The sequence below is a fragment of the Macaca mulatta genome, chromosome 19 (assembly GCF_049350105.2).
Source record: "Macaca mulatta isolate MMU2019108-1 chromosome 19, T2T-MMU8v2.0, whole genome shotgun sequence".
Taxonomy (NCBI): Eukaryota; Metazoa; Chordata; class Mammalia; order Primates; family Cercopithecidae; genus Macaca; species Macaca mulatta.
This window is the reverse complement of record NC_133424.1, coordinates 40,790,179-40,860,707: the sequence shown is the minus strand read 5'-3', so window position 1 is coordinate 40,860,707 and position 70,529 is coordinate 40,790,179. Positions and strand designations below refer to the sequence as shown.

General features: G+C 51.0%; 1 protein-coding gene across 2 annotated transcripts; it reads right to left on the bottom strand.

The window, feature by feature from the left end:
* Nucleotides 1–21,503: 21,503 nt before the first annotated feature.
* Nucleotides 21,504–60,304, bottom strand: VSTM2B (V-set and transmembrane domain containing 2B). Of its 2 annotated transcripts, XM_015123468.3 has the most exons (6): nucleotides 60,110–60,304; nucleotides 59,091–59,693; nucleotides 58,362–58,546; nucleotides 57,317–57,346; nucleotides 55,466–55,937; nucleotides 21,504–22,205 (listed from the first exon to the last, which is right to left on the bottom strand). In XM_015123468.3, exons 2-6 carry the CDS (start codon nucleotides 59,170–59,172, stop codon nucleotides 22,117–22,119), a joined length of 858 nt encoding a protein of 285 aa, XP_014978954.3. In that variant the 5' UTR covers nucleotides 59,173–59,693; nucleotides 60,110–60,304; the 3' UTR covers nucleotides 21,504–22,116. The 2 variants fall into 2 exon arrangements, with proteins under 2 accessions (XP_014978954.3, XP_077834153.1); XM_077978027.1 differs by lacking the exon at nucleotides 60,110–60,304 and having other exon boundaries at nucleotides 56,681–57,346; nucleotides 59,091–59,362.
* Between the last annotated feature and the right edge of the window lie 10,225 nt (nucleotides 60,305–70,529).

The following is a 70,529-nucleotide window of genomic DNA, read 5'->3' as shown; positions in this document are numbered from 1 at the left end:
CGTGGTGTGGAGAGTGCTCAGAGATATGCTGGTCCCACCCAGGTCTTCTTCTGAGTACCCATCAATGAATGCTTACGAAGAAGCTGCTTGAGGCCACTGAAGAAAACACTAGAAAGAAGAAGGTAGAACAATTTCTGGAAATCACAAGGCCTGGGTCGGGTCATATTCCCAATAGTCAGAATGGAGAGACCTTGTAATACACAGGTAATCCAGAAAAACACTCAGCACCCTATGATTTAGATGAAGTGGGCAAAGTTTTTGAAAGACACAAATGACTAAAGCTTACTAAAAAAAAGATAGACAACCCAAATAGCCCTATATCTATTAATGACATTAAATTCAGAGTTAGAAATCTTCCTCCAAAGAAAATTCCAGGCCCAGGTGGTTAAAAAAATTAGCATTATCTGAGAAAGAAATAATGCCAATTCTATCCAAACTTTTCCAGAATATTGAAGATGAGGCAATACTTCCTAATTCATTGTATGAGGTCAGCATTAACACTAATCTCAAAACCAGAAAAAGTCACTATAAGAAAAGAAAACTACAGAGATTCCTCACAAACACAGATGCAAAAATTCTTAGCAAAATTTTAGCAAGTTGGTTCCAACAGAACCTAAAAAATCATGACCAAGGGGAGACTTGATGATAAATCAGTGTGATTCACTTTTTCCAGGCTAAAAAGGAAAATCATGTGCTTATCTCAACAGATACAGAAAAATCACTTGACAAAATCCAATATCCAATCATGATAAAAATCCTAAGTAAACTAGGAATAGAGAGAATTATTTTTAGGCTGATAAAACCTTTCTATGAAAAGTCTGCTAACATCACACTTAACAGTGAAAAGCAAAATGCTTTTCCTATAAGATAGTAACAAGACAAGAATGTTCACTCTTAGCACATCTGTCCAACATTATTCCAGAGTTTCTAGTTAGTGGAATAAGGCATGAAAAGAAAAAAAAAAAAACAACAACAAGCATACAGTTAAAAAAGGAAGAAGCAAAACCATCTTTTTTTGCTGACAGCATCTTCACCTATGGAAAATATCCTAAGGAATCAATCTAAAAAAACCTGTGGAACTTATAAATAAGCTCAGTCATGTTGCAAGAAAAAGATCAATATACACAAGTACACTGTCTTTCTATATATGATCAACAATAAGAAATTTAAATTTAGAATAATGAAATAGCATCAGGTATTTGAAATACCTAGAGATAAATTTGGCAAAAGATGTACCTGACTTGCAGACTGAAACCAACAAAACATTGTTGAGAGAAATTAAAGAGATCTAAAAAAATGGGGAGAGATATACCATGTTCATGGATCAGAAGATTCAGTTTTATTAAGATGTCAACTGTCTCCAAATTGATCTACAGATTCAACATGATCCCAATCAAAATTCAAGAAGTTTTTTTTTTTTTGTTTTTTGTTTTGTTTTTTTTTTGTGCTTTCTTGTGTGCTTTCTTGTGTGCTTTCTGCTAATAGACTGCACCTGCAACCTGCGACCTCCTGTAGGCTGCTCTTGGGCACTACAGCCTCCTCCCATGCATGCAGAGAAGGACCGGTGTATCTCAGAGCAGCCCACAGTCAGTGACTGGTTGGGAGAAGAAAAGCCCAGCATCATTCGAGACCAGCCTGGCCAACATGGTGAAACCCTGTCTCTACTAATAATACAAAAATTAGCCGAGACTGAGAGCGGGCGCCTGTAATCCCAGCTACTTGGGAGGCTGAGGCAGGAGAATCGCTTGAACCTGGGAGGCAGAGGTTGCAATGAGCCAAGATAGCGCCATTGCACTCCAGCCTGGGTGACAAGAGTGAAACTCCATCTCAAAAAAAAAAAAAAAAAAAAAAAAAAGCCCAACATCATTGCCTTGGTGCAGGTCAAACTCTGAGGTGCAATTATACTCCAGAGATTCCCACGGGGTTAGGCTGGGTCTAGGACTTCATCCAAAATCACACCCTTGTTTTCCTTCTCCGCTTCTCTATATCTGCACCCACCCCCCCACTCCGCCCCACTTACTGGCTCCTTCTGGCAGCACTCAACCAATCCATGGCATCCAGGAGAAGCAGGTCGGGTCGGCATCTAGTCTCACAGTCCCTTGTTTACCTAACTTTCTTTCTTTTTCTTCTTTTTCTTTCTTTCTTTCTTTCTTTCTTTCTTTCTTTCTTTCTTTCTTTCTTTCTTTCTTTCTTTCTTTCTTTCTTTCTTTCTTCCTTTCTTTCTCTCTCTCTCTCTCTCTCTCTTTCTTTCTTTCTTTCTTTCTTTCTTTCTTTCTTTCTTTCTTTCTTTCTCTCTCTCTCTTCTTTCTTTCTTTCTTTCTTTCTTTCTTTCTTTCTTTCTTTCTTTCTTTCTTTCTTTCTTTCTTTCTTTCTTATTTTTTTTTTAAATAGAGACTAGGTCTAGGCTCCCCTTCTCAAGGAAGCCTCCTCAGCTTGTCTCCATCATCAAGTAGCTCTGCTGACATCTCTGTTTCCCCTTTGCTAGACTCTGGCTCTCCAGTTGCCAGGAACCAAGCTCTATTTTTCTTTGCATTCCTGGTGCTCATGCAGCCCAGTGGCAGGCATAGAATGACTGCTGGATGCATCATTTCTGAACTTCAGGTCTCTTCATGAGGCTGTTCTGCTGCAAGGGTAGCATGAGGTGTAATCCAATCAAGGGGTCTTTGCTCTCTGATGCTTCTCTGATGTGGCTAGAGGTGAAATATTAAAAAAGGCAGCTGAAAAAGGAGCCTGTGCCCCTACTGCTGTCTTCAGGCCAGTTTTCCCCAGCTCTGGGCTTTGCGTGGAAAGTTAAATCATCCCTGGCCCCCCAGGCATCACAGCTCTCAAATTACGCACTCTATTGCTCTGCAATTAAGCAATAATGCAATTAGAAATAATGCAGTGAAGATGATGATCTGTGGGGCCCATTCTTGAAAATGCTTGACTTGAATATTGAGCTTGATTCAGGGAAAGACGAAACACACAAATTTCTTTTATAAAAACTATAAAAAGATATTGTCTTAAAACAGTTGTGCATTATGAGTCATTACTGTCACTCAGCCTGCAGCTTTCTGCTGTGAGATGCATCGGAGGAGTTGCTCCCTTGTGTATCTAATCTTCACTATTTGGTGGGGGTGGTTCCGCAGGCAGATGACATTGCTTGCCACTTTTGCAGCCCTCCTATGCTTTGCCATGCCTTACCTGAGAATCAGATGACAGCTGCCTCCTACCTGCCACCCTCTTTCATTTCTTGGGGCCAGTGGGGCTGGCTGGCAGGTCAATGGGATGAAGGAGGGGGCCGAATCAGAGCCCTATCCCTGGAGCACAGAGTTTCCATGACAGTGGCCCCAAGAGGGGCTCCCCTGGCATTTTCTTTTCATGAGGGAGAAAGTCAGCCGGGAAGACTCTAGAGTGATGTGACTCCCTGGCTCCCAAACCTGGTCCAATGAGCACAAAGTGGACAGTGCAGCAAGTACAAAGGTACAAGGTCCTGTGTGCTGAGATGCAACCTTCCTATCTTTTTGGTTAAAATGTCCTTCGTGTCTGAAATGGCATTAATAGTGAAGTTTTTCTCAGTGTTCTTGCTCACCAAAACCAGCTTTCCAATTGTTTCATATTAGGTCAGACCATGTGAAATTGCTAACATTTGACTGTTTTTGACCCATAAAATGGCAAATTTGCTGTATTTGATCACCGTGACTCATAAAAATGGCAGTGTCAGATGGTTCAATCTAATACTTTTACTAATTCATGAGAAACCTAACATTTGGGACCCAACAGTGTAGTGGAAACACCTTTACTATAGAACGTGGTGAGTTTAGAGATTTGTTTGGCTTCTACCTCTTCCAACAACCTCAGGAACTCCCTGCCTGATGAGGCTTGGTTCCCTCGTCTGTGGAGTGGAACTCGTAACCCATGTCCTTCCCATCTCGCAGGGTCACATGAAATGATGGACATTAAATTGCCTCTTAAACAGTAAAGTGCCCTGTGAATGTCGGGTTAATGGCCTGCAGTTGGGATGACTCTGATGTGTAATGATCAAATCCTCAGCTTGGACTCTCCCAGAGCAAAATGTTCCTTCTTTAACCCCTGTTTTTATTTCTTTGGGATGAAAACAAGTGGGGACAAGCTCTGTGAACTGGCCACAGTAACCCACCAGAGGCTGGTGTTTACATTTGCTGTGGCAGCTTCTAGTCAAAAGTCAGAACAATTGAGTAAAATGTGCAAAAATCAATCTGTCAGTGACTTTGTCTCTAGAAGGTTATGCAACTGGTTTGGATTTTTTTAAAAAAGAAATTGACTCAAAAAACAAACCCACTTGAAATTCAGTTTTCTTTTCTCAGGATGGCTTAGAGACCATGTTATTTATAAAATGTTTTGAAATTCTTAGTAAGAATAATACCAAAGTGAAATAAAGTATCACTCTCCAAGCAGACATTTCTAACATTTAAACACCGTAAAGAGACTTCACTCAATGGTCTATCAAAAATCTCTATTAACTATATTTTTTGTAAAGGGCTTGACACAGCAGACAATGATATTCCTGTGATAGCCCTAGAGGAATTACATGATTCTCCAGTGACTTTTGGGCCTCCATGGCAATGTAATTCAGCACAGTTATTCTTTGGAAATTGGTGTAGCAGATGTCGTTGGCTCCCTGTCTGTATCCTCTCACCCTTCCCACTTTTGTGCATGTCAATCCCACTTCCAATGGCCAGAACCTGCATCTCTTTGCCTGGGGCTCCTTTGTCAATGGGCACAGCAAGCCAGAAGTGCCAGGAAGTCAGCAGCCCCAGAACAGCTTTCAATAATGACAGACAGCAGTGGGAGTATCAATACCCCACCTCCCTCATCCCTTGGGTAGGACAGCTCTGAGGTGTGATTTGCAATCTCCCCTGGGATTGAAGTTCCTCAGTGGGATTCCCCAGTCAGATTAGTTCCAGTCTCCTCGGTGTTCCTGATATGGTTTGGCTGTGTCCCCACTCAAATCTCCCCTTGAACTGTAATAATCCCCACATGTCAAGGGCAGGACAGGTGGAGATAATTGAATCACGGGGGCTATCTCCCATACTGTTCTTGTGGTAGTGAATAAGTCTCACAATATCTGATGGTTATATAAATAGCAGTTCCCCTGCACACACTCTCTTGCCTGCCACCATGTAAGAGATAACTTTTCTTCTCCTTGTCTTCCCCCATGATTGTGAGCCTCCTGAGCCATGTGGAACCATGAGTCCATTAAACCTCTTTCCTTTATAAATTACCCAGTCTCCTGTATGTCCCTATTAGCAGTGTGGGAACAGGTGAATACAGTTCCCCAAAGGAATTAGTTCCCCTGTTGGATTAGTTCTAATCTCCCATAGTGGTAACTAGCCTGATAGCACACTCTTTTTAGGGTGTCTTCCCTTCCCTGTCTCACTTTCCCTCTACCCTGCAGATATTTCATGACCTCCCAAAGAGACTACTTTTGCTTAAATCCTAATCTCAGGATCTGCATCTGGGTCAACCCAAATTAAGAATTTCAGCAATCTGAGAGTATGGTGTGTGGGACTCAACTACATTAACTGGAAATATGGGATTATCCAGGACATGCTATTTCTTGAGTCTGTCGGTTAACTGCTTAATGTAATATTATTTGTAGTAATTGCGAGTCGAAGAGCTATGTGTTGTTCCCAAATATTTAGTTATTTTAGTCAAATTGTGATTTGCTTGCCTTCTTTTGCCAGCAGCTCCTCAACTTCTCTCTGAGGAGTCCTACCTCCCACCCTCAGTCCTTAGCTCTAGTGTTAGGCTTATGACTCATGCCTGGCCGAGAAGAGCACCTTGTCTCCCTGGCCACCGTGAATGGCTCCGTGTGGCACACAACCCAAGCCAGACCAATGGGCCCATTCCACGAGTTGCTAAGTTAGGAAGATGTGAGGCAGGAGCCCTTGGAGTCAAGACATGGAGAGGAGCCTGCGTTGCGGCCAGGTCAGCCCAAGGAAGGCAGAACCAAGAGATGGAGGGAGAATTTGTCCTGATAATGCTTGCACCCTGGGTCCGGCCACGACTGCACTTTGCGGTCACATGAGTTGTTTTTCTGTTACTTGCGATTGAACCAGTCCTGACCATGCTGCTGAATTGAGGAGGGGGGTTCTTTAGGCAGGGGTCAGGGATGCCGAATTCTTTTCTCAGAAGTTACTTCCCTAATGAGGGTTGCAAGCTACTTTGCAAGCATGGATGCCCAGAAGAAGACTCTTGGCTCCGGGGCTAGGTCTACATCCAAGATTAACCTCCGTGAAGACCACAGGCACATTCTGAGTACCAATTCTGGCTCTGGATAGTGTTGGGAAACTTGCTTTTCCAGAATGCAGCTGTGCAGAGGGTGGGCCAAAACATAGGATACAGTGGCCGTGTGAAGTGCTGAGTACCTGATGCATGGCTGTGTTGCTTCTGCATTGGCAGCATTCCCCTTGGAAGGCGGTCCCTGGAACACAGTGCCATGTGGCCCCCCAGACCCCCATATGCCTGTTTCTGAGGCTCTGAGTAAAGGGACATATGGATCTCCACTATCTGGCAGCCTCACGGCAGGCACTGTAGCATTCAGTTTGTAGGGTCACTGGTAGGATGGTGCTGCTGCCCTAAATGGTCCCTGACCCATGCCTGGGGTGCCTTGTGCAGAGACCTTGACCACCTGCAAGAAGGGAAAGTCTGTGAAGGGCCACATTGGCTGCAGCCACAAAGAGCAGTTGGAAAAGGGAAGGCTGGTACCTGTGGCAATCGAGATCACAAACAGGACAGGACAAGAGCAGATGGAGACCAGGGAGAGGAAGGTACAGTATGGTGGGTGCAGATCAGGGTCTCTGCAGATCAGGACCCATCTTCAAAGAAGGCAGGAGACACCACGACTGCAGGGGGTGAGATTTATAGGAGGCTGGGGGCCCAGGGTAAACAGCCGAGGACTCTGGGGACTGGGCAAGTGGGACAGATGACAGACCACTTTGACATGGCCAGTTGATGTGGTCGAGGAAAAAGTGCCATGTCAAGATGTAGAATTGCCATTTATAATTTATCAGTGATGTTCCCATCACCATCCCTGGCAGATGATGGGGTGAGGCTTAGGGCTGGGGTCTGATTTGATCTGATTTGCTCACTACTTGGTGAAAGTAATTGCTTGACTGAACATTTAATTGTTTGGTTTGTAGGCTGTGTTAAATGTCCCTGTGTAAAAAAAGCCTCATCAAAATGTCAGTGACAACTCACCCCTTATCATATCTCAACAAGTAAGAAGGCTTCCTTTTAATCTTTGCAGTTAAGCAAACAGGTTTCTCTCATTGGAAGGAAGGAGGGGTGGGTGGCTTCCTTGGTGAGATGAAGAGGGGTGAGTATGTCCTCCTTACCCAATCTGGAATACTCTGCTACTCAACGTATGGGTCCTGTACAGCCACATCAGCAGCCCCCGTGAGTTTTCTAGAAATGCGGGCCCTCAGGCCTTACCCCAGGCCCAGTGAAGCCAGACCTGAGTTTTAATAAGGTCTTCCTGTGATTCGTATGCATGGAGACTGTTGAAGAGTGCTGCTCTGGTGAACATCCTTTAGAGCATCTTCCCAGATCCCAGTGGCACTCTGTTCCCTCCAGCTGCAGGGGTGAGGCTGGTAGTCCTAGGGGTTGGGGCTGGCAGTCCTAGGGGTTGGGGCGGCCAGTCCTCGTGCATCCAACTGCAGTTGGATGACTCCTGGAGGGTCCCACAGGTGAATGTGTGCATCTTGCTGTCCGCAGGCAGATCCTTCTGGAAGGCATTGTGCCTGCTCCTCAGTGTACAGCCACACTCCTGGTGCCCAAGCAGTGAGCTCCATAGCACATCCTTTCTTGGCTTTTTCTTCTTCCAGACTCACACTCTCTGCTCCTTCTCTCCCGCTTTCTAGACTGACCCCCAAATAAATAACTTCCCCCTCTGCCCTTGCCCCAGGCTCTAATGAGAACACAGACTGTGCAGCTGTGTGATGCCAGCATCCATTTCCCTCACTGGGGCATAGACTGGGTGTTTGCTTGGGGAATTACCATGCTCCTCGTACCTTGTCATCGTTGGCTGAATGAATTAGGACTGGTTGTCTGACCCAAGCTGTGCCAATATGAGTGCTTCTCTGGGAATTTGAATTAGGACTCTCTCTCTCTCTCTCTCTGTGTGCGTGTGTGTATGCATGAGAGAGAGAGAGAGAGAGAGAGAGAGAGAGAGAGAGAGAGAGAGAAATGGAGGGGGAAAGGAAAGGAGGGAGAGAGGGACAGAGGGAGGAAGAGAGAGAAAGAAAAAGAGAGAAAGTGGGAGAAAGAGGTGAACATCCTTTCTTTGGGTAGCTGCATATATCACGAATATTTGAGAGTGGGTCATTTTTCACCAGCTGCAAGGCACTGAGTGAAGGAAGCCAGTAGGTAGAGAGAGGAGCATGAAGCAGATGTGTTAGACACTGGGTAGTGATGGTGTCTTAGTCCATCCAGGCTGTTATAACAAAATCCCATAGGCTGGATGCCTTATAAACAACAGAAATTTGTTTCTCACCATTCTGGAGGCTGGGAAGTCCAAGATGGAGGCACCAGCAGATTTGGTGTCTGGTGAGGGCTTCCTGGTTCACAGACAGTGCTTTATTTTTGTGTCCTTGGTGGAAGGAGTGAGGGTCCCTCTGGGGTCTCTTTTATAAGGGCACTAATCCCATAGAGGCTTCATGACGTAATGACCTCCCAAAGGCCCTCACTTTCTTGAACCATCATTTTGAGGGTTAGGATTTCAACATATGAATATTGGGAGGACATAAACATTCAGATCATAACCCCACCCTGATGCGCAGGTGAATTCCACTCTTGGGTTCTGTGAGGCTCCCCATATCCTGATACACTACCCTGGCTAGCCTAGGCTGGCTTGAGCTGGCTCTGTCACTGCAGCTAACCCTGTCAGCTGGGGATCTGGGCGGCACCCGCAGAACCTGCCCTGTTCTCTTCCACTGGGGAGAATCTCTAGGTGGTGGTAATGGAAAGGGGTGTCAGGCGCTCAGGGGAGGTAGGTGGCACCAAGGGAGCTGGGTGGACCAGGAAGGAGAAGCCACAGCCAGGGCCATACAGCAGGAACAGTTCAGCAAACCAAAACCTTGCTCCTGGGGACCGGCAGCGAGCTGTTCTCCTCACCCATGCTCCCCTCCAGGGGAACGTGGTGGCTCAGGCATGAGTCAGTGCTTGTCCCAGAGGCGGCCTCGGGGATGGGGAAGCGAGCATCTGGCCACTTTGGTTCCCCCCTGGATCTGCCTCCCCCAAATCTGTGCACACCAAGAGCATGGCAATTCCCCAAGCAAACACCCAGTCTATGCCCCAGTGAGGGAAATGGATGCTGGCATCACACAGCTGCACAGTCTGCGTTCTCATTAGAGCCTGGGGCAAGGGCAGAGGGGGAAGTCATTTATTTGGGGGTCAGTCTAGAAAGCGGGAGAGAAGGAGCAGAGAGTGTGAGTCTGGAAGAAGAAAAAGCCAAGAAAGGATGTGCTATGGAGCTCACTGGTTGGGCAACAGGGGTGTGGCTGTACACTGAGGAGCAGGCACAATGCCTTCCAGAAGGATCTGCCTGCGGACAGCAAGATGCACACATTCACCTGTGGGACCCTCCAGGAGCCATCCAACTGCAGTGTGCTTCCGCAGAGCCCGCTCTTAGCCAAACAGGCTATATGGCTTAGAGGAAGCCCCGGAGAGAAAATCAGAGAGGCGCGGGGTTCCCCCCTGAGTATCCCTTTCTCCTCTACAGGAGCCTGGGTCTGTCCTGGAAGCTTCCACCCTGGCTGGGGCTGAAGTTGGAGAGGGCTGAGGGAATGTCACGCACGGCACAAAAAGATTCTGCTATAGTCAGGATACAGCTAAAGGTCACATCTCTAGCCCTGAGTGCCTGAGTAAGCCAGGTTGTGGGAAGATAGTAGACGTCCCCACATTGGAGTGGCTGAATCATTATCTCGAGGGTCATTTGCATATGATCGTATTGCAAAAATTCCCCTTTTCATCGTTACCAGTGACATACATTGGGAAACTGAGAACTTCATAGCAACAAGCTGGGACAAAATCTCAACTTTCTCTCTAGTTTTTATGGATTTCTATTTTGTAGAAAATATACACTGTAGCATGCCAAACTCTGTACACCTCTCTAATAAATAAAAACCAATTGCTAAAATATTTCCTGCTTGATGGATCATTTTCTTAGTCCCCGCCTCAGAAAATTTAGGGGGGAAATGGCAAATTTCTCATTTATTTGACTGATTTTAGCTTTCCACACGGTCAAAAAATGTATCCTGTGGCTCTCTCTGACTATTCATTTGCAAAACGTCCACCCAGCCCTGTTTCTGTTGTCTGGGGTGAGTCTCTGTGCACGGAGAAGCCTGGCTTTGGCAAGGATAAGAGCTGACGTTTCTCTAGTTGCATTTGCCCAGAGTTTTCCTTGTTATTTTTGATTTGTGGTGTGACTGACTTACCCCACATCTGTCTCCATCATGACAGGTGCCCTCTGACTCACGCGGTGCAGCCCGTCTCTCCCAGGCACCGCCTCCTGGAGCTGCTCCTGCTGTACCACTCTCCAGGGCTGACTCAACCTTCCGCATATGCTGCCTGCCACAACCCTGTCCTGAGATTTATCCACGCTCTTGAGTGGGCTCCGAGACTCCCACATGGGCTGCCTCTGTCTCAGATGCCCCAAGACTCACTGGCTCTTGTTTCCACATCTCAACACGCCTCAGAAAGAGATGCAATGAGGCTGCCACTTCTGGTGACAGCCGCTGGTGCGAAAGGATTTACTTTTGCCCAAATGACAGTGGCTCTGGTTGTAGGGGAGATCCAGCTGTCTGTGTCTAATAAGACTCTCCGAGCATCAGGGAGGGAGGAGGAGGCCTCTTAAGACGCAGCTCAAATGCCACTTGAGCTCATTTCCATAAACATTTGATAAGTCCTTGCTAACGCCTCCACCCCCACCCACCACAATGAATTGTTTCGCTTCCTGAGTCCCTTGGTAAGCTCCCTACTGTGGGTTTCACCGTCCAGCTTGAATTCCACTTAGCTGTGGAGATGTCGATTCCTCTTACCAGACCACCAGCTCCCTTACTGTGGGTTAGGGGGTGATCCTTGCATAGTTCATCTCTTTCTCCTGTACAGTGCTGTTTATGGAGTAGTTATCAATGTATATTTGTTGAATAAATAAATGCAGTTAATGTCCAGGCGCTGCAGAGCTTTTGGGGTCCACGGTTCCAGAGGCATCCCACATTTCCAGTCTCTCTTTCCCCTGAGTCCTGGTTGCCACCAGGACAACTCTTGGTGAGTCATCTCTTGGTGTAGTGGGTGTGGTCGGGGTTCACCCACCCAGAGGTGCCTCAAGCTCCCCACCCCAGTGATGTGATCAGAGCCTCCACGCTCAGTTACTGAAGAACGAGGACTAAACAGCATGTTCCTGGAGAGCCTCTTTTTACACAGCAAATGTGCTTCTGAAAACAGGTGGAGAGTTACATCTTTATAAATGGAATCTTACATTTTTGGGGGGTGGAATTGTCTTTTGTTAAATTAAAAATATTTTACTGCTTTTATCTTATTACAGAAGTAATAAAGGTTCATTACAGAGAAGCCAGACCTCAGTCAAGCATTAAAGTACGTACAATTCCACTTACACAGAAACATAAACTTTTAACACCTTGGTGTCTAACCTTCTAAATCATTATTCATGTGTGTGTGTGTGTGTGCTTCTCTTTCTCTGTATAATAAAATTGGGATTCAGATCCTATTTTAAACATGCTACAGGAGCTTGCTATTTAAAGGCATTCTGAAGTGAATCCTTTTGAAATGTGAATAATTCATTGGGGATTTATTTGTGCTGTTGGTTCAGGCGAAATCCGGAAGTCATAAACGGTTTATGGGTGGGGGGTAAGGGATGTTTGATAATCTGAACATTTGTCTCTCTCTGCCTCTATATCCATTTATCCATCCATCCATTCATCCACCCATCCATCCATCCATCCATCCATCCATCCATCCATCCATCCATCCATCCTCTATTAGCCTATCATATATTTCCTAATTGAGTGTTGAGAGATTGACATACAGACAGGCAGGAAAGCCAGGGCTGGGTTGATTGAGTACCCTCCGCAGGGAGCCTCACATGCGCAGCACCACATATTTATGGCATTCCCCAAGGACTGGATTACACGGCAAAAGATTAACATCCCTGCTGCACAAATTAAAAATGCTCTATTATTTGCAGCATGGAGCGGACTAGCTGAAGATCAGCATCTTCTCTTTGAGCAACGTAATTGAATGTCTCTCAGCCTGAACCCCTTGCTGTATTGATTTGAATTAATTTTTTGTGTGTTTGTAATCTCCTGGTTTCCCCAGCCCAAGAGTGCCCCACATTGCAAGGCTGCATGGCTGCCTCCTCCCAAGCCGTCATCCCTAGTCTGGAAGTCTTTGACAGTTCTAAGGACAATTAATCAGTCAAACGGAATCAGTTTTTGCTGATAAAGGAGAGCCTTCCTTGTAAAACTGACATCCCATTTTATGGGAATTAACGTTTTGAAAAGTGACCGTGGTCTGTCTTAGTTAAAAGCACCAATTCGTTAGGGCACAGTTTGGAGAAACCATTGTAGGTGGAGGTCGGGGGGAGCAAAATCTTACCATTGAAAGGCTTAGAAATGAGTCTGTGAAGGAGGCTTAAACAATAATGGCCACGTCTTTTGGTATTTAGGGAGCAGGAAGATGTTTGGTCGCAAACAGGGAGTTAATCAGTTGTGCAGATAAGAGTATGTTAGTAGATTGTGTTTTAGACACACGCAGACCTTCTTTCAAAGCAAAACCAGAACATTTTGTATACTATAATTTACCAAAATAAAAAAGCACAGAAAAATCTTGCACAGAAAAAGAAAATGCAGGTTATCTGCAATCTAATTTAACTTCTTTGCTGTGTTCTTAAATCGAAAACTGGATACAAGTTATCTGAAAACATCAATTACCTGCTTCAGGAATGGGATTCTGGCTAACCCTAAAACTCCTTTTGCTTCAGCTCTCTTTGAGAAACACTCTGAATGGTGACGATGTTCTCCGGCCCTGTGAGGCCAGTACAGTGACAACAGCTGGCCGAGGCTGCAGAGGGTAAAGGCAGGGTAGAGCCAGTGGAAGGACCTCCTGGAGAATCATGGGGGCAGCTGTTACTTGGCACCCACCAGTTGTCACCACGTAGGAATATGGGCCCCGTGTGGCTACATATTGTATTTTTTTCAGGAGAAGCCAGAAATTTGGGTTTTTAAAACAAATTTCAAGTATATGTGTGTGTTTGTTAAATAGGCATATAGCATAATGGTTGGTATTGAGCTTCTAGGAAACCCATCTCCCAAATAGTGAACACTCTACCTGATAGGTACTTTTTCAACCCTCACTTCTCCCCCATTCTCCTGGCTTTTGGAGTCCCCAGTGTCTGTTGTTCTCATCATGTCCATATGTATGTACCCACTGTTTAACTCTCACTCATCAGTGAGAACATGTGGTATTTGATTTTCTGTTTCTGAATTAGTTCACTTAGAATAATGGTCCCTAGCTCCATCCATGTTGCTGCAAAGGACAGAAGAAATTTGGACGTTTACATGAGACTTTCTGATATTGGAAAATAACAAGAAACATCCCTGCGAACGTCAAACGCAGCATGTCTGCAGCCAGATGCAGCCTGGGAAATGCCAGTTTGCAACTTCTGGGTGGGAGATTGAGTTAGATGTGAATTTGTCTTGGGGACTGTGGAAAACAAAAGCTGCTACTTTGTTTTTGTTTTAATATAAATCCTGGATAGGACTGAATCATTTTTTCCTCCCCCCCTCCCTTTTTTTTTTTTTTTTTGAGACAGAGTTTCGCTCTTGGCCCCCCAGCTGCAGTGGAATGGAGTGGTCTTGGCTCACTGTAACCCCCGCCTCCTGGGTTCAAGTGATTCTCCTGCCTCAACCTTCTGAGTAGCTGGGATTATAGGCACCCGCCACCACGCCCAGCTAATTTTTGTATTTTTAGTAGAGACAGGGTTTCAACATGTTGGCTAAGCAGGTCTCAAACTCCTGGCCTCAAGTGATCCACCCATCTCAGCCTCTCAAAGCGCTGGGATTACAGGAGTGAGCCACCGCACCTGGCCATTCATTCATTTTTGATAACACAAGATGTACCCTAACCCATCATTCAGTTTGAAAACAAAGAGTTTGATGACAACCTTCATCCACTTGTGGCTCCTCACACCTCTGCTTCCCCACACCAAGGTAACCATGGTCCTGTATCCATCTTCACCTTTTCATTGCTTTCATTTGAAGACAGTTTTATCTTAGCTACGTGTTTTCTTAAGAAGTCTATCTGTCCATCCATCATCCATCCAACCATCCTCTATCTGTTGGTTTTAGTTTGGATTTAACTTTATGACAATGGTATTATATTGTAGGTAATCTTCAGGACTTTTTTGTTTTGTTTTGTTTTGTTTTTGAGACAGGGTCTCACTAGTTCGCTCAGGCTGGAGTGTAGTGGTGCTATCAAGTCAAAGCTCACCGCAGCCTTGACTTCCCTGGCTTAAGTGGTCCTCCCACCTCAGTCTCCCATGTGCTACCAAGCCTGGCTACATTTTAAAAATTTTTAATAGAGACAGAGTCTCACTATGTTGCCCAGGCTGATCTTGAACTCCTGGGCTCAAGCGATCCTCTGACCTCAGCCTCCCAAAGTGCTGGGATTACAGACGTAAGAGCTGGCACCCTGCCCTTTTTGGGGGGTTTTCCCCACTAATAGATGCTAAGACTCAGTGTTTTGTTGCATGTTCCTTGCAGTGCAATCACGCTGACCCTTAATGGAGTAGTTGATGTCGTGTTCATATCATCATGAGAACTTTCTACAGCATTGCCATCCTCTCTCCTTTCTCCTGTAGATGGGAACTCATCTGTTTCCAGGGTATTGAATGAGGCTGCCTTGAAGGTTTTTTTTTTTTTCTTAATGTTTCCCAGAGCACAAGAGAAAGAGATTTTGCCACTAAAGATTGGAATCTCTGGGTCACAGTATGTGAATGTTCACTTTTAACAGTTAGTGCCAAAGTGTTTTCCAGTGAGGTTGTATCAATTTACACTCCCACAGTCAATGCCTAGGTGATCTTGGAAATGCACATTTTCTCTAACACTTGGTTTATCAGACTATTATTATTTTTACTTTTTTTTTTTTTTTTTGAGGCGGAGTCTCACTCTGTCGCCCAGACTGGAGTGCAGTGGCGCAATCTCGGCTCACTGCAAGCTCCGCCTCCTAGGTTCACGCCATTCTCCTGCCTCAGCCTCCCGAGTAGCTGGGACTACAGGTGTCCACCACCACGCCCGTCTAATTTTTTGTATTTTTTAGTAGAGACGGGGTTTCACTATGTTAGCCAGGATGGTCTCGATCTCCTAACCTCGTGATCCGCCCGCCTCGGCCTCCCAAAGTGCAGGGATTACAGGCGTGAGCCACCGCGCCTGGCCTATTTTTACTTTTTTAGAGATATGGTCTAACTCTGTCACTCTGGCTGGAGTGCAGTGGGGTGACCACAGCTCACTGCTTCCTTGAACTCCTGGGCTCAAGCGATCCTCCTGTCTCATCTTCCTGAGTAGCTGGGACTATAGGCTTGCCATCATGCATCGCTATCTTTAATTTTTTTTTTTGCAAAGACGGTAATATGGTTTGGATGTTGGTCCCCTCCAAATCTCATGTTGAAATGTGATCCCCAGTGTTGGAGGTGGGGCCTGGTGGGAGGTGTTTGGGTCATGGGGCGGATCCCTCATGAGTGGTTTCATGCCATCCCTTTGGTGATGAGCGAGCTCTCCTTCAGTTAGTTCACTTGAGATCTGGTTGTTTTAAGAGTGTAGCACCCATCCCCTCCTTGTCTCTCTCCTCACGACTCTCCCATCTTCAGCTCTCACTTCACTTTCCACCACAAGTGAAATATTCCTGAGACCTCACCAGAAGCCAAGCAGATGCCAGAATCATGCTCCCTGTAAGGCTTGCAGAACCATGAGCCAAATAAACCTCTTTGCTTTGTAAATTACCCAGTCTCAGGTATTTCTTTACAGCAATGCAGTAACAATGGACTAACATAGATGAGGTCTTGCTCTTGTGCCCAGACAGGGTCTGGAACTCCTGACTTCAAGTGATCCTCCTGTCTTGGTCTCCCACAGTGGTGAGATTACAGGCATGAACCACTGTACCCGGCCTTTGTCAGACTTAAATCTTTGGTAATTAAGTGGGCATAATCATTGTGGCCTTGAATTGCATTTCTCTCATATCTGTTGAGGCTGAAAACCTTTTATATTTTTTTCTGGCCATATTTTCTCTTCCATGATATGGTGGTTCACATCCTTTGTCCATCTTTCCATTGTATTGTTTGAGCATTTTTTTTTTTTTTTTGAAATGGAGTCAACCTGCTCTGTCGCCCAGGCTGGGGTGCAGTGGCACAATCTTGGCTCACTGTAACCTCTGTCTCCTGGGTTCAAGCGATTCTCCTGCCTTAGTCTCCCGAGTAGCTGGGATTACAGGCATGTGCCACCAGGCCTGGCTAATTTTTGTATTTTTAGTAAAGAAGAGGTTTCACCGTCTTTGCCAGGATGGTCTTGAACTCCTGACTTCAGGTGATCCACCTGCCTCGCCTATGGGAGCTACTGTGTCCAGCCTGTTTGTGCTTTTCTTACTGATTTCTAGGAATTCTTTGTACATGTTTGATAGTAATCCTTTCTTAGGTGTATTTTGTAAGTCTCTTTTCACTTGCTTTGTGATGGTTTTTGATAAACAAATGCTCTTTGTTATAATGTAGTCAAAATTGTCCATATTTTCTTTCTTTCTTTTTCTTTTTCTTTTTTTTTTTTGAGACAGAGTCTTGCTCTGTCACCCAGGCTAGAGTGCAGAGGTGTAGTCGCAGCTCACCGCAACCTCTGCCTTCTGGGTTCAAACAATTCTCTGGCCTCAGCCTCTGGAATAGCTGGGACTACAGGCATGCGCCACCACACCGGGCTAATTTTTGTATTTTCAGTAGAGACAGGGTTTTACCATGTAGGCCAGGCTGGTCTTGAACTCCTGACCTCGTGATCCACCCGCCTTGGCCTCCCAAAGTGCTAGGATTACAGGCATGAGCCACCACGCCTGGTGCATATTTTCTTTTATAATTACTGCTTTTTCGGTCTCATTTAAAAAATCATTTCTAACTTCAAATCTGAAGGAGACCACATATACTTTCTACTAAAAGTCCACTTACCATTTCTCCCTGTTAAACAATCAGGTGGAGGGAACACGTCATCTTTATTGGGTCTTTGCTAGTTGGTGGAAAGTTAGACTTGGTGTGAAGTCATGTTTTCTGTGACTTGAAATATATTTTTGGTGCTCCTTGGGTCTTTGCCATTTAAAAGGGGTCACCTCTGGTGGTGTTTCCAGACTCTATCTCATGTTGTGTCTGTAGCCACAAAGTGGGGCAGGTCCCTCATAAAGGTCGTGGGATTTCCATGTGTTTCTAGGGCCCCTGGCATGAGGTAAAAGGTGTATTTATGCTCTGGTGGGGTGTGCAGGTTCTTCTTGGTTGAGGAAGGTAGGGAGCCCTGAGAGGCAGCAGCTCCATTGTGGGGAGATCGGGCACCCAGTTGGCTGAAGTTTCCCCAGTGCTGGGCCATTCCTGCTGCTGCAGCCTGGGTGGGAAGGAAAGAAATGGTGTTCTAAAGCAGCAGGCTGCTACACACAGGTGTGCGCATGCATGTGGGGCAAATTCACCAAAGCCTCTGGCCACCTGTCCCCCAGAAAAGTGGGAGTTATATCTTCTGAAATGCAGGCAAAATGAATGACCAGTGTCGCCCAAAGTGGGGATGGGCCCACTGGAAGAAGCGGTGCAAAAATAGGCAAGAACTCCCCCGGGCATAGTGGCTCACACCTGTAATTCCAGCTCTTTGGGAGGCCGAGGTAGGTGGATTACCTGAGGCAGGAGTTCGAGACCAGCCTGGCCAACATGGTGAAACACTGTCTCTACTAAAAATACAAAAAAAGGGAAAAAATTAGTTGGGTGTGGTGGCAGGTGCCTGTAGTCCCAGTTACTTGGGAGGCCAAGGTAGGAGAATCGTTTGAATCCAGAGGCAGAGATTGCAGTGAGCTGAGATCACACCACTGCACTCCAACCTGGGCGACAGAGTGGGACTCCATCTCAAAAAAAAGAAAAGATAGACCGGAGAGTTAAAGTAAAAAAAAAAAAAAAAGTTAGACTGTATCCCTGGCTGGCAAAAGTAGAAGCCCCTTTAGCCACGAGCTCAGCAGCTCACAAATGGCTGTTTGCTGTATTCCAACCAAGGGCAGTCTTGGATCAGACAGAGCTGTTGTTTTCCGAGCCAGAGCTGTAACCAGGAATGTGGGGTTGAGACAGAATTGAAACAGAATGCTGCAGCCTCTGCCCACACCACCTCCGGTCAAATTCTGGGCATTCCTGTCCTTCCTTCCAGGCTATGCCCCCAAATACTGGCTGCTGCCTGGAGGGCACAGGTGGGTCAGTATCACATGAGGGGCTAGAGTCAGGGACAATCCTCATCACCAGGCAGAGCAGGGCTCCTCCACGGAGGTCTGGGCGTGGCTTGGTCTCCCCTACCCCCCAGCCTGGCTGCCCTCCTTCCTTTCCCTGCTGTCACTCAGCCCCAGGCTGGGGTGGAGTTTGTACTCCCTGTGGACTCCTGTCCCTCACTTTGGAGTTAGTTGCTATACAGACCCACAGCTCCACAGTCCCTTCAAGCAGGCGGGGGTACTCTCTGGCTGCATCCGAGCTCCCGAGGCCGCCCACCGTGCATTTTTCCCAAACGGAAATAGATCGTCTTGTTCTCCAACCCCAGCCCATGTCTGCCGAGGCTGAAAGCAAACTCCAAAGGGAAAGGCAGTTTTGGGAGTGAGCACCATGCCACGGTTTTTGTTTCTGGAGGGTGCTTCTCTGTTCCGGTTTGTATGCATTCCATAAAACACAGTGCAGGCTAAGGGTTTCTTTGTCCTCATTTTCGGAGTGCGTGAGACCCCAGAAAGCACGAGCCCAGGCTTCGCGGATCGGCACTGTGGATTCTTAGGGGTGCACTTAACTTGTTCTTTCTCTGTGTCCAGGGCCCTGGACCAGCGGGACTGCTGGCAGCCGCTCCTTGGGAGCCTGGGTCCAGAGATTGGCCGTGCCTTCCAGCCCGGCAACAGCTCCAGTCTCAGTTCCATTAACTTCTGCTGGAGGCCGGGTTCAGCCTCCCCTTCAGGGAACTTGCTGAGCCTCATGCTCAGCTTCCCACCTAGAAGTGCTCTGTCCCCAGGAGGCAGACATGAGGAATACTTTTCTGTGTTTGAGGGGAAGCCTCTGCGCAGAAAAGGCTGGTTTCTCCAAAGCACACCTGCTCCTCTCACCAGGGCCCATCACCCCAGCCCCTCCCCTGTGCCCATCACGGCAGTCGCTCCCCTGTGCCCATCACCCCAGCTTCTCCCCTGTGCCCATCACCCCAGCTTCTCCCCTGTGCCCATCACCCCAGCTTCTCCCCTGTGCCCATCACATCTGCTTCTCCCCTGTGCCTATCATACCTGCCCCTCCCCTGTGCCCATCACGGCAGTCCCTCCCCTGTGCCCACTACACCAGCCCCTCCCCTGTGCCCATCACCCCAGCTTCTCCCCTGTGCCCATCACATCTGCTTCTCCCCTGTGCCTATCATACCTGCCCCTCCCTTGTGCCCATCACGGCAGTCCCTCCCCTGTGCCCATTACACCAGCTTCTTCCCTGTGCCCATCACCCCAGCTTCTCCTCTGTGCCCGTCACACCTGCGCCTCCCTTGTATCCATCACACCAGCCTCTCCCTTGTGCCCATCACACCAGCTTCTCCCCTGTACCCATCACACCAGCTTCTCCCCTGTGCCCATCACACCAGCCCCTCCCCGTACCCCTCTCACAGCTTCTCCCCTGTGTCTATAACATCAGCCCCTCCCCTGTGCCCATCACACCTGCCCCTCCCCTGTGCATATCATGCTAAAGGTTGGGAGCTTCCAGGCTGGGACCTGACCACCTGTGTTTGTACAGAGGCATCTGGTTTTGATAATGGGGAATGAATCCCCAGCCCTCCGTCCCCTGGAACGATCTGGCACAACATCACCCTTACTGACACATTGTCCCCGTTCCACTGGTATCCGGGAAGTACGGTTTGCTCTCCAGCACACTGGGCCAGTATTTAACATGACATTAGCTGCTGCAGTATTGAGTTAACTATAAAAGGGGATGATCCTTCTGGACAGAATCACTATCCGCCAGACAGAGTGATTAAATTTACAGCTCGATTGGTGCTAATCAATATAAAGGAATTGTGAAACAAGTTAATGTACCCATCAGAAACAGCCGTCCTGACCGTTCTCTCCACACAGGCCTCCCCAGACATCAGCTCCACCCCGGGGTCTCTGTACACGTGGGAGTGTCCAAATGCACAATTTCTCCTCCCCTGAGCTAAATACAGTCAATCAACTACACACTGAGCCAATCAGGACAGACTGGGTATGCTGCGATAACGCCCGAAGATGAGTGGGTGAAGCGGCACCGTGGACTCCTCACGGGGCTGCACGATCCAGCGCTGGCCACAGGGAAGGCTGTGTTCATCGCAGTCACTCAGGGACCTAGACTGGCAGAACACTTGCTGATGGGAACGCTGCGAGTCGTCACGTCAGAGGACAAGTGCTTTGGAGGGCCTCGCACTAGCAATCCTGTGCCTTGGACTAGGAGCAATGCCTGTTCCTTCTGTTCCCAGCTCATGCGCCAGAGCTGCGGCCCCACCCGCCACAGGAGGCCAGGAAGCGCCATCCTGCCGCGTGCCTCACCAGCGGAGAACGGAAGTATTTGGCGAACGACATCAATGACAACCACACTTACTGAAACTGCAGGTGTTAAAATCTGGCTGGGTTTTAAACAAATCCATGGGCTCCAGCTATCTAATGAGATGCTGTCAGAGAATGAAATATACATAGTAGCCCCCACACAGGGCGTGCCCGTTTCCTTAGGACATGTGTAACCTGCCCCAAACCCATGAGTTTCAGAGGCTCAAAGCAATCTTTAGATGCATGGGAAGGAGTGTGGCAAGCCCTACCTTCTCCCCAAATTCCCCCTTCAAACTAGCAGCAAAGCTAACCACAGTAAATACACCTTGACATACAATCTCCAAGTGGGCGAATGCATTGCATGATTCATTGAAACTAAGTGGGAAGGAGTGGTTCTTGACTTATTTCACACCTCCTCCTGGTGATCTCCTTTCCTTCAGGACCCAGGCTGGGGGCTGGTCTCACTGCCGCCTCCATGAGGTGCCCTGTCCCTAAGGGAGGCTGGGCAGGTGCTCCCATCTGCTCAGCGTGGTCTCAGCCAGGTGCCCTGGGCTGTCCTCCACGTCGGGTGACACCCAGCCAAAAGTGCAGCTGGCGTCAGAGCACAGGAGGGGACGGCAGGCAGCCAAGCTGCAGTGGGCACCAACGCTTGACATTCATACATGGCTGTAGAAAGGTTATTTCAAAGTTGTTTTTTATTCAACTGTTCTTCAGCAATATACAATACAATTTATAAACAAGTGTCTGACCTTGTTTCCAATCTTTATTTAAAAATAAATATTATTGACAGTGAATTTTAATTATGATAAGATGTCTTTTTTAATCAAAATGCCTCAAAAGAAATAATTTAATAAAAAAGAAAAGCCCCCAAAGAAAAAAAGTAAATAAAAAAAATCCTAAACACAATAATCTACTAAAAATATTTCGCTTTGTCAAAAGGCTTTGACCCCAACATTTGTACATATTATCCTAAAGATAACTGCTCAACAGTTCGTGCAAAATGAAGACTTGGAGGGAAAGTGTAGAAAGTAAAACTACATTGAAGTAGAGAAATCATTGATTCCCATGCAGACTGCATGGGCCAAACTCCAAATTATTTAGAAACTAGATGCATTATTTTAGGTGTTCTACATTTGTGTAACTTCCCCAAAAATATGATTTATTTATTTTCCATGTGGACTTTTTCATGCGTCTCTCAGTCTCTCTGTGTCCATTCAGCGATGTGGTCCTCACCGAGGGCCCTGGGCAGGTCATGTGTGGCCTCTGAGATGCTCGGGTTGGCCCTGTCTGTCAATGTCCCAGCAGCAGGTGCAGGAACTTATGCAGAGCTAACAGAAGCAGGGACAAGAGCGGGTCTGTGGTGGAGCTACGGCCGGTGCCTGCAGGGGATGAGAAAACAGGCAAGGTTAACAGCTGAGTCACAAGAACCTAGGAGCTTACAGCAGACCAGGGACAGTGAGGCTTCCCCAGGCTGGGGCGGCTCACACTCAGCACCCAGCTGGAGGCTGGTGCATCTGGCTGCCTTGGTTTAATGATAAAGCATTTTGTTGCTGCAGTTTGTAATTTACAGACAATACACTTTAGGATCCTAGTGAGATCAGACACAAGCGCCTGGCCTGAAGTGAGGTGTGAGACCTCTAATGTCCAAGTCATTACCTTATTTTAACAAAAAGATGATATGAGCTGGGCATGGTTGGGATTACGCCTGTAATCCCAACACTTTGGGAGGCTGAGGCTGGAGGATCACTTGAGCCCAGGAGCTTGAGACCAGCCTGGGCAACATAGTGAGACCCTATCACAACAAAAAATAAAAAATTAGCTCTGTGTGATGGCATGCACCTGTATTCCCAGCTGCTTGGAAGGCTGGATTGCTTGAGCCCAAGAGTTGGAGGCTGCAGAGAGCTGTGATCGCACCACTGCACTCCAGCCTGGGAGACAGAGTGAGACTCTGTCTCAAAAAAAAAAGAAAAAAAAAAAAGACAATATGCTTCCTTCTCCCCAAATACACGCTGCAAAATGTCCTCATAATTTCCGGCCCTGCTTGTCCTCCTTCTCCACGAAGGCTACATGATTGCACACAATTCTGTCCCTTGTGCATCCCAGCATCACCTCCACAGCCCTGCCTAAACTGCACAGCTTTGCACTCCCATGCACCCTGTCTCAGGCATCCTGATGCTGCTGTGTGTAAGTCTTCTTTCCACAGCAACCTTGTCTATCCACCCTTTGGGTTGCAGTGTGGAGCTGAGAAATCGCAGGTTGGTGGAGACGAGTGGGCTGGGGTCTTTGAGGAACGACCCCAGCAACATCTGGGTCACTCCCACCTGTCTCTCCAATATGATCATAACCTGGCCCCTGGCCTGCCATGGATGCCGTAACACCTGTGCCTCACCCTGCTTCACCTGGGTTCCCTGCCTGGCTCCCCGTCCGTCTTTAGGGTCTTCATCTGTTGTAAGGCCTCCCGTGCAACTGGGGAAAGCCCACCCATAAACCCTGGGCTTCTCACCTGGAAAGTGGGATGCTCCCTCCAGGGTTATGAGACGAGCAAGTGTGGAAGCACCCTACATGCTCCCTGGTGCTGCCAAAACCACAGGGGCACGCCCTTGCTACTTGCTGAGAGTCAGCGGCATGAGTGGATGCGGTTTCCAGCCCTGCCCTGCTCAGGCTGGTGTTCTGCCTCTGGGCCCCTTTAGTGGGAAGAATCATCCTGTGGTTGTCACTGCGAAGACTCCAATTTGCTCTCATTCCTTGCTGTTAGGCATCACTGGGAAGGACGAGGGGTGGAAGCGGTGATGGATGAGTTGATGGATGCCCAGGTGACTGGGTGGAGTTCACCGAGGCTCGGGTGTGTGGAAAGTGGGGATCCAGACAGGAGATCAGAATACTGCCTCCCGGGTACTTCACCCACAGCCAGACTGGGCCCACGGTCCTCACAGATCTCCTGGCTCTGATTTAATTTATTAATTGATTAAGATGGAATTTTGCTCTTGTTGCCCAGGCTGGAGTGCAATGGTGCAGTCTCAGCTCACTGCAACCTCTGCCTGCTGGGTTCAAGCAATTATCCTGCCTCAGCTTCCCGAGTAGCTGGGATTACAGGCGCCCCATACCATGCTCAGCTAAGTTTTTGTATTTTTAGTAGACATGGGGTTTCACCATGTTGGCCAGGCTTGCCTCAAACCCCTAACCTCAGGTGATCCACCTGCCTCAGCCTCCCAAAGTGCTGGGATTACAGGTGTGAGCCACCACGCCTGGCCTTTTTAATTTTTTTTTTTTTAATTTTTTTGAGATGGAGTCTCACTCTGTCACCCAAGTTGGAGTGCAGTGGCGTGACCTCGGCTCACTGCAACCTCTGCCTCCCAGGTTCAAGTGATGCTCCTGCCTCAGCCTCTCGAGCAGCTGGGATTACAGGTACCTGCCACCATGCTTGGCTAATTTTTGTATTTTTAGTAGAGATGGAATTTCATAATGTTGCCCAGGCTGGTCTCAAACCTCTGAACTCACTTCGACCTCCCAAAGTTCTGGGATTATAGGTGTGAGCCACCGTGCCCGGCCCCTGGCTCTGATCTTTAGGCTTCTGTAAATCCTGACATGAAGGCAGGTGCAGGTGAGACAGAAATAATCCACAAGAGGTGTTTAAAGGTGGATGCACCTGTGCATGGAACTCCAGACACTCAGGATATGCAGCAGCAGGGGAAATGGCTAACAGGAGGGTGAGCCTGGCAATGTTAACCTTGCCTGGTGCCTCATGGGACCGTTGGCATGGAGATTTCAGGAGACATTTAAGATTGCCTCTAAGTACTCCCAACTAGTCATTGGCACTATCACAGCCTCACCTACTAATGTTTAAAAGGTTTTAAATTGCATGGTTTTCAAAACACTGTTGATTGAAATAACCAGCCTGCCACTCTGTGCTGGGCCAGGGTGGAGGCTGCAGTGGCAGTGGGGCTGCAGTGTTGGCTCTTGGAGGCTGATGCCTGGGGAGGGTTCACCCAGGGCCTGCTGTGTCTCTGCTGGTGGATGTCTGCACGGTGGCCGGGGTTTGACTCCTGGATGACACTTCATTCTCTCCCTGGCCCAGCACTGATGTTGGGGTGGGAGGGAACCAAGAGAAGTGGGATGGTGCAGTGGGCTGGCACTGGAGAGATGGGCTTCCAAGCCTAGTCCTGTTTCCAGCTTGCTATGTGACCCTGGGCAACATTCTTCACCTCATAAAATGGGATGTGCATAGCTCCATAAATTAATATGTGCATGGCATGTCTCACTGGGCGGGGGTCCAGATTAAGCAATATCATAGTGGTTGATTGCAAAAACGGCTACAAGTCCCCCTTCCCCATCCCAGCATCCCTATCATAGTGCCCTCCCACACTGACTCTGGGCTTGGCCACATGACTTGCTTTTGCTGATGGAACATTATCGGGTGTGAAGTGAGCAAAGGCCTGAAAAGTGTTTGTGCACTGAGGTTTGCCCTCTCTCTTGTGGCTCCTGGAACCCATTGTCACATGAACAAGCCTGGGCCAGCCTGCTGCAGGATAAGAGCCATGAGAAGTCCTAGCAGATGTCCCTCTAAACGAACCAGGCCTCAATTGAATTAGCAGCTGATTATAGGTGCATGATTGAGCCCAACAGACCAGCAGAAGAACTGCCCAACTGAGCCCAGCCCAAATTGCTGAGCCAGAATCCTGACCTAAAAACGGCTGTGGTGTTCTGCCAAAGCCAGAGTTTTGGGGTCCTTATGTATCAAAAGCTAACAATACAAGCATGTAAACAACAGCGCCTCAAACAGAGTCAAGTGCCATGCAAAGAGATGTTACAGAAAAGGGTGACATAGCTTCTTCTCTAAAAGGATTGGAGAATAATCTTTCTCAGGTTGTAGATTTCCTTCTCTCAAGAAGAAAATTTTCCAAGCTAGAACCAGCAGGGCAAATTATCTCCTCAATTACCTACTTATTTATTTGTTTAAAATATTATTATACTTTAGGTTCTGGGATACATGTGCAGAATGTGCAATTTTGTTGCATAGGTATACACGTACCATGGGGGTTTGCTGCACCCATCAACCTGTCACCTACATTAGGTGTTTATACTAATGTTATCCCTTTCCTAGCCTCTCAACCCCCAATAGGCCCCAGTGTGTGATGTTCCCCTCCCTGTGTCCATGTGTTCTCATTGTTCAACTCCCACTTATGAATGAGAACACGCAGTGTTTGGTTTTCTGTTCCTGTGTTAATTTGCTGAGAATGATGATTTCCAGCTTAATCCATGTCCCTGCAAAGGACATGAACTCATCCTTTTTATAGCTGCATAGTATTCCATGGTGTATATGTGCCACATTTTCTTTTTCTTTTTTTTTTTTGAAATGGAGTCTTGCTCTGTCACCCAGGCTAGAGTGCCATGGCGCAATCTTGGCTCACTGGCTCCCGGGTTCACACCATTCTCCTGCCTCAGCCTCCCAAGAAGCTGGGACTACAGGCGCCTGCCACCATGCCTGGCTAATTTTCTGTATTTTTTTTAGTAGAGACAGGGTTTCACCATGTTAGCCAGGATGGTCTCGATCTCCTGACCTCGTGATCCACCTGCCTCGGCCTCCCAAAGTGCCGGGATTACAGGCGTGAGCCACCGTGCCCGGCCTGCCACATTTTCTTTATACAGTTTATCATTGATGGGGATTTGGGCTGGTTCCAAGTCTTTGTTATTATGAACAGTGCTGCAATACACATACGTATGCATGTGTCTTTATAGTAGAATGATTTATAATCCTTTGGGTATATACCCAGTAATGAGATTGCTGGGCCAAATGGTATTTCTGGTTCTAGATCCTTGAGGAATTGCCACACTGTCTTTCACAATGGTTGAGCTAATTTACACTCCCATCAACAGTGTAAAAGCGTTCCTATTTCTCCATATCCTCTCCAGCATCTGTTGTTTCCTGACTTTTTAATGATCGCCATTCTAACTGGCATGAGATGGTATCTCATTATGGTTTTATTTTTATGTTTCTTTTTTAAACATTTTTATTTTATTTCAAGTTCTGGGACACTTGTGCACAATGTGCAGGTTTATTACATAGGTAAACATGTGCCATGGTGGTTTGCTGCACCTATCAACTCATCACCTAGGTACTAAGCCCCACATGCATTAGCTATTTATCCTGATGCTTTCCCTCCCAACCTCCCCACCGACAGGTCCCAGTGTGTGTTGTCCCTCTCCCTGTGTCCATGTGTTCTCATTGTTCAGCTCCTACTTATTAGTGAGAATATGTGGTGTTTGGTTTTCTGTTCTTGTATTAGTTTCCTGAGGATAATGGCTTCCAGCTCCATCCATGTCCCTGTAAAGGACATGATCTCATTCCTTTTTATGGGTGCATAGTATTCCATGGTGTATACATACCACATTTTCTTTATCCAGTCTATGGGCGTTTGGGTTGATTCCATGTCTTTGCTATTGTGAACAGTACTGCAGTGAACACATGTGTGCATGTATCTTTATAATAGAACGATTTATATTCCTTTGGGTAAATACCCAGTAATGGGATTGCTGGGTCAAATGATGTTTCTTGTTCTAGGTCTTTGAGGAGTCACCACACTGTCTTTCAAAATGGTTGAACTAATTTACATTCCCACCAACACTGTAAAAACATTCCTATTTCACCACAGCCTTTCCAGCATCTGTTGTTTCTTGACTTTTTAATAATTACCATTCTGACTGGCGTGAGATGGTGTCTCATTGTGGTTTTGATTTGCATTTCTCTAATGATCAGTGATGTTGAGCTTTATATATACATATATATATATACACGTTTGTTGGCTGCATAAATGTTTTCTTTTGAGAAGTGTCTGTTCATGTCCTTTGCCCACTCTTTAATTAGGTTTTTTCTTGTAAATTTGTTTAAGTTCCTTGTAGTTTCTGGATATCAGACCTTTGTCAGATGGATAGATTGCAAAAATTTTCTCCCATTCTATAGGTTGTCTGTTCACTCTGACGATAAGTTTCTTTTGCTGTGCAGAAGCTCTTTAGTTTAATTAGATCCCATTTGTCAATTTTTCTTCTGTTGCAATTGCTTTTGACGCTTTCGTCACGAAATCTTTGCCTGTGCCTATGTCCCAAATGGTATTGCCTAGATTTTCTTCTAGGGTTTTTATAGTTTTGGGTTTTACATTTAAGTCTTTTTTTTTTTTTTTTTTTAAGATGGAGTTTTGCTCTTGTTGCCCAGGCTGGAGTGCAATGGCACCATCTCAGCTCACTGCAACTTCTGCCTCCTGGGTTCAAGCAATTCTCCTGCCTCAGCACCCTGAGTAGCTGGGATTACAGGCATCCACCACCACACCTGGCTAATTTTTTGTATTTTGAGGAGAGATGGGGTTTCACCATGTTGGCCAGGTTGGTCTCGAACTCCTGACCTCAGGTGATCCGCCCACCTCGGCCTCCCAAAGTGCTGGATTACAGGCATCAGCTACCACACCCACCTTACATTTAAGTCTTTAATCCATCTTGAGTTAATTATTGTATAAGGTATAAGGAAGAGGTCCAGTTTCAGTTTTCTGCATATGGCTAGCCAGTTTTTCCAGCACCATTTATTAAATAGGGAATCCTTTCCCCATTGCTTGTTTTTGTCAGGTTTGTGAAAGATCAGATGGTTGCATATGTGCGTCTTATTTATTTCTGAGTTCTCTATTCTGTTCCATTGGTCTACGTGACTGTTTTTGTGCCATGCTGCTTGGTTACCATAGCCCTGTAGTATAGTTTGAAGTCAGGTAGCATGATGCCTCCAGTTTTGTTCTTTTTGCTTAGGATTGTCTTGGCTATATGGACTCTTTTTGGGTTCCATATGAATTTTAAAACAGTTTTTTATAATTCTGTGAAGATGTCAATGGTAGTTTAATGGGAATGGCACTGAATCTATAAATTGCTTTGGGTAGTAAGGCCATTTTCACAACACTGATTCTTCCTATCCATGAGCATGGAGTGTTTTTCCATTTGTTTGTGTTCTCTCTCATTTCCTTGAGCAGTGGTTTGTAGTTCTCTTTGAAGAGATCCTTCACTTCCCTTGTCAGCTGTATTCTTAGGTATTTGATTCTCTTTGAAGCAATTGTGAACAGAAGTTCATTCATGATTTGGCTCTATTTTTGTCTACTGTTGCTTGTGTAACACAGGAATATTTGTGATTTTTGCACAGTGATTTTGTATCCTGAGACTGCTAAAGTTGCTTATCAGCTTAAGTAGCTTTTTGGCTGAGACAATGGGGTGTTCTAGATATAGAATCATGTCATCTGCAAACAGAGACAGTTCAATTTCCTCTTTTCCTGTTTGAATACGCTTTATTTCTTTCTCTTCCTTGATTGTCCTGGCCAGAACTTCCAATACTATGTTGAATAGGAGTGGTGAGAGAGGGCATCCTTGTCTTGTGCTGGTTTTCAAGGGGAATACTTTCAGCTTTTGCCCATTCTGTAGAGATTGGCTGTAGGTTTGTCATAAATGGCTTTCATTATTTTGAGGTATGTTCCATTAATACCTGGTTAATTGAGAGTTTTTAACATGAAGTGATGTTGAATTTTATCGAAGGCCTTTTCTATGTCTATTGAGATAATCATGTGGTTTTTGTCTTTCGTTCTGTTTAGAATTGTGTTTCTTGCATCCCAGGGATGAAGCTGACTTGATTGTGGTGAATAAGCTTTTTGATGTGCTGCTAAATTCGGTCTGCCAGTATTTTATTGAGTATTTTTGCATTGATGTTCATCAGGGATATTGGCTTAAAGTTTTCATTTTCTTTTTTTGTATCTCTGCCAGATTTTGGTATCAGGATGACGCTGGCCTCATAAAATGAGTTAGGGAGAAGTCCTTCCTTTTCAACTGTTTGGAATAGTTTCAGAAGAAATGGTAACAGCTCCTCTTTGTACCTCTGGTAAAATTCAGCTGTAAATCCATCTGGTCCCAGGCTTTTGTTGGCTGGTAGGCTATTTATTACTGCCTCAATTTCAAAACTTATTACTGGTCTATTCAGGGATTCAACTTCTTTCTGGTTCAGTCTTGGGAGGTTATACATATCCAGGAATTTTTTCGTTTCTTCCAGAGTTTTTAGTTTATTTGCATAGAGGTGTTTACAGTATTCTCTGATTGTTGCTTGTATTTCTGTGGGGTCAGTAGTGATATTCCCCTTATCATTTTTTATTGTTTCTATTTGATTCTTCTTTCTTTTCATCTTTATTAGTCTAGCTAGCAGTCTATTTTATTAATTTTTTCAAAAAACCAGCTCCTGGATTCATTAATTTTTTGAAGGATTTTTCGTGTCTCTATTTCCTTTAGTTCCACTCTGATTTTGGTTAACTGTTTCTTTTCTTTTACTAGCTTTGGAGTTTGTTTGATCTTGGTTCTCTAGTTCTTTTAGTTGTGATGCTAGGGTGTCAATTTGAGATCTTTCTAGCTTTTTGATGTGGGCATTTAGTGCTATAATTTTCCCTTTTAATACTGCTTCAGGTGCATCCCGGAAATTTTGGTACATTGTCCCTGTTCTCATTGATTTCAGATAACTTCTTGATTTCTGCCTTAATTTCATTATCTACTCAGGAGTCATTCAGGAGCAAGTTGTTCAATTTCCATATAGTTGTGTGGTTTTGAGTTTCTTAATTTTGAGTTCTAATTAGATTGCACTGTAGTCTGAGAGAATGTTATAATCTCAGTTCTTTTGCATTTGCTGAGGGGTGTTTTACTTCCAATTTTGTGATCAATTTTAGAGTAAGTGCCATGTGTCACCAAGAAGAATGTATATTCTGTTGTTTTTGGGTGGAGACTTCTGTAGTTATGTATTAATTCCACTTAATTCAGAGTTGAGTTCAAGTCCTAAATAGCCTTGTTAATTTTCTGTCTCAATGGTCTAATATTGACAATGGGGTGTTCAAGTCTCCCACTACTACTGTGTGGGAGTCTAAGTCTCTTTGTAGGTCTCTAAGAACTCGTTTTATGAATTTGGGTTGTCCTGTATTGGGTGCACATATATTTAGGATAGTTAGCTCTTCTTGTTGAATTGATCCTTTTATCATTATATATGCCCTTCTTTGTCTTTTTTGATCTTTGTTGGCTTAAAGTCTACTTTGTCAGAAACTAGAATTGCAACCCCTGCTTTTTTCTGCTTTCCATTTGCTTGGTAAATTTTCCTCTATCCCTTTATTTTGAGCTTATACGTGTCTTCACATGTGAGATGGGTCTCTTGAATACAGCACACCAATGGGTCCTGACTCCTTATCAGCTTGCCATTCTGTGTCTTTTAATTGGGGCATTTAGAGCTTTTACATTTAAAGTTAATATTGTTAAGTGCACATTTGATCCTGTCATCATGATGCTAGTTGGTTATTTTGCAGACTTGTTGACGTAGTTGCTTCATAGTGTCATTGGTCTTTGTACTTCAGTGTGTTTTTCCAGTGGCTGACAACAGTTTTTCCTTTCCATATTTAGTGCTTCCTTCAGGAGCTCTTGCAAGGCAGGCCTGGTGGTGACAAATTCCCTTAGCATCTGCTTGTCTGAAAAGGATTTTATTTCTTCTTCGCTTATAAAGTTTAGTTTGGCTGGATATGACATTCTGTGTTGGAAATTCTTTTAAGAATGTTGAACATTGGCCCCAATTTCTTCTGGCTTGTAGGGTTTCTGCTGACAGGTCTGCCATTAGTATAATGGGCTTCCCTTTGTAGGTGATCTGGTCTATCTCTCTGACTGCCCTTAACATTTTTTCCTTCATTTCAACCTTGGAGAATCTGACGATTATGTGTCTTGGGGTTGATCTTCTCATGGGGTATATTTCTGGGGTTCTCTGGGTTTCCTGAATTTGAATGTTGGCCTGTCTTGCTAGGTTGGGGAAGTTCTCCTGAATGATATCGTGAAGTGTGTTTTCCAACTTGGTTCTGTTCTCCCCATCTCTTTCAGGCACTTCAATCAGTTGTAGGTTTGGTCTTTCTACATAATCGCATAGTTCTTGGAGGTTTTGTTCATTTCTTTTCAGTCTTTTTTCTCTAATCTGGTCTGCCTGTCTTATTTCAGTGAGATAGTCTTCAAGCTCTGAAATTCTTTTCCCCCCTTGGTTAATTCAGCTATTGACATTTGTGATTGTATTGTCAAGTTCTTGTGTTGTGTTTCTCAGCTCTGTCAGGTCATTTCTATTCCTCTCTAAACTGGTTATTCTGGTTAACAGCTCCTGTAATGTTTTCTCATGTTTCTTAGTATAGCAAAGTTTGTTATTACCCACCTTCTGAAGCCTACTTCTGTCAATTCAACCATCTCAGCCTCTGCCCCATTCTGTGCTCTTGTTGGAGAGGTGTTGAGATCATTTGGAGGCGAAGAAGCACTCTGGCTTTCTGAGTTTTCAGTGTTTTTTCATTGATTCTCATCTTTGTGAGTTTATGTAGCTTCAATCTTTGAGGCTGCTGGTCTTTCGATGGGGTTTTCTTGCTGGGACTTTTTTTGTTGATGCTGTTGTTATTGTTGCTACTTTATGTTTGTTTGTTTTTGTTCTGTAGGGCTTCTGTGGTTTGCTGGGGGTCCACTCCAGACCCTATTCACCTGCGTTTCTCCCACACCTGGAGGTGTCACCAGTGGAGGCTGCAGAACAGCAGAGATGGCTGCCTGCTCCTTCCTCTGGGATCTCCATCTCAGAGGGGCACCAACCTGATGCCAGCATGAACGCTCCTGTATGAAGTGTCTGGTGACCCCTGTTGTGGGGGGTCTCGGTCAGCAGGCATGGGATCTGGTACTGCTTAATGAAACACTTTGGCTACCCCTTGGCAGAGGGGGTGCGCTATGCTGGGGGAGGGGATCCCACTTGTCCAGACTACCCAGATTCCTCAGAGCCAGCAGGGGAAAAGACTAAGTCTGCTGATCTGTGGAGACTGCGGCTGCCCCTCCCCCTAGGGGCTCAGTCCCAGGGAGATCAGAGCTCTGTCAGTATAGCCCTGGCTGTAGCTGCTGAAATTCCTACAGGGAGGCCCCACCCGGTGAGGATGGAGGGTCAGGGTCGGGCCTAAAGGGGCAGTCTGACCGTGATCTGCCACAGCCGCTGTGCTGCACTGTGGGGAATTCCTCCTGGGTCCAAACCACCTAGTCTCCCCAGCATTGGGAGGGGAAAAACAGCAGACTGGAACTGCAGCGATGGCTGCCGCCCTTCCCCCTGGGACCTCAGCCATCTTAGGCAGCAGGCAGCCTCAGTGATGACAGCTGCCCCTTCCCCCCAGAACTCAGTAGTCTTAGGCAGTCTCTAGCTGAGTGGCGTGCTTGGGACCCAAGGCCCTGGAGGCATGGGCTTACGAGGGAGATCTCCTGATCCGTGGGTTGCAGAGATCTGTGGAAACAGCATGGTTTTCTGGGTACGGTAGCATGATCACTCACCGCCTCCCTTGGCTGGTGGTGGGTGCTCCCCTTGCCCCATATGGCTCCCAGGTGGGCCACCACACTACCCTGCTTTTCCTTGCTTTCCACGGGTCTTGCCAACGACCTAGTCAGTCCCAGGAGAGAACCCGGATACCCCAGTTGCTGGTGCAGGATTCCTCAACCACTTATTGAGGAATCCCTGGATCTTTGGCAAAAGAAGGACCTAGGATTTGCAACCTTTTACTACCTGATTCATCAGACATATAAACAATTTAGGTTTCCCAAATGAATCGAGGCACACCAAGGAAGACTGGCTTCCAGGCTGGCCCTGAGTAAGTGGGGTCTATACATCAGCAATGGTTCGGAGCTCTGGAGTCTTGCAGCCCTGTGTCCACCTGCTCCCCAGGCATTGCCTCCCTTTCCAAATGTGACACAAGACCCACAGAGGTGAACGATGTTGCCCAGGGTCACATTGTCTGTTCTACTGTCTAGCACTTGGCCTCTGCTGTCCATTGCTGTCCAGAATGGCAGGTCCCAGGCCCAAATTGACCCTCCAAGGCAGGGCCCAGAGGGTGCGTTCTGCTCAGCTGAGGTAGGATCTCATTCCTATCCCTGTAGCCTCTTTTTTTAATACGGTGTGGAGACATCTGTGTTCCTGGGGGCCGTGTGCTGAGCAGGCTGGCTGGCTTGCAGGCTGATGCATTGATTGGATGCTAATGGTTTCTTTATCTATTCCCTCCTGTCCTAAGGAGTACCAGGAATAGCGCTGGAGCATGTGGAACTTTGTCATGATTAAGCTGCAAAATCAGACTGCTTGAGAGGTGAGGGAAGCCCTCTGATGGAACACTAGCTGATTCATTCCTTATATTAAGCAAGTATCATCATTTTGATAATCACTCTTCTTAAAGGAACCAAAGCTTCTTTGGCTCAAGATTAAGATAGCAATTAAGATATTAATTTTTATCATTCAGATAGTGAGCAGGATAAAAGACACGCTGGAACCATTTGAAAGAGATGCTCAAAGAACACAACAGGCATCTCTACTTCCCCCTGCCCCCCACCCCATCATAAGCACACTAAAAGTGCCAGCCCAGCAGCTTCTGACCGGGAAATTCCTCATTTCAATTTATCAAGCAAAAGCAGAATTCCAAATCCCTGCCAGAAAGCAGTATGACAGCTCTCAAGTCATTTTAAGCCTTGTGATAAAAGTAAAGGTGAAGGTTCCTCCAGGCCGTCGTCTGACCCAAACTCTGCCCAAGCCTGTGAGTTAGCTTCCTGGAGAGTGGGGAGAAGGGCTGGTAATCCCCATATTGACTGGGACTTCCATAGGCATGGAGTGTCTGGTCTATGCTGTGGAACGGAGTGCAGAGGGGGCCACTCCTACCCTGTGGGCATTGGGATCATGGTGGGGGGCTCCCAGTTTACCGGTCTGCACAGCTAGTCAGGGCAGCCACTGCTGTCCATGTTTCTAGAAGTACGGATGGCTTCCCTCTGCTTTTGGGGTCATATGAGCCCCGGCTGTGGTCTGTGGCCCTTGTCCTGTGGCTGTGGCTTAGAAGAGAGCTGCAGCCCTCTCCACTGGAAATGAGAGTCTTTGGGCCTGGCTAGGTCCTTTGCCCCTGCAAACCTGCTGGTGGCCTGGGAGCTGCAGCTGGGGGCAGGGGTTTGCAAACAGTGCTGTTTTTGTTTTCTTTTGTTTTGTTTTTGTTTTTCCAGGTTTGAGGAGAGTAAGTAAAATAAAGACACATTTGAGGCCTGGCTCTACACCCAAAAATGGACAACAGGCTGGTCCGGCTCTTGCAGCCTGGCTAAGTGGAGGCTCATTTCATAGGCTGATGCTGTAATGCTTCTCCCTGTCTTTCACTTGCTCTGTCCAGTATTGCACAGAATATTTGCACATTGAGTGCAGGCAGCCACTAGAGAAGAGCTAGTTCAAGGGAAGACATTGTCATCTTCAGACAAAGCCATTCCAACAGTAAGCTTGGCTATTCTACCATGAGGACAACCATGGAGGTCTGACGGACAGGCCCCTCCTCTGTCAAGCAGATCAAGGTCACTTGCGTCTGTTCTGCATTTTGTGCCGTCATAGCACATTGATCGATTGACTGATTGATTGACAGGGTCTCGTTCTGTCACCCAGGCGGCAGTACAGTAGTGCAACCACAGCTCACTGCAGCCTCCAACTCCCAGGCTCAAGTGATCCTCCTGTCTCAGCCTCTTGAGTAGCTGGGACTACAGGCACACGCCACCATGCCCAGCTAATTTGAAAATTTTTTTGGTAACAATGGAGTCTTGCTATGTTGCCCAGGCTGCTCTTAAACTCCTGGCCTCAAGTGATACTCCCACCTTGGCCTCCCAAAGTGTTGGGATTATAGGTGAGAACCACCACTCGTGGCTTATAACAGATCTTTACTCAGAACAAGGGCTTCTTGCCTAGAAAGGTTAGAGAACCAAGCTGAGGGTCCTGGATAGGGGCCCCTGAAACAAGAGGGCTGTCCCCAAGGGGCAATAATGGCCTTGATGGGCTGGACTTGAACATCCATTTAGCCATGGGGACACTGGCCTGTCTGCCTGGGGCAGCTGGGAGCAGACCTGCTCTTCCCGATTCCCCATCACCTGCCCTGGGGCCCACTCAGGAGTGCAGCAGAAGGCCATGCCCCAGCTGAAGGAGGAGGCTCCGTCTCTGAGTTTCCTGGGGGCAGGGTACAACGAGTTTCTCTGGGTTTGCAGGGGCTTGTGGAATGAGAGTAGGAGAGGGCATTTAGTAGCCATCCTGGCTACAGTCAAACCCCATACTTTTCCCTCTGGGGAGATGTATATGGTCCAGATGCCAAGGCCAGGGTCAGGGCCAGCATTAGGGCCAGCATCAGGCGTCTCCTGGGGCAGCACTGGGGCCAGCATCAGGGGTCTCCTGGGACAGCATTGGGGTCAGCATCAGGGTTCTCCTGGGGCGGCACTGGGGCCAGTGTCTGGGGTCTCCTAGGGCAGCCTTGGGGCCAGCATCAGGGTTCTCCTGGGGCAGCACTGGAACCAGTGTCAGGGGTCTCCTGGAACAGCCTTGGGGCCAGCATCAGGGTTCTCCTGGGGCAGCACTGGAACCACTGTCAGGGGTCTCCTGGGACAGCATTGGGGCCAGTGTCAGGGTTCTCCTGGGGCAGCACTGGAGCCAGTGTCAGAAGTCTCCTGGGACAGCATTGGGGCCAGTGTCAGGGGTCTATTGGGGCAGCACTGGGGCCAGTGTCTGGGGTCTCCTGAGGCAGCCTTGGGGCCAGCATCAGGGTTCTCCTGGGGCAGCATTGGGGCCAGCGTCAGGGGTCTCCTGGGACAGCATTGGGGCGGTGTCGGGGGTCTCCTGGGGAAGTCTTGGGGCCAGCGTCAGGGGTCTCCTGGGGCAGCACTGGGGCCGGCGTCGGGGGTCTGCTGGGGCTGCATTGCGGGCAGCGTTGGGGGCAGTGTCGGGGCTCCCCCAGAGACTAGACTTTCACCCTTCTTCTCTATTTCCCTGCCTGCCCCACTCCCTGATTTCCTGGTTACAAAACGCTGTATTCTACAGAGTCCAGGGACAAGATAAAGGCACCAAGTGGCCACCTGAGGGCTGTCTGGTTTGCAGAAGGGTCGAATTTGGTGCACACAGAGTCTTACAAATTGTAAATTATAATCTGGCATGTAAAAATTGGGAGACTTCTACATAAAAGCAGATATTCAGGTATTTCCTAGAAAGGCCCCAGAACCAGCAACCCCGGGCCTGCTTTTCCACCAAGCTACAGGATGCTGGGGCGGGCAGGGGCTGGCTGCTCCTCCCAGCAGAAATCCTTCCCCTCATCCTTCCCTGCTAGCCCCCAGCCTGGGCCCAGGGTGAGCTGCCAGTCCCATCCCCGCCTCTTGTGCAGTTGGGCCCCTTTTGCTCAGCCAACCTGGCCCTTTGTGGGTGCCCGAATTCGCGCTCTATGTGCCAGGCCTGGTGCAGGACCCAGGAGGCTTGGCTTGCATCCTATCTTTGTCCCTATGCAGTTGTGTGGTCATGCACGCCCCTTCCTTCATGTCGGGGGCTGGCTCTCCTAGCTCCCACATTCCCGGCTTCCTGATGGGGCCCCTGAGCCTGCCCCACCCTGGGAGCGTCTGGTAGGATCTCCCAGGCCCTGCTGAGAACCTGACTCCCAGCTCTTCCCTGGATGCAGCACTGGCCCAGCCCGCTGCAAGGTGAGAACCTCTGCCACCTTGCAAGGAGGCTGCCTCCCTTGTTGACATTTTATGAAATACTCTTCATGGATATTTATTCAAAGGGAGTCAGCAAGGAATAACCGAGCACTAACGGAGTTCAGATAGAATCAGTTTCTGCCATAAAATTAATGTGTACTGTAACTGGGGCAGAAGCGAGGGGTCACTGATACAGTTGGGCTTTAAAGGAAATCGAGATATTTTAAAGAAAAGTCCAGTGTGGGGTGCGGACCTGCGAGAGCAGACAAGATGTGCACCTGTCCTCCTGCCCTGTCCCTCGCTCCCAGGCCCTGGGCAGTCAGCACTGGGTTTGCAGACAAGCTGTCCTCCTGGGGGTGACGTCATATCCCCTGGGGATGATGCCCAGATGGCTGCCTCCGTGTCCAGGCCGTGGAAGGAGCCAGAGCACTCCTGGGCGAATGTGGCCGGACTGCCTGTTCCCTGCCTGTTTTAGCCATTCCCTGCTGTGCCCTCTCTCCCCTGCCATAGCCCCAGTTGGGGCCTCCACCATGCCCAATGACAGCAGTGGCCCCTAAAGCACTCTCCTACCTTCATAACCACCCATGCCCCACTCCGTCCTTCAGACGTACCTGGATACTTTCCCTGAGGTGTAGAACCTTTGATGACTGCCCTCTGCCCACAGGAGAAAGAGCCCCTGCCTGAGTGCCACAGTTGTGGTTTCTCCATAATCCTCCATCCCCCCATTTCACTCTGGCCACTCCCCTGCTGCAGCCATGTGCTCTGGTTCCCTGCAAGCATCTCCAGGCTGACCCCGCAGAACGACTAGCCCCCTACTTTTCCTTTGTCCTGATGCTGCCTCCTCCAGGCAGCCCTCCCTGAGCACCCAGACACAGAGGGCTTGGCACAAATGTCTGTGCTATTTGTTCAGGTGCCCCTTGCCTCTGCCTTCTTCTCTTCCACTACCCCATAGGTGCCTTCCTCACATGCCCTACCTCTGTTCGTGGAGGAAGCCCATGCGTGAGAGGGCTGGCCTAGGGCCTCCCTCTCTCCCCACCCACAGCTAGGACATGGCAATTGCCTGGTGTTGCAACTGACGACCTCCAGCTGAGAGCAGATGGCAGGGACCAGACCAGTCAAGCAGACAGAACCTAGCACCTTTAGGACAATGAGGCAAAGGTTGCCAGCACTTATTAGGGCCAGATACTGCAGCAAGTACGTGACCTACGTTAAATTTTATCCTTGTAAGGGCAGGAGTTACTTTTACCCCTATTTTATAGTTGGGGAAACAGGTCCAGGGACATGAAGTGATTTACCCCAGGCCTGGAGTTGCCAGATAAAAAACAGGACACTCCATTGAATTTGAATTTCAGAAAAACAGCGGATACTTTTTAGTACAAGTATGCCCCAAATATTGCATGGAACATACTTGCGTTAAGATGTTACTGGTGGTTTATCTGAAATTCAAATTTAACAAGGTGTCCTATATTTTTATTTGCTAAATCTGGCAGCCCAACCAAGGCCACACTGAGATAAACAGCAGGGCTGGGACTCGCACCCAGGCAGTCTGGCCCCTGTGCACACCTAACCACCGCCACACACACCACCTCTCTGGCCCAAAGAGCTGGAACTCTCCTTCGCTAAGAATGCCTCAGCCTGACCCCGGCCCATGGCTACTTGCAAGGGAAGGAGAATGGGGATGATATTTTTTCCTGATTGTTAACATTCATGGTGGTTTTTAAATGTGGCCAACTTTGTCGCCACCTCCTCTCCAGTTTTCCACCTCTTTTGAGGTATCTTGTCTCCAATGGCCCTTTAATGACGTCACTTAAAGTGGATGGCAAGCAGGCCTTTTCTCTGCGGTTGGGCAGCTGCTGTCAGAGGGGGGCCACTGGCGGGCCCGACTGCAGTGAGCACCGGGGAGCTCCCCATCAGGGACGGCAAGGCTGCCTCCCTCAGCATGGGGCCCATTCCTCACCTGGAGGGCCCTTGCCCCATCTGGATTGCTAACCTTTGAGGCTGTGGGATGCTAACAGGCACACAATTCTCAGTGCCCCCAGCTGCACTCGGTCCCTGCAAGAGAATTTTCCCCTTTATCTCCCTCAGCGGCCTTAGGAGGTAGAAGCCACTTTCCCCTTTTATAGGTGAGGTCCAGAGAGTCTGAGTGACTTGCCTGGGTAGGTGGTAGAAGGTTATCTCCAGTGACTCCCTGGTACCTATGAATGGGTCCAGGTTCCTTAGCCAGCTGGAAGCCCTTTCACCCAGTGGACGGTGCTGCCTTGCCTGTCTCTACACTCTTTTGAGTGCCTTGAGCTCCAGGTAAATGGGGCTCCCGTGCTGGGGGCTGCATGCACCCAGGCTCTCTGCCTTCAGGCCTTTGCTCAGTCTGTTCCCTTTGCTAGACTCCCTTCCTGATCCTCTCTGGCTCTCTCGAGCTCACCCATCCTCTCTGGCTCATCCCAGAGGCCCCCACAAGGGGACTCCAACACAGCTCTGAATCCATCTACTTCCTGCCCCTTCCATTACCCCACACCCACCCTGCCCTGGCCCTCCAACCCTCCCCTTTACCGCATCAGCTCTCACCTGCGCGGGGGCAGCAGCTCCCGACAGGCTGTCCTGCATCCACTGACCCCCCGCAAGCCAGTCACCGACACCCCAGCACTCTAACGTGGCTGCCCGGAATGCCCTTTTCTTTTCTTTTTTTTAACTTTTATTTTAGAATCAGGGGGTACATGTGCATGTTGGTTCTACCAAAAAGACGCCTGCACCTGTTAGTTCATCACAGCACTCACTATTCACAATAGCAAAGATATGGGACCAACCCAGGTGCCCATCAACGGCGGGTTGGATAAAGAAAATGTGGTGCATATATATCATGGAATACTATGCAGCCAGAAAAAAGAGCCAGATCATGTCCTTTGCAGCAACAGAGTGCTCTTTTCTTTTCTTTTTTGAGATGGAGTTTCACTCTTGTCGCCCAGGCTGGAGTGCAATGGCATGATTTTGGCTCACTGCAACCTCTGCCTCCCGGGTTCAGGTGATTCTCCTGCCTCAGCCTCCTGAGTAGCTGGGGTTACAGGCACGCGCCACCACGCCCAGCTAATTTTTGTATTTTTAGTAGAGACGGGGTTTCACCATGTTGGCCTGGCTGGTCTTGAACTCCTGACCTCAGGTGATCTACCTGCCTCGGCCTCCCAAAGTGCTGGGATTGCAGGCGTGAACCACCACGCCTGACCCAGAGTGCTCTTTGCAAATGCAAAGCACAAATTCTTCCTGCTCCCCAAGTTCCCGGGAGTGTCTGTCTCAGGTTGAAGACCTAACTCCTCTGGCCTGGCTACCCCTCTGCCCGCACCCCTGCCTGCCTCCCAGTGCCATCATGAATCCATCCTGCCAACCCCCCGGGATCTCCCATTCACTCATTTCCATCTTCCTCAGACCACGGGTCTCCTTCAGACAGCGGGCCCTCCCTGACCCAGTCTGGAGGCTCCCTTTGTCCTATAGGCTACAAGCCAAGCTCCATTTCTTCAGGGCTGTATGTGGATGGCCATAGTGTGTTACCATCTCACCCCTGTCTTCTCTGCTAGAGGGTGTGCCTGAGAGAGTGGAGACCATGGCTGTCTCAGCCGCGTATGTCCTCATCACCCAGCACACTGCCCGTACCCTGAGAGGCTCATAAAATATTTGTTGAATGAATGAATGAATGAATGAATGAATGAAAGTCTTTCTTAGACATCCCAGCTGGTCTAACCATCCATAATGCACCAGACATTGGGCCAGGTCCTTCAAAGGTGGCCTTGTATTTTTAACCTTCAGATACAAGGTGGGGCTGAGAGGCCTGTCTCAAGTTTCCTCTGGGGAGCCCAGGGCTGCCACAGTGACCTTGACCTGACCTTCCAGCTGCCCAACACTGCCAGCACACATGTCTTTGTCTAACTTTTTCTCAAGATCATTTCACAAATTCACCTTCATTTTCTTTTTATACCAATTTGTTCATTAAAAACTTTTCATTCTATTATGCCGCATTCAGTTTTATAAGTCACTTCAAATTCTTCCCTTAGAAGGTAGCATATATGTGAAAACTATTTGTATATTTAATATAATGTACATATATATTGGTAATATATACCCACATGAGAACTATATAAGCTGCTTTTAAATCTTTTAGAGCAGTAGAACCCTATTTTCAACTAATGGCTGCATGGGACCCCAATATGTAAAACCATTAGAAGCAGAATGGCTCTGGTTGAAGTCGGGGTGGGGCTCCTGGGGTTCCAAGGAGCACAGTTTGGGAATTACTCACCCTAGGCTCTCTAAAAGCCCCTTCAAGATCTAAAACTCTGGGACTTGTGAGTGCTGGAGCGCTGGTGTGCCCACTATGCAGATGGCAGAGCTGGGGGATCTGTCCATATTTTGAATGAGTGGAGCCCGCCCTTCCTTGAAGTCTCCTATACTAGCCTCATTTAAACCCCAGTTGCCTGGGGGTACCTCACCTCCCTGCTACAATCCTCCCAACCTTGGAGCCAGGGTGTACCTTGGATCTCCTGGGTCCGGCAAATAGTGGGTAGTCAATTAATACCTGCTCAAGGAAGGCTGCTCACTGTATGCGTCCAGGCTTCAGCTCCTTGTCCTGCACAGTGGAACTTGGCCTGGCTGGGCAAAGGCAGGGATGGTGGAGCATGGCTTGAGGTCAGGGAGGAGGCTGTAGGTCCCTCCAGCCAGCACACACAGGACCTAACAGCAGTCCTTTCCCATTACAACCCGCCTTTGGGTTCCACCTCAGTGACACCTGGATATTTCTTTCTGTTTCACAGTGAGGACTTTTCCTTAGAAACGCAATTTAACCAAAAAGGTTAACATATTTTAATTGCCCAGGGATAGTGCTCTGAAAATTCTATAACGTGTGCTCATTAAATGAAATTAGCACAGAGGAGCTGCCCAGGATATGTCACGCATTAAAATATGACGCTGTAGAATAGAATGCATTATGAATTATTGCCTGGTGTATTTTTGTTACATTAGTCTTTAATGTGAATACAGTTGTTTATCTGCCCACCTGGAGATGGGATTTTTTAAATGCCTGAAAAAACATATCTACATTAATTTGTCCATGGACAAGAATCAGCAAATCTGGGCCAGGCTGCATCCGCCAGAGTACCCAGTGCCCAGCAGAGGGAGGAGGTCTGCTGCTCCCGTCCCTGAAGGCTGAGGGGTTAGGGGAGCTGAAGCAGGCTGGGGCTGGCTGTGTCCACTCACTCTGGCCATCCTTCCTGTCTATGTTCAATGGCCTAGGGACCACAGGCAGAAGCATGGAATGGCATGGAATTCTGGGCCCTACCACCCCCTGGAGACTTTTTTCCTATGGCCTCCTTCCTGGAAGACATAACTTGAGTGTGCGGTGTTCAGTTTCGGGAAACTCCAACCTTAGGCATGCCTGCAATCCCAATCCCACCCATCCTGCAAGCTTCAGCTTGTATCCTAATTCTACCCATCTTTCCATCCATGTTTTACATATTTATCTGTTTCTCCTGCTTTCTACTCTCCATTTACCCATCCACCCACTCACATCTTCTTTCCACCCATTCATCAGCTATTTAGCTATTTATTTTTCCACCCATTCCCAAGTCACTCATCCATCCATCCATCCATCAATCCATCCATCCATCCATCCATCCATTCATTCTACCATCCATTCACCCATCTATCCACCCACTCATCATCTCTCTACCCACCCATTCATTCTCCCATCCATCCACCCATTCACACATTGATTCACCCTTCTTCTTACCCACCCATTCATTCTCTCATCCATCCACCCATTCACACATTAATTCATCCTTCTTCTTACCCACCTATTCATTCTCTCATCTATCCACCCATCTACCAATCTGCTCATCATCCTTGTATCTATGCATTAATTCTCCCATCCATTCACCCATCTACACATCTACTTATCATTCTTCTACCCATCCACTCATTCTCCCATCCATCCACCCATCTACCCATCTACTCATCATCCTTCTGCCCACCCATTCATTCTCTCATCCATTCACCCATCTACCATCTACTCACCATCCTTCTCCCTACTCATTAATTCTCCCTTCCAGCCACCCATCTACCCATCCACTCATCATCCTTGTATCCATCCATTCATTCTCCCATATGCCCACCCATCTACCCATCCACTCATTCTCCTTCTACTCATCTATTCATTCTCCCACTCATTCACCAATTCCCTTATCCTTCCTTCCACCCATCCAATAATTCTCTCACCATCCACCCCTCTACCTATTCACTCATCCCTCCTTCTACCCATCCATCCACCCATCTACCCATCAACTTATCATCCTTCTACCCATCCATCCACCCATCTACCCATCAACTTATCATCCTTCTACCCACCCATTTGTTCTCCCTTCTATCTATCCATCTACCTATCCACTCATTTTCCATCTACCCATCCATTTATTATCCCATCCATTCATACTTCCTTCCACCCATCTATTAATTCTCCAATTCATCTACTCATCCACTCATTCTGCCTTCTACCCATCCATTCATTCTTTCATCATCCACCCATCTATTCATCCTTCCTCCCACCCATCCCTCATCATTTCATACATCCTTCCCTCCACTTACCCACCAGCTACTTGTTTTTCCACCCATTCACCCCAGCACCCATCCAGACATCCATCAACCCATCCACCCAATGAGTCCAAGCCCCATCATCTCTTGACAGAATCACTGCCTCCAAAGTGGTCTCCCCATCCATCAAATTCATCCCACCTCTCCAATCTCCACACTGCAACTAGAGTGACTTTTTTCTTTTCTTTTTTTTTTTTTTTTTTTTGAGACGAAGTCTCACTCTGTTGCCCACGCTGGAGCCCAGTGACGCGATCTTGGCTCACTGCAAGCTCCACCTCCCGGGTTCATGCCATTCTCCTGCCTCAGCCTCCCGAGCAGCTGGGACTACAGGTGCCCGCCACCACGCCCGCCTAATTTTTTGTATTTTTAGTAGAGATGGGGTTTCACCATGTTAGCCAGGATGGTCTCGATCTCCTGACCTCGTGATCCACCTGCCTCGGCCTCCCAAAGTGCTGGGATCACAGGCTAGAGTGACCATTTTTGAAAGCATCATGCCCTAGCCACTCAAACCCCATCCCACTGCCCTCAGGATAAAGCCAAAGCTTCCTGATATCTTCAAAAGACCTTACAGTTTAACCCTGTTGGACCAGTAAACTCTAACTTTTGACTTAATTTCCCTTTTGCTTCCCCATCTTGCTTTCTCTGCACCCACCACAGTAAGCTTCTGTGTGGCCTTTGCATTTCCCCAGATCCCTATTGCCACAGGACCTTTGCACATGTGAGTCCCTCTTCCTGGAAAGTTCTACCCTCTCTCTTTACCTGGCCAACTCTTAACTTTCTTCCTGATTATGGCTCAAATGTCACTTTCTTGGTGAGCCTTCCCTGATGGGTCAAATCTCCCTATTTTAGCTCCCATAGCCCACGGGACTTTCCTTTAGAGTACCAGCCATGGCTGCTAATTTCTACTTGCTATGTGACTATTTGATCAATGTCTGTCTCTTCCTCTGTCACTTTCTCAGGACCTCAGTCTTAAGTTTCTTAGTCTTAATCACATTGCGCCCTCAGTGACTAGAAAAATTCCTGCACATAAAACAATGCTCCATGGACATTTGCTGGATGAATGACTGAATGAATGAATGAACTAGTACAAAGTCCGATGAATACAGGGCAGTGGGGAAACAGCAGTGAGAACGAACCAGGCCTGCTCTCCATGGGCATCAGTCTGAATGGGGCACTCAGCCAGGTGTTGACTGCAGAACAGGGCAGGAACTTCTGGGAGCCCTGAGGCAGCAGCAAGGCACATCTAGGTGCTCAGAATGAAAGAAACTTCTTTGGCTGCAGGGTCAGGAAGTCTCCTCCCAACTACCAGCCCACCCTGGCCCCACCTTTCTGAGTTCTTCCCAACTACAAGTCCATCCTCGTAACCCATCCCTCTTGTGCCTGAGCTGAGCCCTGAGTTCATCCTCCTGCATGGCCACCATAACTAGACCACGAGCTCCTCCCTGGGGCAGGGGCTAGGTCTGCCTGATGCTCTGGGTAGCCCCCTGCCCCTTCGCCTGGGTCAGACCAGATACAGCAGACCAGGACTCTCAGACTGAGCCTGATGTAATGTCAGCTCCCCCTTCTGTGGGTTTATTAAAGATTCTTCCTCTGGGTCAAGCGGCGTTTGTATGAGAATCAATTGTAATAAAAGTCACTCTAAGGGAACTGACATTGGAGCTGGGCTTTCCTGGTTTAAAGAAAACTGTGCCTTCCTCCCTGAGGGCAGCTCATGGGCAGCAGGCCAGGGTCAGCAGAGGGAGGGCTCTCTCTCTCTAGAGCTATCCGATTACAGGTGGGTGGGCCTCCAGCAGGAGTCTGCGGTGGGCTGTCTGTGCTGGGCGGGAGGCAGGCTCACATGGGCGCGAAGGGTGGAGACAGGCAGGAGGGGTCCTGGCTTCCTGGCCCCGCCTGCAGCCTCCTCACACTCCCAGCACATCCCGGAGGTGACATCTCTGTCCTGCATTCATCTCACTAGCCTGGGTGCCAAGTGGCACCTTTATTGGCAATATCTGGGCACAGTGAGCCACAGCAAGGGAAACTGGGGTGGATGTGAATATGAAAAGCAAAATGCAGGAACACAATTGGAAGAACCAGTACATATCCTGAGCCTGTAATGCTGGCCTGAGTTATGTCACCCAAAAGGCCCATCCCTGTGGGGTACTCCCTGACACAGGCGGCTCTTCCTCTCTCTCACTCTCTGTACAGGCTCCATTGACGGGGACTCCAGGCACCTCCTCTCAGTCTAAACCTACCCCAGGAGGCTCTCTGGCTATACGACATGGTGAGAGTTTTCTACCTTCTCCCCGCTTCTCCCATGGAGACACAGCCGTCCAGTGCTGCAAACACCAGCCTCTCCTCTGAGTTTTTCTTTGTCACCCAAAAGGCCCTATCCCTTCCCATCACAATGCTCCTGCCACTGGCAGCAGCCTATACGACGAAGGAGCATGACCAGGCATGACATGGAGCAGCTTTCCCCAGGAGCCCTGTTAGCACAGCCGGGCCTCGGGCATGTGGGCAAACCCGGAGGTTTAATTTGCCGGTGGACCATACAAAACCATGATGAAGCTGTCCTTGTTCACCAAGGAGCTCCTGACTCAGGGCAAATAGCCCCAACCAGGCTAGGATGAGGATGTGGCACCATCCCCATTTTTCCACCTTTGCCCCCTTGAAATGGCGCAGCCAGAGAATGCACAAAAACAGCAACTCTCTGAGCCATTTGCAATCTGATGGCCCTTTCTGTTTCTGAGCTCCATCAGCCCAATCACTGAGATGGTTTGGATGTTCATCCCCTCCAACCTTATGTTGAAATGTGATCCCCAGTGTTGGAGGTGGGGCCTGGTGGGAGGTAACTGGGTCATGGGAGTGGATTCCCCCACGAATGGCCTGGTGCCTTCCTCATGGTAATGAGGTAATGGGTGAGTTCCTACTCTATTAGTTCACATGAGAGCTGGTTGTTTAAGGAGCCTGGCACATCCTCTCTCTCTCTCTTGCTTCCTCTCTCACCAGGTGACACGCCTACTCCCCCACCTTGAGTTAAAGCTTCTTGAAGCGTCACCAGAAGCCAAGTAGATGCTGGTGCCTTGCTCATACAGCCTGCAGAACTGTGAGCCAAATAAACTTCTTTTCTCTATAAATGACCAGACTCAGGTGTTCCCTGATAGCAATGCAAAATCACCATTAGCTCCATCATGCCCACGGCATGTGCAGGAGGGAGGGCAGTCTCATGAAGGAAGTCTCAGATCAGAGCACCCTGTCCAGCTTAGTAAGCTATCCTGGATGGTTAACACAATTCCCATGAATAACGCTGGTTACCAAAGCCAACATCCACTGAGTGTATTCTAGGTGCCAGGCCCTGTGCTAAGCTAACATCTTTCCATGCATTATCCCCTAGATCCTGCCAACCGCTCTCTGGCATAGGAATCAGTGTTGTGCTAATGATAACAGATGATGGAACTTCGCACACAGGGAGTGGGAAGTGATGAACTCAAAAATCCACTCAAGTGGTTGGATGTATCTGGAAAACAAGTATAATGCTCTTAGGGTATGAAGGGCAAGAGTGAGAAGCACATGCTGTGACTTTTGCAGGGCCAGAGCCCTGTAAAGGCCCAGAAATGTGGTAAATTTCTTGGCATTCAAATCCTGGCTTACCTGCGAGCCAGCCAGCTGAACAGTGAGGAACATTTGAAATGTCAGGAGAGAATGCAATGGTTGGAAGTGGTGGTGAGTGTAACTTCCTCCAGAACCATGTTCAGTCTCCATTGGGTGATGCTTTGGTTCTCCCACCAGCATGGGCAGCTGTAGGGAGGATTGACCTGCCTAGGTAATTTTCCTGGCCTCAGTCTCTAACGGGCATCGGATGCTCAACTGGGACTCTGAGGGGGTGCCCTGTCCCTCTCAGTGGCCCTTCTGGCAAGCTGGTTACTTCTGAGCTGGACGGAGCAGAGCCCATGGGTGCAGGACAGTAGGTGGGTGCGGAAGAGTAGATGGGTGCGGGGGGTCAGTGGGTGACAGGAAAAGCTTCAGAAATGTCCACTCTGACTCCTTATTTCATGCCAACACCAAGACCCCTCAACATTCCTCTTGAACTGCAAAAACCAGAGCCAACTGAAGCCTGTCCAAAGTAGCTTTGATATTTCAGCCCGGAGAGCAGTAACAACAGAACAGAACCACCAATAACTTCCAGAAACAGGATTGCTGGCAGGGACAGGCTTTGCATAAGATCTGTCTCTCAAGGGCCATCCTGTGGAGGATGCAGGCAGGAGAAGGGGCCCGGGCTATGCTCATACTTTGCGGTCACTGAGGGTACTGCTGTCTGCAAGCAGCCCCCCAGCCACCTCCGCCACTGACTGCTTGACAGCAGCTACACCCTAACCCACAGGAGGCCAGACGGGATCCTCCATCTTGGTATTCACAACACATCTTCCGTGAGAGCACCAAAGCCACGGACAAGCAGGCTAATTTAGCCAGAAGCACCACCCCGGGGAAGGAGGTGTGTCAGCCTTCATCAGGAATAGGCAGGAATCGGGAGTTACAGGGGCTGAGCCTGTTGACTTCTCATCTCAAACTTCCCTGCAGCCCTTACATAAGGCAAAGTGAAACCTTCTCACCACTCTGGATACAAGTTTCCAAGAGATGCCTGGTGATAGTCAGCAAAGCTTGGAGGAATAAAATAGATAATGCTTTTATTTTTCTCCTGTGCTGCAAAAATGTCTTAAAACCATACTCGCGTCTCCCAGAAAGCTCAGGGGTTTAGACCACAGACAAGGCCTTGCTCTGTCCACACAGAGCAGAACTAATCAATATCATATTACAAAAGCACTTGACCTCATTTATCCCCACGGATGCTTGGGGAATCCTTAATATTCAGAGCTTTAAGGATTTGCACCTGGCGTGTTTAATGAGCAGTTCCTTGTTGCGGGGTGAGCTCCCGGTGACATTTAACAAGGCTGGCTGCCAGGTCTTTTCTTGGGGGTTGCCACTCCACCTGGGGAGAGAGTCTGGGCTCTGGCTAAGAGCACAGAGAGAGCGCTGTGTCTTCTGGGGGATGGACTGAAGCAGGAGGCGTTAGGGAGAACTGCAGGAAGGAGGAAAGCTGGTGAGAGGAGAGCGTGGCACATAGTAAGTGCTCAGTAAAAGGCAAATATTATTATTTATCATTAGTATAATCCAAAAGCAGCCATTTTATCCTGAATTTAGGGTCTTGCGGATGCTGAGAGGATGGTTGCCCAGTGAGCTGACTGCTATACAAAGGCCATTCCATTTGGTGTGGCCTTCTCCATCCTTGGGAAGCAGAGAGAGGGCATCTGAAAGCTTTCCCAGGTCTGACCTAAGGTGGGAGACTTTAGCCCCAGGTGCTTCTTTCAAGTCGTAAGTCACACACCACATACAGGAAGGCTCTCTTCTGATTGCTTCAGCTGGATTAGTGCTGGCACAGCACAGACTGCTTTGCCCTGGAATTACCTGGGTGCCCTGGCTCCTCTAAGTTTGGGTCCACGCTGCCATCTCTGGTTCCCCCTCATGGCGAGCGTGGGGCTGGGCCCAGCAGACTCCCAGTGACTGGCTGCTGGGGGAGAGGACGGCATGTTGCAGATGATGGTGTAAGATTGCTGCTGTCAGGGATGATGCAGGCATCGCTTGCCAGCTGTGAGGCTCAGCCATTTCCTTTATGAAATCCTCTAATTTTCTCTTTCAGGATGCTCAGAGAGCCTCGCCCTCTCTTCTCTGGGACATCTCTTGCCAGATTTATTTTCTTCTTAATTATAATTCTCATGTCACATCAGAGCTTGGGGGAAGAATGGATTGTTCATCTAAGGCGAGAGACTTTGGGTCCTCTTGGGTCTGGGGAGAGGGGAAAACCAGGTGGCCGCCTCCATGGCCTGCTCAGGGCCCACAGGTCCCGGGCCTGCTGATGCTGTTGGTGACTCCGCTGCATCACGATTCTCCTGGGTCACGTGTGTGTGCCATTCCTTCAGCTCTATCATCACTGGGGTATGGGTCGAGATGTAGTGATTGTCTCCACCTTGCCCACGGCCCACTTCGGTCACGGTTTACGGTTGCCATGGCGACATCCAAGGATCCTCCCCCTTGACGGCTCCCAGCAGCCACAGCCTCTCTACAGCCGTCATACCCATGGCCTTGGCTGTCTTTCTCTCATTGTTAATTGAAATATTGAGAGCCAGTTCTCTGTATAGGCACCCAGCAGCAGCTTGCCACATCCAGCCAGCTCTCTGTGGGGGCCATGGTGCCCTCCCTTGGAGCCAGAGCCCTGAGGCTAATTAGAGGTTCACATGCCACCGCTCTGATCCCAAGGTCCCTGCAGAGGGGAACCTCCGGCCAACACGACAGCCATTCGGTTGCAAACTGGATTATTTTGAGGCCACGCTAGATTTCACTGCGGTGCCTTTTCCATTTAGAAGTGTTTGTCTGGAAGATACTCTGTTTGGTCTCTCTCTCTCGTTTCTAGAAATGGTAACCAGCAACAAAGTGTTCACGAAAAATGGGTCAGTGTTCAGATTAATTAGGAGCCAGATTTACGAACACAGCTAAGACGGGGCCCGGCCTCCTGCGCCTGCTCTGCTCTGCTAATCCAGTCCATGTTTATTTTTAAGCACAAATACCAAAATGTCTCTTGACAAATGAGACGTGAAATGAATGAGTTTTTGCACATCAACTTTTAGTGCAAATATGTATTTGGCTGTGTTGGGTACACATGCGGCATGAGAAGGGCTTTCTTGCCTGGCTGTGCAGTAGCTAATGGATGAGGGCTGGAGGAAGTCCCCCCGCTCCTTCCTGGCATTACCAAAGTGGCTTATGTAAAAAATAGGGACTTTTTTTCTGACTTCCTTCCAGGAACCATCGCTTAATGGGGGATGATTTGGGGAGATGTGCTGGGACCGCCTCTGCAGTCGCCAATCTGAAACGGCCAGTGTCCTGAGCCTCGCCTCTTTTCCTTCCTTCCTTCCTTCCTTCCTTCCTTCCTTCCTTCCTTCCTTCCTTCCTTCCTTCCTTCCTTCCTTCCTCCCTCCCTCCCTCCCTCCCTCCTTCCTTCCTTTCTTCCTTCCTTCCTTTTCTGAGACAGAGTTTTGCTGGAGTGCAATGGCGTGATTTCGGCTCCCTTCAACCTCCGCCTCCCAGGTTCAAGTCATTATCCTGCCTCAGTCTCCCAAGTATCTGGGATTACAGGTGCCTGCCACCACACCCAACTAATTTTTTGTGTTTTTAGTAGAGACGGGGTCTCATCATGTTGGCCAGGCTGTTCTCAAACTTCTGTCCTCATGTGATCCACCTGCCTTGGCCTTCCGAAGTGCTGGGATTAGAGGTGTGAGCCACTGCACCCAGCACATGAGCCACTGTTCCTGGCCCTGAGTCTCTTCAGTGCCCCCAGGTCCTCAGCCCACCTTTCTCAACTCTGCTGTGAGCCCCTGAGGGCTGACCTCTATAGCTTGCGCCACCTGGGTGCCCCTGCCATCAGATTCCAGAAGGGTTTGGCCAATAGGAGGCCCGGACAGGAAATGGAGGGCAGGAGGAGAGTGAGATCCTTGCTGGGTGACTGTGGGTTGGCTCTGTGCCTCCCCTCTTACTCTCTGTATGCCACCAGCAGCCCCCGTCCTGGCTAGATCTGCTGATGGCTCCCACTGATGCCAGCCCTGGGCACCTGCACCCATCCTTTGTTGGCTGCCCTAACCCTGTCCACACCTTGATACATACGCTCTTTCCATTCCCCCCAGTGACCCTGTTTGAATGTGCCATGTGCCTCTGCCAGCACCCTGGTTGATACCCTCTGCAAACACTCTAGACTATTAACCAAGAGGCAGCGGTCCTTTTTGGACCGCTCCCCATCAAGCTGCTTAGAATTGCAAGACTGGGAGGCCAGGCCCAAGGTCGTCTGCCCCGAGCTCCCTCTGCAGCTCAGGCTGCTGTGGTTCTGAGCAAAGCGGCTGGCTTGTTGCCTCTCAGGGCGCTCAGCAGGACCTGGTGCCAGCAGCCGAGCTCGGGGCACTGGCTGGTGATGCAGTCCTACAGAAAGGTTACTAATACCTATCCTCCAAAACACAGTCTGCAGGCTTCACATTGACAGCACACAGCTTGGGTGGCCTTGGGTGACCGGGGCGAGGTGGGACACAAGCCTGAGCATGGCTCCCTCCTTGGCATCAAGGCTGTTCGGGTGTGTTTGTGAATGACAGGTATTGCCATCCACTTTTCCATGCCCAGAGTCGGACACAGAGTTCCTGCAGCAGAATGACTCTCATAAGAGGCTCACCTGGAGAGTGGGGGATATAGGTTTTGTGACCTCCCAGCTGAAGGCCCACCTTCTGGCCACCCCAAAGGAGGCTTGGAGAGAGACTGGAGGTTCTTTCTGAGATGTGTCTACACAGTTCCTGGCCTGTTCAGGAGCTGGCAAGGTTTAGGGGGTGACGGAGACCTCAGAGGCCACTGTACTTCTATCCCAGGAGCACTGCTGTCAGGCCCGCTGGGAGCCAGGCAAGCTGTGCTTTCTGGATGGCTGTGGACACCAGCCCCTGCAGAGAAGGCAGAGTGACCCACATGGGCATTAACATATGGCCCTGTGGCTGGTGGATGCCCAAGGCCCTATCTGCTGGGATGGCGCTGGACACTGTGCCATCAGCATCGAGCTGACCTGAGGACCTCCATATCTGCTGTCCAGCCCACCTTCTCCGGATGAGATGTCCTGGAGCATCTTCACTCTCTCATTCAGCCTTCATGGCCAGCACAGAGACTGGAGATCGGACTAGCTATGGCAGGCAGTCAGGTCATCTGTGGCTGGGCCTGCGACTCAGGCTGAAGGCCACGGGAAGAGGGAGATTCAAGCAGGAGTGTGCTCTTGACCTTGGTCTCATTACCATTTTGTGAGCACAACCAAGTTCACTCTCAAAAATCTCTTTCACATGGTCTTGACCAAAGTCTTTAACCAATGGCCGGTTCTACTTGGCATTCAAGGCCCTCCATAGCCTGGCTTCCATCTGCCAACCTTTTAGCTTTATCTGCCCATCCCCTCCTCTCCACTAGTGCAGCTAATGACCAGGGTGATAATAATGAACATATATGTGCTGCAGTTTCCTCTGAGGGACCAAGCTCCCTCTGAGGTCAGAGAGATTATCCTGTTCATTTTACAGATGACTCAGAGGTGGTAAGCCACTTGCCTAAAATCACACAGCCAGTAAGTGGTGGAGACACAACCCACATTTGGACTTCTGCCTTTCAAATCCTCCGGGAGTATCCTAGAGGTACGTCCCAGCCTGTAATGCACACATTTCCTTGCTAGGGCCCAAGGGGAGGGGGAAGAAGGATGTTCTCTTCACCAACCAGCATCAGTTAAGCCAATGGCTCTATAAGTCAATAGGCACTCTCCCTGAGCACTGCCTGTATGCTGAACAGAGATGGCTAACTCCTCAAGGAGTCACGCTCCCCTTGCACTGTGAAGAGATGAGGCCTGAAAGCAGCCGCCACGCCAAGAACTACATTTCCCAGCAGGCACTACATCTGTGTTGGACCACGTGACTGAGTTCTGGCCGATGGAAGAGGGTAGAAGTAATATTTACCACTTCTAGACCTGGCCCTTAAAAAAACACCTTGCCATTTTTCCAAACCAGCTTCTCTCTGAGAGAGTTAAGTGCTGCCAGAATGATTTGAGTGGCTATTTTCTCAATCTCCCAAGAACGATACATACTTAGAGTGGTCCTAAATGCATATGAAACAAGTTGATTCATTATACACAATGCATGCCTGAGAGCATTAGGACTTCATTCTCTTAGGGCAGTGAAGTGACACGCGCTGCTTCTGTCTCTCCTCCCTGGTCTGCTGGCTCTATGTCATACCCAGAGCGACTTTGGAAGCCTCTTGCTGAGGCTGGTAGTCTCAGCCTGGGTCCTTGAATGACTGCATGGAACAGAGCCACCACATGCCCCGGGACACTCCAGGGCAGGACATGATATGAATGAGGAATATTACATTTGAATTGTGTCAAGCCACTGGCCTTTTGGGGTTTATTTGTTACAGCATCAGTGATATCTTAGTGCAGAGGGTGGAAAGTTCCCAGCTGGGCTGTGGAGGCCCTCTGCACGTCCCTACTTCCCCAGTAGGCTGAGGGACAGTCTTGTGGGGCCCTGTGTAGCATCCAAGAGGGATGAGGCCTTTGGATCAAGCCAATAGCCTGAGACGCACTGAGGAGGCTGCCACAGTAGGTAGAGCTGAATGAGAAACAGAACTGAACTGATGTGCCAGGCAGACTGCAGGCTCAACTGTCGGAGGGCTTGAGAGTTAGCTAGGGAGGCAGGATGAGATGGTGACATGAAGGACATGAAGACTCGCCCCTGCGGATTCTGCAGGTAGTCCAGGAGACTGCAGGTAGACCACCCTTTGAGAACTGCCATTGTAGGATTGTGACAATGTGTTCCATCACATCTGGCAGGTTTCACATGCACCTGTCCCCAGAGTCAGGCTCCCAGGGCTGTGTGGCCAGGAGAGATGCTTCCTGTGGGACTCTGCATCAAACAAGACTGAGGAGAGGGGCTGAGGGAGGGAGCAACCTGCTCACAGTCAGGCACTGGGGTGGGCTCTGAGGCCCAGCTTGGAGCAGGGAGAGAGAGTGGGGGATGCCTTGGGAGGAGGGGCACACTGGACAAGCCTTTCTACCCTCCATAACCACCCCCCACCACCCCCACCCCCGCCTCTGCCAATGGCTCCTACCGCTCCAGAGCTGCCTACCAGGGGGTAGTCAAGCCATCACTTTCTCCTCCTCCTGCCTTCCCACATCCCACCCCCATCCCCAGTCCCCTCTTCCAGCCTCTCAGCTCCCTAAGAAAGCAAGCCTTCCCCTCTGGGTGCCTTCCTAACAGTGGCTTAGGGCTCAGTCCTTACTGTCCCCACCCCAAAGCCAAAGGGAGGGGAACTGCGGTTTACGGTAAAGTGCAGAGCTGGTGCCTAGGGCCATCCTGCATTTAGCCAAAGAGAGCGTAAGTTACACAGCCAGGCCCCTCCACGCCCTTGGACAAAGTCTGTTCAGTCGAGCACACAGAATAGAAACCAACACAACCCAAGTTTTAACCGCCTCCCGCTCTCCAGCAGGTGCCAGTGCCCCCACCTAGGGATAGCTTATTTCCACCATCGGTGCTGGCAGAGTGCTGGCCCCTTGACACCATCGGAGCACAGCCCTCAGTGTCCAGTCTCCAAACCCAAAAGAGGTCGCCTCCCCACACTACAGCCTCCAGTGTACCCTGAGGTCGCTGGCAGGGCAGCCCCCTCCCCCGTTCATAAATGCACATCATAAATGCTTCCAGAGGCCAGGAGTAAAGACAAGAGAAACGGCGGGAAGAAGTCCCTAGGGGAGGGCGCTCCCGATCTAACTAGGAAGAAGTATCCATATACAAATGAGCCAAGGGGGCGGGTCCTGGGTCCGGAGTTCCTCTGGTAGTCCCCGCGCAGCCCCAGCCCTACGCCATCACCGCGCGTGCGCCCCCTCTCCGCGCGCCCTTACCCGAGCCATGCCTCTGGCGCAGCAGGACCGCCTGTCCCGATGGCGGCGACGCTGACGAAGCAGCAGCAGCTGCCGCGACGGTGGTGGTGGCCGTGTGGGCCGCGGAGGCTGCCGCGGCCTCGGGGACTGCGGGATCGATGGCGGCTGGAGGGCTCCCGGGCGGCGGGCTCTTGTCGCCGCGGACGGGCTCGGAGGTGGTGCGGCCCGCGGGGCCCGCGTTGTTGGCGTTGGCGGCGCTGGCGGGGCCGTGGCGACGCGGGCCGCTGCTCTGGATGTGGGACACAGCCTCGGCGGCCTGCATGTTGGGCGGCGCGAAGCGCGAGAGCACGCGCAGCAGCGCCTGGGCCTTGTGCTCCTGCGTGTCGTCGTCGCTGTAGTCCGACACGCGGCATTCGTACACGCCCTCGTCTTGCAGTCGCACGGCCGACAACCGAAGCCGGTGTGAGATGTCATTGCCCTGGACGCGCACGGTCTGCAAGAGAGCAGGGTTAGAGGCCGGGCTGGACAGCTCCCAAACCTGCTCTTCTGGCCGCCCTGGCCGTCGCGCCCCCTTGTGCGCGCACCCCAACACTTTCCGGATCCCGGTTTGCCCACCATCACGATCTGGCTTCCCTTTCACCCGCGTCTACCCCGTGGCATAGGGCTTCCAACTCTGCATGGGCGCCGGGCAGCCAGCTCTTTGGACTGTGTCCCCACTCCCCCATCATGTTAACCAAACGCCCACCTTGCCTCTGCCCTGCCCACACAAACCAACCCTGCTTGTCTTCCCGTAGCTGGCCCTTCAGAAGGGCAGAGCCCACCTCTCCTTCCTCCCTCCTGCACCTTCAGGAAACTCCAGGCTGGACTCCCAGTTCTGGAGTGCGCAGAAACCCCAGGCTGGACTGCCCCACGTCTTTCCCGCCGCGACGCGCGCCAACCCACAGTCCCGCCCCAGCCGGCCCTCCACACCTCCCGGCGCCAGGAAGGCCTGCCTGAATCGCGTCCTAAGGAAAGCCACCCTGTCACCGGACCCCGCCCTTCACAGCGAACACTCCTCTCCCAAGGAGGCAAGCAACGCTGTGGCTGCTGCCCGGCTCCCTGGCCACCTGCTACCAACCCGCCTTTCCGCGGGATCTCCAGAAGCGCCCCAGCGAAGTGCTCCTCCCCTGCGCCCCGGAGGGGACTTCGGGAAGGAACTGCTCTATGACTCTCACCAAACACCCAGGGAGCCCTCACCTCTGAACCGAGCCCACGAGAAGGCTTCGTCATCTCCAGGCCCTTCTACGCTCCAGCTGGGAAGCTTGGGCGCATCTCCTCCCAGAGTTACCAAGCCCATGACCCGGGCCCCTCGCAGCCTGGCACGACCACCCCCTACCTTGTGCCCCGCAAGCCTGCAACACCCCGCACCCAAACCCGCAATCCAGGCGGAAGATAAAGGGTTGCGGCGGAGGGCGCAGAGCGGATGCTCAGGGCGGGGCGGAGGGGGCGGGAAGCTGGCGCCACGGTCGCGGGGAGGGCGAGCAGCCGCGCGCTCCCGGTGCTGGGAGGAATGCCCGCAGAGCGGAGGCGAGCAGGCGCGAGAGGGCCTAAGCGCGCGGTCCTGACCAAGGGGAGTTTTACAGGTGAGCGCCAAGCCGAATTAGGGGACTCAAGCCTTGGACCCTTGATTTACACAAAAGAGAACCCGACCCTGCAACCGGCGACAGATGGCGCCCGGACAAGCCAAGCAGCCACCAATGCAAGGCTGCGATCGCGGCCCTACTTGCGCGGCCCCACATGCGCGGCCGCAGCGGCTTGCTAAGGGGAGGGAGCTGCGGGATGCGAGGCGGCCAGAAGGGGTCTCCCGCGGCCCGCGCTGGGCTCCACACTTACGCTGATTTTAGTTGCATCCTTATTTGTTACCTAAAATGCAAAGAGGGAGAGAGAGAGAGACGTGAGGCTCGCGGCCTTCTGGCTGGGGGAGCTTGGATCCGCCTTTAGGCAAGGGCACCCTCCGCCGGCAGGCTAGGACCGAAACCGCCCGGGCGGTGGGGGTTGAGGGCACAAAGGACGTCCGGCTTTCCAGGAGTTTCCCAGGAGGAAGCGGGCTTTGGAGCTAGCATGGTGCCTGACCAACGGGTGGCTGCCCTGGTGTACACCTGCTGGCTGAACTGGGGAGACTGGATGGACACCAGGGTGGGAAGGAAAGCCCCTCTTCTTCCCTCTGGGCATCCTTAGGCCCTGCCCCGTGGCTCAAAATCCTCCCCCAGCTCATTGGGAGTCGTGAATAACTGGAGGGAGGGGCCTGTGTCTGTATGGTACCCAGCGGGAGGCTCAGTGGCAGTAACTCTGGGTGGGACCCTGGGATAATGTAGGTGTATGTGTGCACGCGTGCACACTAGAGTGTGTAAGAGAGTGTGGATTTTGAGGCAGACAGGCAGCTTGGGCCTGTTTTCGGCTACAGGGAAGTCGCCCCTCGGTTCCCCTGAGGGCTGGAGGTCCTGCCGGCTTCCCGGTACTCGGTTTTCTGCTGGTCTCAGGAACGCAGCCGCGGGGAGCCCTGGGGTCCTCAAAGTGGCAGAGGGAGGGGAGAGCCTGATGGGACCAAGGGGGCTTCCTTCACCACCCACCAGCCATCAGAGGGCTGCAGTCAGCAAGCACGAGCAAGCCACCTGGCTGAGGTGTGGCTTTTTAGGGGCTGGGCGTGAATGGAGTTCCGGGAGGTGGCTGGAACAGCGATGCTGTCAAAATAATTGACAGGTTTCGGGGTAACCACTGCTGACTTTGAAGATGCTTTGGGATGCGAAGGTGGAAGATGGGCTGCGCCACAGGGCGGCGCCCTGCGCTAGCGAAGCCGGCTGCCTCCCTCCCCGGGTTAGCCCTCGCCGCCCCGGGCGCGAGCCGGGCGCGCGCCGGTACCGCGTGGGCGGCGGGTTACCTTGCTCCGGGCGCCTGGCACGCTGAGCGCCAGCTCGTGCAGCAGCTCCCGGGGTGGCTCCTTGAGGTACCACCACTGAATCTCCAGCGAATACGAGGTGGCTCCGCTGGCCCGGAATGCGCAGGGCATTTCGATGTCGTCTCCCTCCCGTACTGTCACATCTTTGGGGACTTCTGTGAATGTAGCTGGGGGTGGGGAGAGAGAGAGAGGCGTGACCAGCTGTAGGGCGGGGGCCTGGGGCAACCCAAAGCGAGGCGGTCGGTCTCTGGCTCGCTGGCCTTGTGCCCCCCACCCCGCAGCTGCTCCGTGGCACACGGCCGGAGAGGCTAGCAAAGTTCGGGGAAGAGGCTGCAGGGCCGTGGCAGGGACTGGTCACCGGCTGCCTGCTGCTTCCCTCCGGATGGGGCGGGGCGGCAGGGGCGGCTCGTGCTTTTCCCCCGCGCCTGGCCGCACCGCCAGAGCCTGACTGGGGCGCGCCAACTCCCGCACCCCGCAGGCCTCCTTTCCGCAGCCGGGGACCCGGCGGGACTAGGAACGACTCAGGCGCGGCGCTGCTGCTGCGGCGACCCTTCGCTGCTCGCCTCCCCCTACCCCTCCGGGCCCGGGCTGCACAGCGGGATTGCTGGAGACCGCGAAGCTTCCCCGTTCGTTCTCTTTCTCCTTATTCTCCGTGGCGGCCCCAGCAAAGACCCCCCGAGCCCACCGCGGCAGCAAAGTTCCCGCGCTCACCGTCGGCCACGAAGAGCAGCAGGGCATGCAGCAGCAGAGGCGGCAGGTATCCGAGGGCACCGAGCCGGTTCCGCTGTTCCATCTCCCGCGGGGGACGCGGTGGCGGCGGGGGCCCGGGAGCGTAGAGGCGGCGGCCGCGTGGGCTCGGATCGGCTCCGGCTCGGGCTAGGACGCCTCCGAGCCTGCCATGGCCCCGCGCGGCGCCCCCTCCCCTGGCCGCCGGCGGCCGCCAATCAGCCCCGCTCCCTCGCCGGCTTGCCCGGCGCGGCTCCGGCGGGGGGCGCTGCGCGGGGTGTGCGGGAGACGCGGTCCCACCGGGAGGCTGCTGGTGATCGGTCAGTGCCTCTCTCTGTCCGGTCGTCCACAGGACGGTGGGGATCCGCGGTTCAGTCTCTGCCCCGCGGGCCGGGCAGGGGCTGGGCCGCGCCGGGACCCATCCCTGGCCGAGGGAGTGCGCGCCACGGAACCGCGAGCTTCTGCCTCCCTGTCTCCTTCTGGTTCTGCTCCCGACTGCCACCTCCTTCGGCTCCCGCCGCCGCCCCCGCCGGTTTCTCCGCGGCTCTTTCCGCAGGGCGAGTGGGCGCTCAGCCGCGGCGCGCAGACCTGGCGTCCGACCCAGCGCAGCGCGGGGAGAGCGGGTCCGGCGTGGCAGACCCGGAGCCGGAGAGAGGCGGGGAGAGGGGGAGGGGAGGGGGAGGGGAGGGGAAGGGAGGGGGCGGTCAGTGGCTAGGCGCCAAGCCTCCTCCGCCGCTGCATCGCCCCCACCCTCCCCTCTCCTGCCACAGCCCGCCCCGCCCCCGCCCCAGAGCGTGCACCCTCTCTCCTCGGGGGTCGCTCGGAGGGACCACCGTCTTTCTGGTTGAAGTACAGCCCCACCCCGCACCCGCTTGGGTTGGGAGTCCTCCCACCTAAACTCTCCCTGGCTTCTTCCCAGTCTCCACCGCCCGAGACGGCCGCTCATCCCTGCTCCGCGTGTGTCCCGCGGTTCTCTCCGCAGCTCCCAGCCCTCAACTCCTTACCCCAGTTTGGGCAACCAGCTGCCCCGCTGTTTGGCCCAGGCCTGGGCCATGGCGGGTGGGTGGGCGCCCGGGGCCGCGAGAAGGGCGGAACGCTGTGCCCAGCCTGAGACTAGGCTGGGGGGCGGCGGCAGCGCCGGGAGTCTGCAGTGCGCGAGGGAGAAGTGAGCGCACAGCGCCCAGCGAGCAGGTGCCTGTGGCGCGGAGAGCGCACCCGCGAGCTAGCCGGCAGTGGCCGTGAGTGACGGCAGGGGCGGCGGGGGTGGGGTGGGGAGAGCCGGGCACGACTCAGGGCCCGGGAGGTTTCCGGGCGGGGGCGGGGTTCCTGCCCCTGGATCGCCGTTGCCTGCGTCTCCACCCGCTCTTCGCCGGTCGTGGCCCCTTCTTTACCCGGTGCAAAGCGAGATACCGAGGCGCCAGGAGACCGGAACCCATCCCCCGCCTGCTCTGGAGCACCCGGCATCCCGGTACCTCCCCCAGCCTTCACCCGGAGCCTGCCCCCTCCGCAGCCATCTGAGGGAGCGTGGTCTGGTCCCCGAAGGGAAACGCGGGGTGGACATGTGGTTCGGACGCAGCGCGTAGTCATAGTCATAGAGGCGAGTCCTAAGGCTTGCCTCGGGTCTCTCCTCTCTCATTCCCCCGGGAGTCCCCAGCTAGTGCATTTCCGCACTTCTGCCCCTACCCCGGCCCCTATGCCTTAGCTCTGACTTCAGGTTGGGGTGGGGCAGTCCGGTGGATTCACGTGCCTGATTTCCCGGCTACCAGCCTCCCGGAGGCACCGCCAGAGGATTCCCCGGGAGCCAAGGAGAAGGAAACCCAGAGGGAAAACACTTTCCAGCAGCCACACTGGTGCAGGCGGCCAGCACAGCAGAGCTCAGAGGGGAGGAGCTGCTGGCCCCCTCCAAGGCTGTCCTCGCTAGCGGGTGCCCCGGGGCCAGCCCTTCATGCCTCCAGTGCCTGCCTTTCAGTTTCCTGTCTATGGCCCAGGAGTCACTCCCACCCGCTGGCTCACGGTGGCTCATCTATCAAGCCCTTGTTTTCTAAGGTCTTCTGCTGGGGGCAGAGGGAAAAAGGGGGTCCTGTAGGACTTCCCTGCTTTCCCTCAAGTTCCTCTCTAGGGGCTCCACAGAGTCAGTTGCCAGCTCCTTCTGTCATGGCAGGAGCTTTTCCTAGGAAATCCCATGTGCCCTTAGAAACCACTTTGGACCCCCAAATGTAAGACCCTGCCAGGCCCCACTGCTGTCCTCAGCTTCTGAAGGGAGAGGGCAGACTTGCACCGCGCTATGCAGATTCAGGACCATGGTGGGGTTCCAGGAAAGCAGGCTCACTTGGGGACTGATTCCAAGCAGGGTTCTGAAGAAAAGCTAGCCCACTGGCAGTGGCCCACCTGGAGAGGCAGCAGTCTCCTTTCCTGATGCCAGATCCAAGCAGAGGCTAATGCTAGAGATCAGCGATGCCCGTGGGAGAATCCCTGTAGCTAGAGGGAATTATCTGGAAGTAATTTATCCCTGTACCACCATGGGGGGTTGGGTGTTTCTTGCCCACTGCATGAGTTGGTATTGCTCTAAGAGCGACAGATACACGTTTTCACATGCTTTCCATGTACTACTAGACACTTTCCAGGCATCAGTTCTCAACATGACAAAGAGATCCTTCTCACAGAGAAATCAGATCTCTCTTCCACTGCTGAAACGCCGCAGTGGCTCCCATTTCACTTGGCATAAACACCAGTGGCCTTGCAGTGGCTACCAAGGTCAAACCATCTGCCTTTCTGCTTCCTGCTCACCCCCTTCCTTCATCTCCTCATCTTTTCTGTCTTCTCCGTAGCTCACACTCCCCTAGCCACACTGTTCTCCTTCCTACAATGCGGCACGCTGGGCATGCTTCTACCCCAGGGCCCTTGCACCAGCAGTGCCATCTGGCTGACATGCTTCTCCCACAGATACCTGCTTGGCTAACTCCGTTGTGCTCTGGTTTTTGTCAAGCAGTCACCTTCTCCATGAAGCCCGCCTGGACCACCACGTTTTACACTGCAGTCTACACTGCCTCTCCTCCCACCACCCAGCACTCCCAGGCCCTCACTCTGCTTCCTTTATTTTTTCCATCTCACCAGCCATCTTCCAACACATGGGACCACATCCTTATTTATTGAGTTCCTTGTTGAAGGTCTCTAAGACTCTGCCAGCCTTGTTCACTGATGTATCTCTAGCATCTAGAACAGGGTCTGGCACAGAGTAGGAGCTCAGTAAATGCTTATGGAATGAATGAATGAGCTCATTTTATCTCAATTACAACTCCAGGGGTAGACATTGTGATTTCACCCCATTTTATGGATGAAGCTCAGAAGTTTACGGAACTTGCCCAAGGTCGCATAGTGAGTAAGTGGCTGAGTGACGCATCAACCCAAAGTCTGTCTTACTCTGGGGTCCTGGATAGTAACCAAAACACTAAGCTCTTCCCTGCTCCAGGTAAGACTGTGTCCTGATGCCTTGAGTTGGTGTGAAGAGCAAGGCCCTGCCCTTGGCTGATGGGAGCAAGGAGCAGCCTGAGCTACACTTGTAGTCTCTTTCCTATCTGTTCAGCTTCGTCTATTTGTTTTTTGCCTTGCCTTATAGACTATGATGATAGCAGCTGACCCACCTTCGCTGTTTTTTTTTTCCCCACAGGGTCTTGTTCTATTGTCCAGACTGGAGTGCAGTGGCACGATCTTAGCTCACTGAACCTCAACATCCTGAGCTCAAGCACCTCAGTCTCCAGAGTAATCATGCTGACACCAGGAGGATTAGCCCACCATGCCTTGCTAATTTGTGTATTTTTTTTGTGAAGATGGGATGTTGCTATGTTGCCCGGACTGGTCTTGAACCCCTGGGCTCAAGCGATCCTTCTGCCTCAGGCTTCCAAGTAGCTAGGACTACAGGCATGCACCACCACACTTGGCTAATTTTATGTTTAAACTTTTTGTAGAGGTGAGGTCTTGCTATGTTGCCCAGGTTGGTCTTGAACCCCTGGGCTCAAGCCGTCTTCCTGTCTCAGCCTTCTAAGTAGCTAGGACTATAGGCATGCACCACCACACCCAGCTAATTTTTTATTTTTAATCTTTTTTGTAGAGATGGGGTCTTGCTGTGTGTATGCAGGCTGGTCTCAAACTCCTGGCCTCAAACAGTCCTCCTGCCTCTGCCTCCCAAAGCCCTAGGATTATAGGAGTGAGCCACCACACTGGCTTTCTCTGTGTGTTTAACTGCCAGCTGGGCCTGACCCGTAGTTAGAGCCTAGTAAATGTTCGGACTGGACACCCTGCTAGGAGCATTGGGGAAGGGGACTTTGCCTCCCCTTTGCTGTGGGGTTTCCATGGGCAGGGCAGGGACTTTTGTCTCTTCGACTTAGCCCTTTGGCTAGTTGGAGGATTAGTGAGCTAAGACCAGACTGCAGCTCCTGCCATTCAGAAGGCACTGGGTTTCTTCCCTGCCAGTCTCTGCCAAGCCTGGCTTCCCGCTCCTGGCAGGTGAGCCAGTTCCTTCTTACTATGTCCTGGTGGGATGTGGTCTCTCAGCTGGAGACTCTAGAGAAGGTGGCTGGGATGGAGCATGCGGGTCACTTCTCCCAAAGGGACACTAAGCTCTGGGGACACAGCCATTCAGCTCTACCTACTGTGTTATCTCTCGGGCTCCTAAAAAAGATGATCTGTTTGCAGTGAATCGTGGTTATGTGAAGCGACGGACTTGAGAGCGTTTCATGATCATTTTGTTTCTAGTCCTGATTAGTCATCAATGGGAACTAACACGGTTTTCCCCTCCCTCCACCCACAGCTATAAAATGCCTGTGGAGTCGCCGTGCACAGGGACCTGGAGGCGGATCCTCTTGTAATGTGGTTGATGGGGCCATGGGTTGGCTGCCCTGCCCAGTTGGCTGTGGCCGGGGGGGGGGGGGCTTGCTTCTGCCAGGGCCTGGTGACTGTGTGCCCAGCCTCGGAGCTCTCACTCATTACCTATTACGAGCTGTTATTATAGGGCTGCGAGCTGGGGTGCTTGTCAATACCATTTTGTGGATGGATTCACTGGACTCTCAGAGGCACTTTAAAAAACGCTATTTAAAAAGACTGCCCAGGCTCTTGTGAAAGCACCCTTAAATTACAGCCCTAAGTGAGCGTTTTTTCCTGGAACTCACTTTCAACACTTATTTATTTTAATGCTCAGGTCCTCTTGGAGTTGGGGTTTCAGGATTCTTGTCTCGACTGACCTTTCCCGTCCTCCCCTGTACCATGTACGGCAACGTTGATTTTGGGTAATGTATTTTGATTTTAAGATGCAGCCCATCCATAAACTTTTCTATCAATAATCCCAGCACACTCTGTGTACCCGACAGCTTATAGGAAAATAGCAGATTTATGGGGGCTTTTATTTTTGGCCATTTTAGTCATTCACACGCCACCAGTGTCAGGGATAAAGGCTGATGTCTGGTCCCAGGAAGACGCCTATCCAAGGGTACACATCAGGTCATCGAGGGGTGGAGGCCTGGCCCTGCTTGCACCCTGACAGGGACTGCTGGAGAGGGAAGCAGTGATTGATGCCCCTAAGACGGAAGGAGGGGCAAGTGAAATGGCTCACATTTTGGGTTCCCGTGGCCCTTGCCTGCCCCACGTCCTCACCAACTTGGAGTGCTGAATTCCAGGAGGAGGGTAGCAGGTGCCAGCCCCTGCATTGCATGGAGACAAGAGAGGGCCCCCTGCTGTCACCAGGGCCATCAGGGAGGCAGCCTGCCCTTTCCCATGTGCGCTTGCTCTCGGCAAAGCAAGCCTGCTCGTGGTCAGCCAGGGGTTGGCCAGCAGCAGCAACAGGACACACAGCTGCCAGGCCCCAGGGTCTGGCCTGACATCACTGCGTCAGTGCCATCACACTGCATCTTCAGAGCCTTGGGCTGTTTGCTTCCTTGTCACAGGCAGGATCAGTTGGGTTTGGGGATGGTCTAGAGAAGGGAAACACAACGGGAGAAACACCAGGCAGGGCCTGTTTCACCCCAGACATTTTTCTGGCCAATGTGTCCTGAAGGCTGATCATTTATCTAGCGCTTGTCCCACGATATGCCGGTGCAGGGGATGCTGCCATAAGCAAGACAGACGGGCTTCCTGCCTGCAGGGAATTTGCATTTGTAGCCGGGAGCGGGTGCAGACAGACCCCCAGAGAAGAAACAAAAACTAAGTCTGATATTTTACCCAGTGCTGGGTAATGTGCGGCGCACACCCGCAGGCAGCAGGAATTTTGGTGGTGGGGGAAGGTCTGGGGACGTCAGCCAAGCAGACGTGGGGAAGGAAGAATGCTTCTGGCAGAGGACACACGAGCGCCAAGCCCGCGAGAGGGGACTTGGGGGTAGAGCATGGCATGTAAGTGAGGGGGGCTCGGTGGGATAGAAGGAAGGCAGGGCAAGGGGCGCTTGGGCTTTGCAGCCACATCAAAGATTCCTGTGCCCAGAAGAGTGGGGCTCAGAGCTAAACAAGACGTGGCTCTGGCTATGAGGCTCAGAGCCTCATGGGGAATCAAGCTAAGCACATAGTAATCCCAGCCCTGGCAGGGGTCCCCCCTGAAGAGGTGAGCGGTGAGTCCTGCCTGGGGAGGCTTCCTGAGCTCCGCCTAAGTGCAGAGTAGAATCTGGCCGAGATAGGTGGGATGGGGTTGAGGTGCATCGGCATCCCAGACAAGTAGCTGCCATGCAAGGGGGTGGAGGCAGGAGATTTGGGAACTTCGCTGAGACAAAGAGAAAACTCCAAGATAACAGGATCAGCAGCAGTGGTGTTGGGGGACAGGACAGGGTAAGGCTTTGGGCTTGGTGACAAGGAGGAGTTCTGACCCTGATGGCAGCGTAGAGGGGCGGTGGGAGATGGGAAACTGCCATCCCCTAGAGGGGCGGTGACTGGGAGCTGAGTGCAGAAGCCAGGTGATTGCCATGGACCCCTCCTTACTGGGTCCTGGCTCTGAGGAGAGACCATTCGACGTGTCCTCACCTCCCACCTTCCTCTGCTGGCCACCCCCTTTGCCTGCAGAGCTGGCCCCAGCAAACAGCAGTGCATCTGGCGCAGTGAAGTTGGGAAGGTTTCAGAGCGGGCTCCTGTGCCCAAGTCCTGGGGCTAGCCTGCCTCGCCCCACCCTTCCTGGTTCCTCTGCCCTCCCTGGGGTGCCAGCCTCTAGGTCCCATAGAGAAAGCCCAGACGCTGTCTTTGATGAGTGTTAACAAAGCAAGATCCTGCCTCATGGCCTGAGCCGTGTATAGCCAAATGGACAATTAAGTAAAAAGCAAAACAAAGCAAAGCAGAACGAAGCAGAGTGGGGTCCAGGGCTGTGGAGTCTGATGGACGTTGGCTCAGATCCTGGCCTTGCTTTGGCCTTTCAGAGCCTCGTTTTTCTCATCTGTAAAACGGGTGTACTGGCGTTGCTGCCTGCAGTGGGTGAATGGGAGGATTGGTTTTGAGAGCCGGTCATTCAGCACCTGGGGTGTGGCGCTAACAGCAACAGTCTGCATGTTGATGCACACGCCTTGCTAGCTTTGGTGTTGTGATGATGCAGCATGGGATATTTGAGGGCGTTGCCCAGCCACTCTTGAACCCAGGTGCTTGGCAGGAGTGGTGTGACTAAGGGGAGAGGAGTGGCCAGAACTTGGAGGTGACCGGTGGAGCTGAGCACCCCCAAGTTGATTTTAGTACAGCCTCTCTGTGTGTGTGTGTGTGTGTGTGATTTAATCATTTGCCAAGATAAATCTTATAGACCCATGGAGAGTTTATATTTTATTTTTAATATTCTCAATACACTTGGGGTTTTATTTCCCACTAGATCTATTAGTTTAATTTAGTAGAGGACAGACTGTATACTTAACCAAAAATTGCTTTGACATTATGGAGAATTAGGAGGCTGGGGCCAGACGGATATCAGCAGATCGATCTGTTGGAAATAAACTGTTATTTCCCCATGTGCTTCCTTCACCTTAATGGCAAGGCTGGTGATTAGAAATCATGGAGCCGGCGCGTCATGACCAAGGGTCAGCTGGAGGGTCAGGGCTCTGGCTCCCTTGAGCTCTCCAGACCCAAGGAGAGGGCTCCCCCTGGCAGGATACTGTTTAATGGTTCCAGTGGAGATGCTATGGGGGCCTGGGGCATCTGTGGCGGCCTCCCAGTGCCCAGTCCTGCTAGCTTTGGTCCCGTGTCTGACCAGCCTCCCGCAGGGTTGGCCTGATGTCGTCAGGGAAGCAGTGCGAGCTCAGGGCTGGGGGCACGGTGAAATGGAGGCAGGGAGGTCGAAATTCGACGGGGAGGTCGAAGCCTGGATGCAGACACTGCCACTGTCAGATCTGTGCTAAGTCTCTCTAGCACACCGAGCCTCGGCCCCTCTGCCCAGAGGGCACTGGGTTCCTTCCCTGCTCCCGGGGCTGCTGTGAGGTCCACCAGCTGATGCCCAGGAAGTAGCTTTGCAAATTGTCATGGGATGCAGTCAGGTCAATGTTCACGTTTCTGTGTCCCCTGAATTTCTGGATCCTGAGTGGCTTGGGAAATGCCAGTCACACTAAAGGGTGGCTTCCGATCCAGAGCCCCAAGGTTCTGGCATCCCTTCTCCATCTTCCTGGGCCACCACCTAGAGGCTTCTGACCAGAGCATCCCTGAGAATAGGGCCTGGGGCCAGCTGGTGACACTGTGGCCACAGGAGTTTCCTGGCCCTTGGTGGCTCGCCTCTGTGCCCTAGGGGTGGCTCTGAAGGGTGAGGGAAGCAGAAAGATCCTCCATCCCACCGACACCGTCCTGGGCTGAGTGGACCCTGAAGATCTAGGGCCCCACCTGGGGCTCCACGGTGGGGCACGTGATGTGGACTGTGTCCCACTTCACACCCCCCAGTTGCCGGCCTGGCTTGGGCCTGCACCTGCTCGCCTGCCTGTGCGCACAGCTCTCCTGGCCGACTCTGGCCAGCTGCAGTCTCTCCTCTTCCAGGAAGCCTTCCTCCTGCTTGCTTCCTCCTAACATGTTGGACTGCCCTTGTTTTTGTCCCTACACCACTAAGCACTGCCCTCGTGTCCGGCTTTAGGCTCTTATTTCAGGAAGGCCCCAGACCTGCTTTCATCTCAGGCCAGCTCGGGAAGTCTGAGGCTGCACCTGGGCTTAGCAGGAGAGTGTACTGGGTTGCGATGTCTGCTGAGGGCTTGGGGCCTGGGGGAGGTGGCAGGATTTCTGGGTCTCCTTGAGTACTGGAGGTAGCTAACGCCTTCTTGCACTGTCCCTCGAAGGCCAGCACAGGGCTGGCTCTATGTGCATGCAGGTCTGTGGCAGAGTTGATGGACTCTGGGAGGCCCTCTGTCCATGTGAGAGGCGGCATGCTCCGGGAGGGGGCTGGGCCCCGGCAGGGTCTCATTTCAGCCCACTCCCAGCTTCTGCCCAGGTGGGGTTACCTGGAAATAAAGATGCCTGCTCTGAGCCCTTCCAGGGCAGAAACTGTGCTCCGGTCATCCTCGTACCTGCCTAGTCACCTTGCCTGGCACATGGCAGGTGTCAGTAGGTGCTGGGCTTCGGGAAGCTGAGGCCATTTCACCTCTCCTGGTGGGTCCTCAGGCCCAGGATGTTCTCTCAGAGGAGCCTTGGTCTGTTCTGGTCTCATCCTGGGTGGTGGCCTCTCTGCACTGTGGGACTGTGGTAGGCACAGTCATGGGGTTTGAGGACAGTCACAAGCTCCAGATTTGGCATCATCTTTAGCTTCAGAGGTCAGTTTATTCCCTCGCTGCGGAGAGCACATGTGGCAAATGCACGGACTGGGTCCAGAGAGATGGGGTGGTTCTGTGGGAGCTGTGGCCGTCTAGGTCCCTTCTCCCTTGGTGCTGATGTGGGGCCTGGGCGGAGCTCCCTGGCGCTGCTGTGACCTTCATGCCTGACTTGTCCCCTTGGAGTCCCTCCTGCGGATAGACTGGCAGCTGCCAGCGCTGCGCGGTTTGTGAAATGTCAGTGGTTTAATATTAATTCTGGAGGTTTTATTGCCTTTCCCCCTGTTTTCCGATGGGATTTTGATCCAATCAAGGCCGATATAGAGTGACGGTAGATTTGTGTTCCTGTCCGAAGTTGACAAAAGGTCACCGTGTCTGGGGAGCTGGGACTGCCTGGCCTCATGTACAGGTGGCTGCTGTCTCCCCAGGCTCTGGAGACAGGCCACACTTCCCGAGAAACGCAGGCTCAGGTGGACACAGACGGCTCCCCCGGGACCTGCTGGCCGGGCCAGGGTACCTGCGGGATTAAACTCAGCAATCACCAGCCGCAGAAAGCCCTGGTTTTATTTGCAAAACATCTTTGATACTTCAGATCTAACTTAATTTTTCACAGTAATGTTGCAAAATGTCATTTTTCCATTTCAAAAAAAAAAACCTGTCTGTACTCACCAGCAAGTGCCACTTGCTGTCCAGCTCCTTCCAGGACTGGGGGCTGGTAAGAGGGGATAATGGGTCCAAGATTCTTGTTAAGTTTTGAGCTGGTCCCATGCCACTTTAGACAGGTGGTGTCTAGAGGTTTCACCCAGCTTAGCAAGTCTCTAGGGAGTGCCTGCTGTGTGCACGGAGGTGGGTTGTGGGGAGCACACCTGGATGGAGGACCAGGCCCTGCTGGGCTCAGAGCTCTCTCTTCTTTGCTGTGGAAGGGTTAGTCCCGTGTGATTGCAGTGGTGCCATCAGTCTACACCATGTCTTCCAGAGCCCGTTTGGCTGGGGGATGGGCAGAGGGAGACTAGGGTGACCAGGCTGAGCTGAGTGACAGAGCTGGGGGAGGCCTGGTGAGAAAGGGAGCAGCAAGTGCACCTTGAGTGCACCTGGAGGGTCGGTAGGGGCTAGAGTTCCTTCACACCTGGAGTGCACCTGGAGGGTCGGTAGGGGCTAGAGTTCCTCCACACCTGGAGTGCACCTGGAGGGTCGGTAGGGGCTAGAGTTCCTCCACACCTGGAGTGCACCTGGAGGGTCGGCAGGGGCCATAGATCCCTCACACCTGGAGTGCATCTGGAGGGCTGGCAGGGGCTATAGTTCCCCTACACCTGGAGTGCTCCAGGAGAGTCGGTAGGGGCTAGAGTTCCTCCACACCTGGAGTGCACCTGGAGGGTCAGCAGGGGCTATAGTTACCCCACACCTGGAGTGCACCAGAAAGGTTGGTAGGGGCTAGAGTTCCCCCACACCTGGAGTGCACCTGGAGGGTTGGCAGGGGCTACAGTTCCCCCACACCTGGAGTGTTGGTAGGGGCTAGAGTTCCCGCACACCTGGAGTGCACCTGGAGGGTTGGCAGGGGCTACAGTTCCCCCACACCTGGAGTGTTGGTAGGGGCTACAGTTCCCCCACACCTGGAGTGTTGGTAGGGGCTACAGTTCCCCCACACCTGAAGTGCATGTGGAGGGCTGGCAGGGGCTATAGTTCCCCTACACCTGTCTCC

Bases quoted from the DNA above. Each gene is read 5' to 3' on its own strand.
- VSTM2B (XM_015123468.3), bottom strand. From the start codon at position 59,172: ATGGAACAGCGGAACCGGCTCGGTGCCCTCGGATACCTGCCGCCTCTG. The intron at 58,547-59,090 runs GTGAGCGCGGGA...CCCCACCCCCAG, and splicing joins GCTGCTCTTCGTGGCCGACG to CTACATTCACAGAAGTCCCC. The intron at 22,206-55,465 runs GTAAGGGCGCGC...CATCCCCTGCAG, and splicing joins GCGCCAGAGGCATGGCTCGG to GCACCGGCCGTAGCTCCACC.